This window comes from Oreochromis aureus, linkage group 9 (genome assembly GCF_013358895.1).
Source record: "Oreochromis aureus strain Israel breed Guangdong linkage group 9, ZZ_aureus, whole genome shotgun sequence".
Taxonomy (NCBI): Eukaryota; Metazoa; Chordata; class Actinopteri; order Cichliformes; family Cichlidae; genus Oreochromis; species Oreochromis aureus.
The window spans coordinates 8862091-8934179 of NC_052950.1; the positions used below are offsets into that span (position 1 = coordinate 8862091).

The 72089-nt window shown below is 41.3% G+C and overlaps 1 protein-coding gene and 1 non-coding gene across 8 annotated transcripts; one reads left to right on the forward strand and one right to left on the reverse strand.

Annotated features, from left to right (window-relative positions):
- Positions 1 to 11577: 11577 nt before the first annotated feature.
- pfkpa (phosphofructokinase, platelet a) lies at positions 11578 to 34350 on the reverse strand. 7 transcript variants are annotated; one of them, XM_031728351.2, is made up of 23 exons: positions 34073 to 34350; positions 31233 to 31306; positions 30350 to 30427; positions 29091 to 29280; positions 28664 to 28829; positions 28360 to 28404; positions 28165 to 28273; positions 27417 to 27512; positions 26154 to 26246; positions 24343 to 24468; positions 23614 to 23678; positions 23314 to 23383; positions 22159 to 22305; positions 20913 to 20983; positions 20614 to 20701; positions 18557 to 18709; positions 16998 to 17162; positions 15696 to 15757; positions 15326 to 15437; positions 14864 to 14963; positions 14529 to 14534; positions 12510 to 12615; positions 11578 to 12386 (listed from the first exon to the last, which is right to left on the reverse strand). In XM_031728351.2, exons 1-23 carry the CDS (start codon positions 34164 to 34166, stop codon positions 12230 to 12232), a joined length of 2373 nt encoding a protein of 790 aa, XP_031584211.1. In that variant the 5' UTR covers positions 34167 to 34350; the 3' UTR covers positions 11578 to 12229. The 7 variants fall into 7 exon arrangements, with proteins under 7 accessions (XP_031584211.1, XP_039473267.1, XP_031584210.1 ...); XM_039617333.1 differs by lacking the exon at positions 18557 to 18709 and adding an exon at positions 19722 to 19874; XM_031728350.2 differs by lacking the exon at positions 27417 to 27512 and adding an exon at positions 27873 to 27968.
- trnat-ugu lies at positions 22909 to 22981 on the forward strand. The gene has a single exon. It is a non-coding gene; the product is annotated as a tRNA-Thr (tRNA).
- Positions 34351 to 72089: the final 37739 nt, after the last annotated feature.

The window sequence follows — 72089 nt, forward strand, 5'->3', positions numbered from 1 at the left end:
CTGACTTAACATCCTCTGAGCTAGCAGACACGGAGTTAGTCCAGGCTCAAACGGAACAGAATTACCACAGTTCTTTGCATGTTTATGGCTAGGGGGAGCATGAGGAGAACAGTCTTTTAGGTTACCCAAATGGGAAGTTTTGGTCTCAGAAAAACAGTCTTTTCTTCATAACATAAGCAGACCTTGGGCCTTCAGACCCAATAGACCGTACGGTTTCACTTACACTCGCCACGGGCGTTTGCAATGGTGAGGTCCTGGGTTCTGGCGGTGGCACTTTTCGCTGCCTGTGCTGCCCCCGCTTCCCCCTGGAAATGGGAGCGGAGATAGTGGCGGTTGTCGGTAACGGCAGAGAGGTCGAATCCGACTCCTCCTCTGACCACATCGCTGCGAGGAAAGAGGCAGGTGAGCGGTGGGCAGAGCTGGACGTGGAGAGTGAAGAATTCAGCCGTGGCGTGAAACCCCTTCCGCTCTAATGGCCGCTGCTGCGTTGCAGAGAGCTCCATCTGATGCAGCAGCGGTGGTGGCTCCTGCACTGAATACCGGGTGCGGGCGAAAATGCCTAACTCTCGGGCTTGCAGTACCTCCTGGGCCTCGCGTATCATGTTCAGTGAGTCCATAAATCCTCTGAGTTGACCAAAGTGGGGGTTCCTCTCGAGGATGGCTTCAATGGTTTTGATTCCCACGGTCATGGCCCGAACATCATCGGTGTGGGAAACCGTCCACCAGACCTTGGATGCGGCAAAATCAACTTCCCGGGCAGAGCCTGCTGAGTCCATGTTTGGTCGCGTCGTTTTGTCATGAAACGCTGTGTGGCAGGCAGGAGTAGGACCCAAAATGCAGGCGCTCAGACTCAAGGTGTAAACTCAAAGTCACAGCTTTATTGGCTGGCAGGGAAAAAGGCATACAAACTAAACTAAACTGGGAAATATAAACTTACACTTGACGGAGAGGCACACGAGGAAACACACAGCTTGAGGGACGACACGACACTGACTCAGAGAAACACAGGGTTTAAATACACTGGGAAGTAACGAGGGGAATGAGACACAGAAGGAGAGCACAGCTGGGAGAAATCAGGACTGACGAGACAAGGGAGCAAAGCAGGACACATTTACATAAGACACGGACCTTCAAAGTAAAACAGGAAGTATGACACAGAGACATGAACTTGGCACAGTGGAGACAGCAACTAAGAAACACAGAGACATAAACCATAAGACAGAGGACTCTAAGAACCGAAAGACACAGAGGGAAACTCAACATGCAGACAGACCACACAGAACAGAGGGGACACAGAGAAACACGAAGGGCAACGGATCGAAACTAGAAACGATACAACTCACAAGCACAATACTACAAAAATCATAAAGAATTAAACATGCTGGGTCAGGGGACCCAGGACCCTGACAATTCGTCGTTCTTCATGATTCCTTCCACCATGATGGGATTTCCATGTTACTCCCACCATCCTGTTTCACTTTGGGGCGGTCTTCTTTCTTTCTCCAAAAATAAGAAGAGTCTCTGTTTACAAAGAGCTCTAGTTTCATCTCATCTGACCAAAGGAAACACTTCCACTATGCAGAATCTTCCTCCAGGTCGCCCTTAACATACTTGAGTCTTGCTTGAAACTATCTTTTCTGCAGAAGTGGAATTTCTCTTGGTCTGCAGCCTTGCAGCCCATTCCCGTGCAGGGTCCTAGGGTGATTGCCTTCTTTGAGACTACAATTCTCAAGCTTGTGTCTTGGCTGTTGTCTTTGAATCCTTGATATCTTTCACTTCCTGCCTTTGCCAGGCTTTCTCTGCACTGTGCAGCTTTCAGTGAGTTTCCTGATGACACTTCTCCCTCCAGTTCTTTGTATATCCATCTCCTGCTTTGTGAGTTAACATCATTGCACAGTATAGGCTTGTGGGATGGCTTAATCAAAAGGTCAGTTTTTAGGTCAGGGAGCTAATAATATTGACACTGGTCATTTTTAATTTTTCTGAAATAATTCCATAAATATGTCCAAATAGAAATATTTATACCTTCTATAGACAAGTAGTGTGTTTTGAAATGCTATGTTAAAAAGCTGTCTTTAAATATCCCACCTATTGACAGTTGCCATAGTAACATGCCGTGGCTGATCAGTATTTATCCATATCCACAGCTGACCATCCGTATAGCAACTATACGTCATCTCTTCATCACTTTTGCTCGGAGAGGACGAGTGACAAGAGATCCACAGTGACACTGGTAGCACAGAAAGCTTTTAACAGAAGCCGCCTGAGTGTGTCCCTCCTTCACACATGGCTGAGTCCTGAAGGAGACGAGGCTGCGCGTCACCTGAGCGGGGGCAGGCACGTTCACATGTACAAGGACACACATTTGCAGACACACGCACACTCACACACACACACACATGAATGTGGGGAATTAATGACAGAAGAGAGCTCGGGGTTTGGACATCTTAACAGCAGAGAGAGCACTCCATCAGTCCACAAGAGGACATGTGGTGAAGAAGCGGTCGTCTTTACTCTCAGTACAAAGTTGTCTGGTTGGTCTTCTCCCACAACTGGAAGTTTAACGCATGCTCATTTTTTTTCCCATCGGACTGTATCTCCCTCCAAGTGGAGAACTCACAGCCATGTGAAAGATTTTCAGTAAGGGTGCCATTAAATGCTGCAGGACTTATACATTTTTTAATGCATACATTTTTTATGCATGTTAACCGACTTGTATAACTTACATCCTCCTCCTTTTGTGGCTCTGATGTACTTTAGTCTCTGAGAGCAATAGCATGCTTCAGGGAGAACGGCTTTTGCAGACTGGGTTACATTATTCTGCTTGTGTCTCACCCCACCCACCCACCCACCCATACAGTACAGTGGTGCAGAGCTACCACCCAGCAGAGAATGATTTATGAGGTACACACTCGCCAAATTACACCTAATGAATTGTATTGCTCCTGACTGAATTTAACACCCCCCCTTTATTTTACTGCCTTTGTTTAACACGGGTTAACTGCCACAAGAAAAGCAATCGATGCTGAAATGGTTAATGAGAGAATATGAAAGATTGATTTGCTCTTGTCCTAAGTGGGATTTATGGTGTGTGTTCTCACGCTGGGCCTGAGGATTAAGCCCACGAGGTCTGGGTTCATGTTACTGTATCCACATGTCCGGCCTGTAGCCCAGGAGAACCCGTGGATGCAAACACATCTGTCTGACCTCCTCCCTGAAACTGACTGAGGTAGAGAGAGGGAGGGATGACTTTAACGCATACCTCCGTCAAACTTGAGGAATTCAGCCGCACCGGAGGCCGGCGTTTTGTAAACCATCCTGGCGCTCTTGTTAACGTGTCACGGCTTTTTAAAGGGCTCTGCAAACAGCCCACCTGGGACTCGTGGGAAAGGGAAGGGCGAAATGGGAGGGGAGAGTACGAAACAGAACGCGGCCCGTCGTTATTTTCACAAGTCTTTACGACTCAATTTAGCGGGTGGGGAAATAAAACAAGCAGGGTGTCGGAGCTCCGGGAAGGGGAGGAGGGGGAGCTGAGATGAGTTAGTGGGTGCTCCCCGAGCTGTCAGAGAGCTCGCTGTATCGGCGAGGGGGTTGGTGGGGATCAGAGGGAGGGATGGGGGAGAGATGAGGGATGGGTGGGGGGGGCAGAGCCGTCCTAATCAAGCAAGTTTATTCAGATCAACGTCAGTCTTTAGCTTCGCTTCACATCTCAGCAAGTTGAAGCCTGAGTGGTTAGCTGAGGAAACCAGGGATTCGTTTCAAAGAAGCGGAGGCTTCGCTTAGCTTCAGAGTTATTTAGCATGAATTCTGCATGGAAAATTAGCATATTTTGTGGCTTTTCCTCATCTTTTTCATCAAATTCTCCATGCTTTTCATTCCCAAGTAGAATAAGACGGGCTGTGGACCTTCAAACATAATGAATGACGTATATATTTTATTTTCTTTAGCTTTTTTCTCTCATTGCAGTATGCTGTTAATATTGCCCTCTGATAGTGACTGTTTCCCACACGCTATGATAGTGCCATGTGTTAATGGCGCTGTCTACCCCTCAGAAAGGCCTCGTCTTCTTTATTTCACCTATCTTCTTTTTTTTCCCCACCGCTGTTATTTCAGACCAATTGGGAGCGCGCGCACACACACACACACCCGGACAGGAGGAGAGTGTCGGTAATTAAAATTCTGTTCAGCATGACAACGCTGTTTCATGCCTCATTTTTTCCCCCTCCGCACTCGTGGGATGAATACCGGATAAGCGCCGAGACTGTTTTTAATAGGTAAATACACACTGCTGGTATGCGCTTGTAGCGCGTGCGGCGCTACCTCGAGCGCACAGGTGGAGAACAGACGCGAACCGCGCGAGCTTATTATCAGCGGCACCAGCGCGCGCGCCGGGCTGCGTTCGGTAATGGCAGAGGCTGTTGTATTTAAAGTGTGCTTAAAAAAGATGAAAAAGGGGGGGAAAAAACAGTGGCTGGAGCTTTTGAGTGCAGTGTGCTCTTCACTGACAGCTCCTATATGTTTGTGTGTGTAGGTGTGACACCAGCATGCACAGTTGCATGCTTGCATGTGCTGATTCTGTGATGTTTACTCATTGAATGGAGGGGGGGGTGACACAAAGCCTCCTGGGATCCCGTCCACAGGGCTTGTCAACTACTGTCACTCAGCCATCACAACGGTGCTCCCACACCCACCCCCCATGCAAAACAGAGACAGGCAGCCACAGCAGCTTGATCCAAAGGGACCATCGCTCCACCAGTGTTTAACCTCTGCTACAGCTTCTCTCTGTCTCACTTGCTTTCCTTTGCTTGTACTATCTCCCCCTCCACCTCCTCCTCATCCTCTCCTTCATCAAAGCATTTCTGGCTATTTTGTTTCCCAGCTCTACAGAGAGTTATTGCTCATGACAACGATCACGGTCGTTTATTTTCTCTCCGCAGCCCAGCCTCTGTATGCATGCCGGGCTAGTATTACCCTATGATATTCAAGCGCTCTCTATTAAATATGCATGAACCCTGGAGATGAAAATTAATTTTGGGAATGTTCTCTGCCTCTTTCTCCCCTCGCTCTCTCTTTGAATGTTCAAATATGCCTTCATCGGCCTTTGTGTCAAGCCGTGAATTCATTATTTCATTTGCCGGTGACGGTTTGTAACGTAACGCAACGTGCGGGAGTGGGGGGTGAAGCGGCGTTGCGATATTGATCTTGTTAAAGTGAAGCGGGGGGGGGGACAAAAAAACAACAAAAAAATCCCCCAGCTTCGGCCAAAAACACGTACCAAGAAGGGAGTTTTCTCAGATTGGCCAAGTTTTGGAAAGTTTGCCCCGAGCTCTTATCACTCATGAATATTAAGGGCTATAAAATGGGAAAATATTACACTGAATTATGCATGTATGAAGTAATGGAAATCTGCAGTAGGACACTGCAGTTTTTGTGCTGTCTGTTTTTTGTTTTTTTTAAACACGATCATCTCGGCAAACCGCCCCTCGTTTCTGCTTGTGATGCGCGCTCTCTCGGCCTCCAGACTCCAGCATATATGTGGGTGCTGATGCGCTGGTGTCTGTTCTGCTGCACGGTAAATTACAGTATTCCTCGGTAAAGAGTGCGCACAACAGTGACAACATCAAAAGCGTTGCAGACACAAACAGCCTGGTTGAGCAGGCTGTGTAGGAGGTGAAGCCAACACAAGTTGAAGGATAAAACAAGAACCGCTTTAAGAAACAGTACACAGCAGTGAAAAGGAAGTCTGGGCTTTCTTATGGAAGATGCTGCAGAATTTACTGATGTGCAGCTGTAGTGAGATCATCTTGACATTTTATTCTGGTATTAGTCGAGGAAAACTACGCTCTTGTTTCAGTGACAGTATGAAAAAAAATGGCTTCACTCAGTCAAAAAAATAAGAATATTTTAGGCTGCGTGAAACTAGGAGCCGGTTAGCCTAGCTTGGATTTGTCCAAAAAAGCTAGCAGCCTTTAAAAGCTTTTTTAAAAAAGAGAGAGAGAGATGTTAAATCTTGCTGATTTTGTAAAAAATATATATCTAAAGTGGCTCTGATTTTGTCCTGTTGTGTAAAAGCAGCATTATTCTACCTATTTTTTTTTTTAATGAAAAACCATCTTTTTGCTAACGCAGTTAGCACTTAGCATGATTGCGTTTGCATAGAGCTAACTGAAACGTAACGAAGCAGCTAACTTTTTATGCCTTTGTTTTTTGAGCTTAAGTTCTGTCTGCCAGGCTTTAGCTTAATTTTAAGCCTTTGTTAAATACTGAATATATATGAACTTTTAACTGCTAAATTCTTAAATTTTCCAATTAGCTAGATGCTAAAGTTGTCCACCAGATATCTGATACTGGGTATCAAGTGCACAGTGGGTTTTAAGAGCTTCATCACTGACCTATGAGAGCAGTTAGCAGATACTTGAAAAAGATATTTTAACAGGGAGTTCTTCCTCCCCGCCATCACCAAGTGTTTTGCACATATTATATCTATTGTAGGCACTGCAATATATATATATATAGATCTATATCTATTGTAATTATTCGATTTTTGGGACTTGTGTACAGTGTCGTTATTCCTTAGAAATGAGTACTAGGCATTATTGTATTTTAGTGTGACCTAGTGTGATATCAGGAAGTTTATGTTGCCTGAAAGAGCTGCCCATTCAGCAGACTGGGAAGCTTTGGGCTGCTCCACACCAGCCCCCTTTTGGCCTGTGTTCACTCACCCCAAGTCCATCTGCATAACTGCATCTTTCATGAGCTGTGGTCAATGCCTAATCCATACTGCATCGGAGTGTGTGTGTGTTCAGGTGAACGCCTGCATGTTCTCTCCTGGTCACGCGCTACATATTTTGCCTCGTCGTGACCCATAAAGCGAAGACTCACATGCGCTACATGGACAGACACAAAAGCATTAATGCGGGACACAACTGTGCAGTCTATCATAGAGTAATCGTTCAGGTCAGCAAATAATGATCCCTCAATCGCTTAGCTGCGAATTAGCACTCTCACCTGTGTCTCTTCATCACCTTCATGGCTCCTGCTAGTGGCACCTTGTTTAAACCCAGTCAGTATCAGCAAAGAGAAATGCGGATGCCGGCAGCAGGTAGAAGACCCCTGTAGTTCTTATCAGGTAAAGTGGTTTTTGATTAGTGTTAATGGCCGGGACTAAATAGCGTTCAGCTTTTCCAGCAGCTATGCTTGTTATTCGCGTAAATGTGTGTGCGTGTTGTGTGTGTGTGTTGTAGCTCAGCTCAAGGACATGCTGGCAGTTCATCAGGTTGACAAAGCTATATCTGCTCTGCATCGACGAACAGGTTTTATGTCTGTGCCTGAACCCTAAAGTTACACCATCAGGTTGCTTCTAGCTATTTTGAGAATGCTGCTGGATAGTGTTCTGGACTGCAAAGCATCTCCCCGCAGCAGCAGTGTCAGTGTGTCAGCACCGCCTCAATAAGAATGAGGCTTTTCTCGTTGTGCACGCTCCAGAGCCACGATCCACTCGTGGCCTAGAAAGACAAGCTTGCAGCACCCGCCCTCCAAAACGCTCGGCATCTGGTGCAACAGACAGCCTTGCATGTTAATGCCGAGTTAATATTATTCTTATGAACTGCGAGTGACTTCGCATGTTAGTGAGCGCTCTCTCTCAAATTAATGTCACTTCCATTAATGCCGCCGTCTATTTCGCGTCACGAGCACGTTTGGGCCCAGGCACACCCACACACACACAGTACAACCTCGTGCACTCAACTCAACGCTGGATACACACAGTATTTATGCGTGCACTTGCGCACACGCCTTTTTCTCCACAGAAGCAACACAGAAGAAGAAAATGAATGTCCTGACTCATTTATCACATAGCCCCAAAAGTACAGATGAATCCAGTGATGAAAATCTGTCCTGAGAAATGTCAGGAAGATATTAACTCCAATACATCAAAGAGGAGCTGCGGTCTCTGAGCTGACTGCCAGCCGATGCTCCCAGCCTTTTTGGTTAAATAGGCGGCGGGGGGGCACCACACACCAGTGCCGATGTAATTTTTGCCAGCTCTGACCGTTTGTCACACAGAAACGAGTAAATAAAGACACAAGTCACTTCCGTCCAGAGATTAACATCCGAAATGATGCAGAGCGAATTTCATTAGTGCGCAAATGCCATTCTTTAGATCTGTCTGATCTCAATGAAGTGTGAGAGAGTGAGGGGAAAGAAAAGAGGGGGGGAATTGCCTTTTCATGTAGATTTCACTAATCGCTTCCCTAACAAAATACGGCAGACTTGTACTAATAAGTAAGTTAAGGCTCAGTGGACAGATAGAGTGAAACACGGCACAGAGGCTAATGGAATTGAGAGCTTTCCATGCCTCCATGGGTGTCTTAATTGTCAAAAAAGAGGAGATTCTCAGATGAGCATTTCAGCCCTCGCCCGCTGGATTGTGGGAAGCCTAAATTGGAGTGCGACTCACTGGACTTGTTTTAAGGCAGAGCTTCTCTGGTGTGTGCGAGGCGGATCAAATCCCTTATCCGATGTCTGGAAACGGGTCCTGTGATTCACTCCTGTTTATTTTGCAGCCAGCGCCGGCACAGTGTGAGCTTCCCATGCAGCCAATGGGGACTGCAGTAGGCTCATATCAAAAATCTATAACTTCTGCTCTTCTGTGCTTTTTCATCTCACAGCGAATGTATTGTGAGCTCATCTATTTTTTGCATGGCTCCTCTGGTTCATAAATATTCATCCCCGCAACGTCAAATAGGTGATTTATCTGAAAGCAAAAATATGGCTTTTTCGGCACCAGCCAGCTTGGATTTGTTGGCTCTCGCCGCTACTGTTACTGAGGCACCTTTATAGCAAGCTATTTTAGCATCGCACCTCTAATGCTAGTTATTACAGCAGTAGAAATTCCAACTGCTGCGGTTCATTAGTAGTGAAACTGGAGTGCAGGGGGGGACTCCATGAGAGACGGAGAATGCACTTTTAATCTAAAAAGGTCAATGTGCATGAGCTATTTTGGAGATTCACTGCGAGCTTATAATTGGAGGCCTGTCTGAAGACAAGTTGGAATTAAATGAAGACAAAGTTACCGAGCGTGTGGTTGGCCTTTGATGAGAATCGGGGAGTGAGGACCCTTCATTTGCAACCTTTAATCAGTCCAGTGAGATCAGATTCACGTGTGATTGTAGGAGAAAAGAAAGGAGGGGGGAGAAATGAAATGGTAATGAGTATTGATTACCTATGTGCATATGACCCTTTAGTCTCCCCTTGCATTCTTAAATCAACCCAAATTATTGAATTTTCTAATTTCATGCTCAGAGAGAAGTAGCCGGCAACATGAAACTGCCTCTACAATGAACCATGCGCCCATTGGGGTCTGAGCAAATTATAGTGAAGAGAAACAAGGCGTCTTTTCGTGCAGAGGCGTGGGCGTGAACCTGAATTAAGCGCGCTGCTTTTAAGTTATGGATGATAATTATTCTGGGAGGATCTGTTGGGAGTAAAGGTGATTCAGGTAGCTTTTTCTTCAAATTGCATTTCACGTCGCCGCACTGTCGCTAAGCGATGGCCTCAGCTCGGCCATATATGTATGTAATTACTTGCCGTTAAGTCGGAGGAAAAAAGGTCCGTTTAGGCTGGAAAAAGAAGCCCAATTACATGTATACACAATTAATACACCCATGGGAAATTGAAATTTTCTTTCAAATGATAAGATTAATTCCTAATTATGGCCTCACACACACGCACACACGTGCACACTCACACAAGGCCTCACACAGCTAATCTACTTTAGTAATAAGCTAGCGTACAGTGAAATAGTGAAGAGAGAAGTGGACAGCAGCTGATGGAGGGAATCCGTGTCATAGTGGACTCAGTGAACCGGGGCACAGCGCAGGCCTGACGGTACTCTGCCGCCATCTGCTGGCTGTAACGTATATCATGGTTGGTGCAGCACACAGGGCTTTTAGGAGTTTCTGTTTACCTCCTCCATGCCTGCCATCCCTGCATTTACAGAGGACAAAAAGTGCAAAACAACGATTGGTCCGTCAGTGTGCCATCCCTCATGATGTCCTGTGATCAGTTACAAACCCCATGTTGATGCATGTGTGGTTAGTTGGCACCTTGTAACTGTTTTCAGTGTCTTTGAAGATGCTGTATGTATGTATGGTGCAACCACACGTGTGCTATCGTTTTGAATTACTTTGGCTCTTTTTGTCTCCCTTGTTGTGCTTCTCTTCATGCTTATATTTGCTTCTCTGTAGATGATGGTGGATTTTTCCTTTTCTTCGTATTTCTTTGTAGTTTGTTGTTACTTTGCATCCTTTATTGTGTTTGAACATTTTGCTTCTGTTTACAGTTTGCCTCTTTTTTTTATCTTGTTTTTCTATTTGTGGTGATTTTATGATGTATCGTTAGTTTGTTTTGTGTAATTTAGTCTAAGGAGCTTGGAAAGAAAAGCGTCTGGACTTCTTTGAGTTGCTTGAAGACGTTTCACCTCTCATCTGAGAAGCTTCTTCAGTTCTAGGGTCAAATGGTGGAGAGTCCCAGATTTAAGCCCTGTGGGAGGGTCTCCCGAGAGGGACATGGACCCCCTATTGATCCTCTACCTAATCACACACGCCAGGGCGTGAAAACAGGTGTAGGTCACAATCAGCCAAGGTTTCGGGTGAGCTCATTGTGAAACCTAGCCCCACCCTATCATGTGATTTCCTGAGGTCAAATTGCCCAGGATATGAGTGGGCGTTAAGGCGACTGGGTGACTGAGAACTGGATACAGACATTGTGTTAATTTAGTTAGTTAATACAGTCAGCACTATTGCCTCACAGGAAGGAGGTCCTGGGGCCTTTCTGTCCAGGTGCTCTGGCTTCCTCTCATAGTCCAAACACATGCAGGTAGTGGGGTGAGGGGAACTGCTTATCTAATTTGGACATAAAGGCTTAATGTGACTGTGATGGGTCTGCGTCAGCTCGACACACTGGTGTCCTGCCTCTCACCCTTCAGCCCCTCCATTACCATGAATTGCATAAGTAGTTTGTGGTCATTTAGCATTTCTTTGTATTGTGTGTGCATTTTGGGAACTTTGTGATGTAATGTAATGTGTATGTGTTACTCCCTGTAGGGAAATTACTCCTTTGCAAATAACCCATTCACTCAGTGAAGCAGTGGGTAGCCACCAATCTAGTGCCCAGGGAGCAGTGTGTAGGGACGGTACATTGCCCAGGGTAGCCAGTCAGTGGATTCAAACCCCCAACCTTCCGATCATGGGGCAACCACTCTACCTACTGAGCTATCCCTGCCCCCTTTGCTGTTATTCGGCATCCTTTTGCAGTTGGTTTGTCATTAGGTTAACTTTGCAAAAACAAATATTTACACAACTAATGAATGGCTCATTAATCTGACACTTGGGGCCACGAGCCTGCTAACTGGCTTCACTAATCTTCAGGCTTCACCAAGAGTCAGTCAACTGAAAGCGATTTTGATTATACAAGCTCTAATTAAACCCAAAAAATGTGAATTAAATGACTGGAAGAACTGTAATAATCCCAGATGAAATAAAAGGACATCATTTGATGCAAAGTGACAATCGTGACTCAGGCACACATCTCAAGTATGATTTTATTCTGTGGGTCTCATATACATCTAACTCTGTTGGTGCAATATAACAGACAGCTACTCAGTACAGCAGTGCCTACATTTTTAATATATCCACATTTACAAGCAAAATAATTTTTAAAAGATAAATATTAGTTTCCTTGTTAAAGCACACCATGGAGTTCTCTTGGCTTGCAGCAAAACTATATTGCATCAGTCTCATATAAATATGCTTAACCTCACACTCGTTCTAAGAAGATACGTACTGGCTTTGTGCTGCAGATAAAGTGCCTACTCTGCAGCTCTGCAGTCAGAGAATGTCGAAGCAACTCAAGACACAGAAAGTGCAATTTAAAAACACTAAAAAGATCCAGGGCAATGAGGACACACAGATGCATGGCAGGACAGCTGTGTGTGTGTGCATTTGATAAGAGGAGTACCGCAGAGGCTAGACTACAGTTGGTGAGTTTTTTAAAACAAAACTGAGAGGAGCGCCACTAAAAGGAATGACAGTAACAGAACATGAACACAGCATGTGGCCAGAAAAAAAAGTGTTCACGTTGTAACAGGAGCTCATTTACAACACAAAGACTGACACCTCACAAAATTTCCATCATACACAAAGACTGAACTCAGACCGTCATACAGCCTTCACATGGCCACTGAAGCGTCCGAGTCTTTTGGTCGATTGTGTACGACGTGCTCCAGCTGTCCGGAGTCGGAGACGTCGTAGCTCGTCTTGTACTTAGCCAAGATCTTCATCAAAGGACGCAGCTTCAGCCACCACTGCTCCTTGGGGATCCTGTGACTGCACACAGATGAAGAAACGTCAGTGTCAGCGTTTATTCCGGCATTTCTTTCTCATTTTGGACTCCCAAGTTCTCTTTTGGACTAATCTCCCTGTGTCCCAGCGAGCTACTGTGATACATACACAAAGTCAGTCTCATCCTTGAGTTGGACCACAGGCTGGAAGACCAGAGTCCTGCGGCGCATTCCCAGCAGACAGCAGGAATCCTCGGTGTTAGCAAACACTCGGCCTGCACACAAACACTGAATCAATCAAAGGTGCAAACACAGGAAGTCCCTGATCTTACAAACATGCATTAGGGTGGAATTAAAGCCACTGGAAACCCAAACCTACAACAGCGTTCCAGCTGTACTATTTAGGGTCTTATGCAGTGCCATTATTTTGGAACTTTTTGATCGCTAGGTTTAACTTCCTCCACCTCTGTGTGTCAGTGATTTAAAACCCACTGGTGAAAATGACTAGTGTCATTGTTTTTGTTGGGGAAACAGTGGACTACACTGGTGATCAGGGTTACCCTCACATCCCCCCCAGAATGTGCGAACGTGGAGGTCCATGAGGATAACTGCTTCCCTTCTTAAAGTTGGTGGTTTTGTTAGTTGGCACCAGAAATACTAGTCGTTTAATTATTAATATTTTGTTAATGTATAAAGCGAGTTAACTGTAGAGTTGACGCTGCATCTATGTAGCCAACCACCAAAAGCCACAGCTGCCTTACCAGCAGATGGCAGCAGCACCTCCACCCTGCCTCTCTCTGTGATAGGTAGCTTTAAAGAAGATCAATCACAGCAGAACATGGATCAGCAAACATACGACCCGATGGCCAGAATCGGCCCACCAAAGGGTCCATCCTGACCTGCCAGATAGCTTTCAAAGAACGGCATGAATTTTGCACCTTTAACTGTACAAAAATGTGACTCGTGGCTTGTTATACGCCACAGTAAGAAAAGCAGAAAAGAAGGGACACTTCTTTTGTATTATCAGCAGTCAAGTTTCGTTTTTCAGTCTCTATTTTGTATACAGTAAAAATTCTGAACTTTTCTGTCACTTCACACCTAATTTCTATTTTTTAATTACAAAGTCCTTTATTTCTTACAGTGCAATCGCAGTGAGTGGTGCTGACAGCTGTCTTTCATTTACTACCATAAAGAAAAAACTGAGATGAAATCTTTCTGACAGAATCCTTCTCAAAAACTAAATATTCCACCAATCGGTGTTTTCACCTCACACGATAGTGTTAAAAATCTGCTCTCTCCTTTGATATAGAAACATATGTATACAAATATATTCATAGAACAAAAATATACTTGAAAGGCTCATTCACGAGTCAAGTTTAAAACATTAAAGCTTCTTTGCACTGAAAGCAAACAGGACGATTTGGAGTTGTTTGTTTTGTTTTTTTAACAACAGTTTGTTTTTTAGACAACAGCTTTACTGGACTAACTCACTTGTGCTGACGATGGGCTGTATGTGAGGCATGATTTAAAATGAGCTGTTGTATGTGTAACCACACACAATGTTGAACCTTGAGCTCAGTTTTTAATGTTTTTGGACTTTTTTGTCTCCTCAACAAGGCCGAGGACTCACCTAAACTCTCAACTTTGATACCATTTATAATTGTTATGATGTTTGGCTAAATTCCCAGTGGCTTTAACACTGAGATGTATCTGGGGAGGTGAGGGGTGGTTCACAGTGATTTCTTTCTACTAGCTAGTGGGTATCTGAAGCATCTTCATAAATGAAACAGCTGCAGTGTGGTTTAAGAGGAAGAGAAAACCAAAGTACAAAGAGGTGTTGATATGGAAGCCATGAAAAAAAGCAGCTGAATCGAGATAAAGCACTGCAGACTACCAAGAAAATGTGGGAAAAGCAGGAAAAAGAAATGTGTGTGTCGCTCACACAGCCCATGCTTGCACATTTCCATTTCAGAAAGGACCTGGAAACAGCACTACATGGTGGCTGCTGGTAAATTTGGAAGGCATGGGCAGATTGCATCCTACATGTGTGTAACACAACAGTGAAAATGACACACACAGAAACACACACACACACTGGGAGTATGGTGCTAAAATGAAAGCACAGGATAGGAGCTAAATATGTAGATGTAGATGGTCATGGAGCCAGCATGAAGAGAAAAGGATTTACCTTCATCTTATGTCATCCGAGTGTAAGAGAAATGGACACAAAAAAACAAAAGAAAGAGGAGTTTTAACTTTAATGGCGGCCTTAATACACAAACAGTGTACAGGTCGGTTGTGTCGTTATCTGTCAGATGAGGAAGTGTGTAGATCCTCATTAAAATGCTACATTGATGAGTGTAAATGATCAATAATTCATTTTCTTTGTGAGGATAAACATACATCAAAATGTCAGACAGAGTGACTCCATGACAGATCTTCTTCACAACGGCCACGCCTCTGCAGGGAGGGAGGATCGGCTACCGCGGGTCTAATTACAGGCAAGGGGAACATTAACCTTACCTTGTCTGAACGTCTCCACCAGCTTTTTGGAGACCCACTGCATGGCCTTGGCTGAGATCTTGGTCCCAAAGTTCCGGTCAAATGGAGACGGTGCTCCTCCCTTTGGAAAAAATGAAGAGGTTTCAATGATCCACCAGATCTTTTTTCCCCCTTTCTTCATAACTGAACACATGTTTGCTGATGTGGTTTGCTAGCTGTGCTATCTTTAAAACAATCCACAATCCTTTTCCTTTGCTGCATTTCATTACAAATTACAGATTTTCCCCAGAGTTCATCAAAGTTTTGTGTGTTCCAGTTTTTTTTATGTGCTAATCTCAAGATGCACAAATCCAAAATACAACAAAGACCAGCCATGTAAACTGAGAACATGCATATTCATGATACAAATATGGAAAATTGGCACTTCTGTACTCTGGAGGAGACGTTACCACTGATTATTTATACAATGGGAAATCAGCCCACCTGCTGCATGTGTCCCAGCACATTCTTCCTGCAGTCAAACACCCCCCTGCCTTCTTCAGAGTACAGCTGATAGATGAAGTCTGTTGTGTAGTTCTCATTGCAGTTCTCATTCCTAACAGACACACAGTGAAAGTGTTAGCAGAGCCACACTCACGATGTGTTTGGCTGACGCTCACGCTAGCCGGACGTCATCAGTGGGAGCTGCATCGTAAAATGTCAGCACTGTCAAAACTGTCGACTTCACCACAACAATTGTTTACTATACAAGGAGCTTCGAGTGAAACACCGAGGGATGGAAATGCATGTTTACACTGCAGCTCATTACAAAGAGATGCTGGCTGGAAATACAAGGTGACTGTCATTTTCTTACCTGAGGACCAGACCTCTCTGAATGCTCGTCTTCATTTTCTCTGTCAGATGTTCAACATTGGCCTGTGGGAAGAAGTGGTGCATGTGGCTGATGTTAACACATAGGTGGCTCTGTAAGGTCTGCCTTAGCACTAGATTAGAGTGACATCTAGTGGACAAAACCAGGAATGACATGTAAAGAACTGACCCTGAAACTTAAAGGGGACCTATGTTGCTTTACCTTATTTACTGTCATATACACTAATGGCCACTTTTTTAGGTACACCTCTTTTGCTATCAGTGCTGGTACTAAGGGGCCTAAAGGGGCCTAAAGTTTTCCAGGAAAATTCCCCGACACCATTACACCACCAGCAGTTGATGCAAGGCAGAATGGAGCCAAGTTTTTATGGTGTTTATGTCAAATTCTCACCCTGCCGTCCCAAAGCTGTAGCAGAAATAGGCTCGACAGCCCAGGCAACATTAACTGTTGCCTCAACTTGCAGTTGTAAGCTGACAGGAGTGGAACCTGCTGCTGTGGCTCATATACTTCAGGTTTGACTTGTTGTGCATTCAGAGATGTCCTTCTGCAAACCACGGTGGTAACGAGTGGTTATTTGAGTCACTGCTGTCTTCCTATCAGCTCAGAGCAGTCTGACTGTTCACCTCAGACGTCTGGCGTCAACGAGGCCCTTTCACCGAGAGGACTGCAGTTTGTCTGGATGCTTTCTTATTCTTTGATCGATCTCTGTAAATCCTAGAGATGGTTGTGTGTTCAAATCCCAGTAGATCAGCAGTGTCTACATGCCAGATGCACTGAGTAATTGTCATGTGATTGGCTGATTAGATATTTGGATTAACAGGAATTTAAACTGGTGTACCTACAAAAGTGGGCATTAAGTGTATAGACACTATAAATATAACAGATTCCATCATTATTAAAGTTATTATTGAATGTGTTTGCTTTCATACCAGAGTCAGCTTTCAATGGTAGTTTTCTTTTTGCTGCTGTTTGTTTTGTTAGAATGTTTTATTTGCTTGCTTACTTCAGTGTTTATTTCTGAGCATTTATATAACACTGTTTGTTGTTCATTGGACAATACGAAAATAACTGTAATAAAGGGAGAATGTCCTTGGAGAGAGAGGAGCCAAAACTGTTTGTTTGGATGAACTGAGGGGCTCCAAGTTCAAATAAATGAGGATTATTTTGGAACTGTGACTCATGCAAAGTTACTTCAGTCCAAGAATAAAAAGGTAGTGCTGAAAATGGCCGTCACAGGTCTACTTTAAATAATGAATGCATACTGGTTCTGTGGTTGCCTCTTACCTGCAGTTCTTTGATGTCAAACGGCTCCTCGTAGATGTAAGCTGCATCAGCCCCTGAAGCCAGGCCCCCCACGGTGGCCAGATAGCCACAGTAGCCTCCCATCGTCTCAATAATGAACACACGTCTCTTGGTCCCACTGGCTGATTGCTTGATGCGGTCACAGGTCTGACACACGCACATGAGCTCACAAAGTCAGTACACATTCAGCACTAATGTGTCAAAGCTAACCTCTGTAACACTGAGCTCATATTTGTCCATCAAAGTAAACATGATGATTAGAAGTCATGAACTGTTAACTTAAGACTTTCCACACAGTAGAACAACACCATGCTTATTTAGCGAATAGCTACATTTCAACAACAGATTCATCTAAATGCTGCTTTCACCAGACATACTGGAGTCCTGCGAAAGACGACAGAACACATCAGATTGTAACATTAAATTCAGAATTCATATACAAACACTTGCTACATTTTATGTGGAAACATTTTTCTTCCTGTGCTAGATTTTTATTTTGATAGCCCAGTGCTGACAATCAGCTAAACATGAGATAATTTAGTTTCAGTTTAGAAGCTGCAGCAGTGGTAAAAATATAAAAATATGCGATACTGTGAATCCACGTGCTCCACAGAGAGCCCGTCTCCCAAAAATGGGAAATTGTTCTTCAGTGTGTTTGTGTGCTTTTAAATGAGAATGTGTTGAAACAACACATTTATAGCTGCTTCCAATAAATAAACTGTTGCTTTACCGGGGTCTGTGTTTCTCTGTATGGACACAAGCTAACAGCCCATATGGAAAAGAAATAGTAAAAACTTATAAAAGACTTGCATAAGATGTGGCCTACTTCATATAGTGAATCATATAAGGCTTATATGATTTACTCATGAAAGTGGCCACTTTCTCATTACTTTCATATATTGTTTTAGTAAGTATCCAAAACATCCAAGTTTCATTCATATAATTTTTCAAGGGATCTTATATCTGTTTTCACTCTTGTATGCTTTTCATACAAGTTTCACACAAGACAGATACAAACTTTTTAAGATTTATATATATCTTTTCCATATGGGAGTTTTGTAAATCACTATCCTGGAGCCCTCAAAGTGCTTCAGCATATCATATATTTAATGTTAGAAAAAACACTGATGTACAGTACTTAAATGTGCACAATTTTACTTCATGCTTTTGTGTATGATAAGAACTGAGAAAGTTGTGCACCAAAGTTTTCCATCTTTCTCAGTTGTTTTTATGATGTGAGGGGGCTCAGTAGGAAAACACTTTTTTCCAATTTTTCCAGCAGCACATGAATGCACAGTTTATGTTTGAATTAGTGTTTGGGCTGAGTTTAGTTCATTGACTTTTGTTGCCTTTACTGTAACCTAAATCCAGAGAAAATAGTAGTGTAGCACCTTCTGTAAGCAGACAGTTTGCCGAGTATTAGCACTGGACCACACTTTTATCTCTTGCACTTTTATATCATGCCTCACATTCAGTGTCTTTGCACAAGCATCTTGAACAAAGCGCTCAAAGCTCTGCTGGCGGCGGTTTGACTGCCTTACCTCCACAATGGCATTGAGGGCCGTGTCTGCCCCGATACTTAGATCGGTGCCGGGTACATTGTTACTTATGGTGGCAGGCAGCATACACATCGGGATGCAAAACTCCTCATAGTTGGCGCGAGCCTCATACAGCTGCAGCAGACTCTCAAACGCCTGAAGCAGCAGTATATAGAAAACGCGTTAGACGACCGGTCACTTAGAGAGAGAGAGAGGGGTGAATCTCTCTCAGTTTGCACGAGAGTATCCCGCCATTCCGGCACGTTCCGTGTGATAGCGGCTATGGCTTCCCTTTGGCAGAAAGGATGGGAGGATGGGAGTGTGAACAGAGTGGTGGAGAAAAGAGAAAAGAAAATAAGAACAGAAAGAGTGGCAGAGCAGAGTGGGGAATGTGTAATGTAGAACAGGAAGTTGATGTGCAGAGAGAGAAAACAGAGGGAAGGATGATAAACAGGGACAGACAAAGAACAGATGAAGAGACAGGACAGAGAGATGTGTGTTTGTTGGCCTCAGAATCCGCTCCACAGTGACGCGGCATATAACAACCACATGACAGCCAGATCTGCTTATATTCAGCAGGACAAGCAGGGCCAATCGAGTCTGCGTACACAGCAGGAGGAAATGAAGAAGATGATGGCCAAGCTGCGATTCCAGTTTGAAACAGCACACGTTACCTGAACTACAGGCTGTTAAGCTTGTGTTCTGGCGATGTGTAGACGTCAAAACCTGCATGCAGCCAGCCACTCATCATGACGTGTCAGAGGACACTATCAAAAACACACAGACAGGGAGAAGGGCAAGCAGAGCAAAACATGGCGGCCACAACACGTGTGCACCTCACAGCATGCCTCCATGTTGACACTCACTTACTTACCTGAAGGGAGCTTTACGTTTACCAGTCACGCCTCACGGTGCTGACATGACTCACTTTATCTGTCTGAATTTCTAGTTTTTAGGGAGACTTTTTGTGCCAGATGTGGCTGACAGATGCCACCGTTACAAGAATTTCTTCCGAATGATCCCCTGACAGGCTGGTGACTGGTAAAACAGAACACTGTGGGTTTTTTCCCCTTCTTGAAACACAGCTGGCTGGCTTGCAAAGTGAGCAGATGTGTTTGTGTGTCTGTGTCATGTCTGTCTATTCCTGTTGGCAGGCCCCATCACTTACAGTAGTGATGGCGTTCAGAGCTGTGTCAGCGCCAATGCTGAGGTCAGAGCCCGGCACATTGTTGGAGACAGTGGCTGGGACCATGACCATGGGCACACAGAACTCGTCATATTTCCCACGAGCCGTTAACAATTCCAGCAGTGACAGGAAGGCCTGCAGGGCAGAGCCAAGTGCTTTAGTGTCTGCGAGGGGTTTGGAAGATTGGTCTGGTCGAGAGGTGCTACTTGCCACAAAGGAAAGGGTAAGACATAAGTGGAGGGTGCCAAGGGGAGGAGCCAGGTCTATCACAACGGACAGCAGCGAAACAGACAGGTACCACTCCACATTCACCCTCAAAAACACACATGTACATCATACACAGGATAACTCATTTACTTGCATTCATCAAAGGAAAAGTAAAGCTGGTGAGCATCTATACAGGAGTGCGTGAAATGGCTGAAGAAAAGCAGGTGTACTCTGTTTCCAAATCAGATCAAATTGAGTCAACTTCAGTTAAATAATCCAAATACATCATGTTAAGGAGTCTTCTTTCTCACTATATAGCTATACATATATATCATATACCATTTAACATGTAATGCTAAATATTAGCTTCCAATGTTGCAGTTCTGCAGCTCTGCTTTTAGGCAGAGAATTGAATTTAAAGCATAGTTTTGTACACAGCTATGCATGGAACCATACAGAGGTGTGCTGAAATGAAGTGGGATAAGGCTGATGGAAAAGGTCAACATCATACTGTTTATTGTAACATGTTTGCTGTTACAGTCATAAATATTCATCATTTAAAAGCTTTTAAGCTTGTACACAAACTTAAAGATGAGAAGCATCTACTGACAGATTCAACAAGTTAAAAGCAAAACGAGCAGAGACAAAAGAAGAGTCTGAAACTTACCTCGAATCCACCGATAATCAACAATGCATTTATATTGTGCTTTCGCATTTGCTCAGCAATTTTCTCCACGTGTTTTGCAGGAAGTGTTCTGAGGATTAAAAAATGAGTATTATGAAAAAGATTATAGAAATACACAAAATCACTGAAATACAAAGTGTATGGCTGGAAATTTAGTTTCTTAAAGCTATCTATGAGGAAATTCTCCAGATATACTGGTACAGTGCCGATACGGACTCCATCACTTTTGTAGATATCTCAATTTAATAATTACTTTCTAAGAAAAACTGAACACTCTTTACCTTTTTGTCCCCAAGAGGGAGCCACCCTGTCCTGTCCAACCTCCGACATCACCCCATTTCACCTCCTTAATCTGAAGGGTAGATGGATGAGACATAGCTATTATTGATGGGTGGAGTCATTCACAGGATGCTTTTATTTATTTTGTTTTAAATTTTCTTATTTAGTGCTCTTCTAACTTGTAAAGAGCTGAAAAGCTCCAAAACCTGCCTTTTTCTTTGTTGTGTTAAGAGTTGCACAGAGACTAATGAATGTAGCCCCAGTGTGGAAGCTGCTTTCCCCCCATTATTTTGTTTATTTTCTTAAGTTTGCATCTCTCTCATAACCTGTGCTGTTCACAGTTGTGTATTTTCTGTCCTATCGTCCTGGTTCTCAGGGCAGACATTGCAAAGACCAGAGTTAATTTGCTGGACAATCTCTTTCATGTAGCAGCGTAAATGCTCCAGTGGAAACTAACAGAAGCGTGTAGCAGAGAGTGCTTGAGTCCTGAATAACAGAAATCCATTATTCCCTCTGGTCTAATCTTCTTGGGCTCAGTAGGCACAGTCTGAATCCAGGTCTCAGAGAGGATGTTTAACTAAGCAGTGACAGTGGAGACATTCTGATAGAGATAAATGATCCGATTGTTTCTTAAGTGCTGTTCACTGAGCCAGCCCCACACTCTGAGCGGTTTCGTCAAAGGAGGCCAGAGGAGAGAAACTAGTTATACCAGTCATGCAACAAAGAAAACAGTATCGCCTCAGATTACATATCAGTACAGGTTTTTATTTTTAAAAGTCACACAGGTGTTGCTTGCTTTTCCCCTGTATTCATAAATCCCATGACATTGTGGTGATAGGTAATGTGAGAAACTCTTTGACTTATCAGTACAAAGCTGTGTTTCTCAGCCCAGGGAGAACAGTCTGTTTCCCCCCACTGGATAGTTGTGGTACTGCATCGTTTCGACTGAGCCGAGCAGAGCAGGGAGAGTGAGCGTGAGGAAATTGGTTTACATTAATCTGGACAGATTATCCCCCGGGTTTCCCTGATTATGCTTTGGTGTGATTGTGCACTGTCTGACTCTCATCAAGCTAAGCCAATTCTCTCTGAGATATTGATTAAAAAATTGGAGTCACACACACAGAAGATTTTTATTAAGCTTGGAAATTATGAATGCATTTAAATAACATGAAATCTCATTAGTTTGACGACTCCTCTGGTCGAGTACAATGACATGCAGTAGTGCAGCAGCAGTGCTACAAGACTCACCTGTCCTTTGTAGAATCCCTCAAAGCCATCACTGACGGCAAACATCTTGTGCCCCTCAGAGATCCCCACCCTTACAGCTGAACGGACAGCAGCATTCATGCCCGCTGCAGGGGCCCCGACATTCAGCACTGCCACATTGAAGTTGCTCTGAAGACATAAAATGACAGCAACAGGTTATCATACATTCTGGCTCTGGAATAATCCCACCAAATGATAAAGTGTGTTTTTGAGCACGGATGATCACGCTCTACAGAAGAAATCAATAAATGCTTTCTGGGATACTCCAGCCACATGCTGAGCTTACAGTGGTCATTATCACAGAGGCAGAGGGTGGAGTCAGACCCTAAGGCAAGCTCCACAGCATGGAGTCTGCCAGGCTGCCTCTACACTTCGCTGATTTTCAGTGTAAGCTACCTCCTATGGAGCCACAGCTCCTGGCAGGGATGATCAAGTCCAACCCTCAGCAGGGGAGCCAGGTGTGATCTAATATCACTGCACAGCAACAGTGGCCACCCGGGCCCCATACGAAGCCTATGCTCACTAAACCTTAAGGCTTCGCGGTAAATAAGAATAACATGGTTAGAAGTCAATATTTGTTTTTATTATGTGCACTTTTTATCTTTTTATAATGAACAGCAGGGAACCACTGACGCATATGACTGCTGAATACTAATGCTCTCAGCATGATGTCATACACCTGTCTACAGGACAATGCTCATATGATGACTTGCTCAGAAGGTGCATAGCACAGGCTCCATAGCTCAGTGGTTAGAGCACTGGTCTTGTAAACCAGGGGTCGCGAGTTCGATCCTCGCTGGGGCCTGATCCCTGGACAATATTTTTTATTTGTTTTGGGTTTTTTGTCTTCCCTTCACCTCTAGATAAATAAAGTATATGGATCTAGCTTTGTTTTGTCTTAAAATAGCAGCAGCAGCAAGGCACATCACGACGGCAATAGCTGAGTCATTATTTGCTGGGCAGAACCTTAGGACAGCGTCATAAAATATTTAACATCAGTGGCTTGAGAAAGGCTGACTTGGCTCCCTAAAAACAACCTGCTCTACAGGTATTCTGTGGGGGGCCTCGCCTCTGTCCTTTTTCATTTCTCTGTGTGTTAAGTGTGAGCAAGCAAAGCTGACACCATCACTGACTTACAGTCGGCAGCTCGGATTCTGGTTTACGATGAGCCAGCAGTTTGTATGTCTTCAGGTTGTTTTCAAAGCTCCTGTAGAAAAACCAAGGACAGAGAGTTCATCTGTTCCAAGCAGTGTATACACTTCAAAACTAAGGAAGGTGTATTTGAAAATGAAGTCCATGATCCTGATTCTTTCCCTCTTTCCTCGTCCTGCTGAACACTGAGTGTAAACAACAGACTGATGGTGTTCTAAAATAGCACCTTGATCCACTTTCCCTGTGTGCATCAGACTGAGTGAAGTTCAGGTCTGTCGGTCATACCTGCCCCGAAGCTTAACGGCCTCCTCAAAGCGTTTCTGGTCCATAGCTTTCTGGACCTCTTGAGTCTGGGGAAAAAAAGAAAGGAGGTTGTTTCACTGCCTGAAATCTGCATTTAGACACGGCAGGTTCTAAATGCACAAAAGTACTTTTCAATTTGTTTAATCTACACGACTTGGGAATAAACATCTGCATGCAAGGTCTGTGATCTTTGAGTGTCACAACTGCTGCGTGGAGGAGAAACTGCCCTGAAGTGTGGACAGAGGAAAAAATAATGTGTCATTGTGTGTTTGGGCACAAAAGTCTGACTAATATGTAACCTGCTCTTCACCTCTAACATTTCCTGCCTACACAATGTCAGTAAGGTCTTCACTGTGAGCTCTGTTAAACCCAAACAAGGAGCGAGAACGACAACAAAGCTTTTTTGTCCATTTCTATGCAGATGGGTTACACTTACATCATCATACTGCCGCTCATCAGTAAACGAGCCAAATTTCTCAGATAATGATTAACCAGTGGCTCCCTCTCAAACAATGCACCTCTCTTGTGGACACTATCGCCACTCCAGACTCTGTGCTGTCTGAAATCATTACTTAAGCTCTTTGTCTTTATGGACTCTCTGTCTCTGTCTCTCCTCGGCTTCTCTAGTTTTGTAAATATGTGTGTGTGTGTGTGTGTGCGTATTGAATATGTGAAGATCTTGGACTGTTTCCAGCACAGAACAGCACTTACCATCTGCACACACTCCATCAGGGGCACGCGCACCGATTGGTTCCCGCACAGAGAGACCACACAGGCCGGCGTGTTGGCCGTGGTCTCCAAAAGCGCAAGAACAGCCTCCACACCCATACGGCTGGCCTGTATGTGAGACGCACAGATTAAACTGCATCTTCCTCACTCATCGTTTCTATGCCAACACATTCTTCCCCTGCTCAAGGTTTCTTTTGTTCTTTTAAGTTTTATTTACTCTAAATCTAAAATTGGTTTTAATTCTCCTCTTAAACATCCATCATTTTTTTGTTTTCATCTTTAGACGGCTTGTAGTAAACGGGAAGGGTTCCTGCTCACTGTCTGGGATACACTTGCTCGTGTGCTGAGCCACAAATCTGTTAATATGCTTAACGTAAAACCTGAGGGCAACGCTCCTCAGACACACACGGGATTAAACAGTAAATGTTTTGGACAACTCCTCAAAACAATACTGCGGACAGGGAACATTTACTGTGAATTCTCAAAAGACCATCTATTGAAATTGTGAAAATTAAATCATTTCTGATAATATGATGGCTTCTAAAATTAGAATTAACACTTTAAACACTAATAAATATGCTTCTCAAAAATATAAATGTGCCTATAAACTGACAAAATAGTCAAAAATGTCAGTTGCAACAACCTCACGTGATATATTTTAATAACATGGTTTGTTTGACAGGCCAAAAGCAAAATATACTGCTTGGAAAAAAAATGAAAGGAACACTTTTTAATCAGAGTAAAGCATCAAGTCAGTTAAAGTTGTGGGGTATTGATCTGGTCAGGTAAGAAGCAGAGGAGGTTGCTGATCAGTTTCAGCTGCTTTGGTGTTAATCAAATTAACAACAGGTGCAAGAGCATGGAGGAGATTCCAGGAGGAACTAAGTTACTCTGGGAGAGCTGGACGAGGGCGTAGAAGGCCCTTAATCCATCAGCAGGAGTGCTATCTACTCCTTTGTGCGAGGAGGAACAGGATGAGCACTGCCAGAGCTACAAAATGACCTCCAGGAGAACACCTGTCTGGATGTCTCTGACCAAACGCAGAAACAGACTTCATGAGGGTGGCCTGAGGGCCTGATGTCCTCTGGCTCCCCCCCTGTGTTCACTGCCCGGCACCGTGAAGCCTGACTCACATTTGACATAAATACTAAAACAGGCCGATCTACCACCGATGCCCTGTGTTTCTGACAAATGAGGACATGTTCACCCTGAGCAAATGCGACAGACATGAAAGGATCTGGAGAAGCCATAAAATCATTCAGCATAACTGGTTTGTTGGTGGGTCAGTGATGGCCTGGGCAGGAAGGAAGGACACACAGACCTCAACAGGCTAGGCAACTGCACCCTGACTGCCATTAGGTATCAGGATGAAATCCTTGGACGGACGCTCAGACTGTCCAGGAGTTCAGTGACGCTCTGGTCCAGCTCTGGGAGTAGATTCCCCAGGACATCATCCTTTGTCTCATGAGGAGCTTGTCAGGAATGCTGACAAGATTGTGGGGGTCACACAAACTACTGAGAACCATTTTTAATTGCTAGCCTGCAGTAATTTGATTTTTAGGGTGTCTTCTGGAGGTTGAAGTTCATTTCCATCAAATGATCTGGCATCATTTAATTCCTTATTCCTTTTAGTTTTATTTAACCAACGGGCCAGCAGCAAAGTAGTTTGACAGAGAAAAAATAAATCCTGCTTTTTGAGCACATGAAACCAACAAATGTTTGATATTTTGGCCTCTAAAGTAATTCAACATTTAGCAAAAAAACATCCGAGCACTGGCTCTACCAGGACCTACCAAGATACGGTCAAAGGCAGATGGGGTTCCTCCTCTCTGCACGTGTCCCAAAATTGTCACTCGTGTGTCGAAACCCAAGCACTTGACCACGAGCTGCGAGGAAAAGAAAAACAAGTTTGAGCAGATGGCCTGGCATCACATCATCAATATTCTCATGAAAATAACAGCTGTTCATTGAGGTAATGGATCCTTAAAGAGGCAGTTCACCCTAAAATCAAATGTCCGTACTTTCCTCAGACCTGTGCTGCTGTTTATCACCTGTATTTGCTTTGGTGTGAGTAGCTCAGCTCTAACAGGCAAGTCTGTTTTCTCTTGAATATAATGCAATCAGATGGAGTTTGCCTAGTGCTGATCAGAGAAGCAAAAATGAAATAAATACATGCATTTGAAATAAACCTCACAGGTACATGCAGGTTTCCTTCCACATAACGATACAACTGTTAGTCGGTTAAACAAAATAAATTAAAAAATGTGCGTGTGTGTTGGGGGGGTCATTTTTTTTTTTTTTAAATAAGCAGTCATAATTTCTAACATGCATTCCTGCTGAGCTTTTTAAATGGATTTTGAGCACCACAAATCGACATAATAATATAATAGTCAGCACTAGATAAACAGCACCAGAGAAAAGAAGATGTTGATTTTTGGGTGAAGTGTTACTTTACTGTTGTCTAAATTCATCTAATGCATATTATATATACACTAATAAAGGTATAACTGTGTCACTAATATATACAAAACAAAGGTATATGCAAAAACACATGTAAACAAACTGGCACATCACAAACTTGAACATCAACACAATCTGAAGCTGAAGAGAAGGGGAAACAGCAAAGCACAAGCAAGCCGTTCTAATTTTTCAGTCATGTTAGAAAGGAGCTTTTAATTTGAAATCAAAAATAATTACTCTGCTACTTTAAATAAAAACAAAATCTCCAAATAAAAAATGTTAGTAATAATTACATAATAATTTCATCATGATTCAGATTTTACAGTTAAAAAGCCAATTTTTAAGGAAGAAGAAGGCTATGTGTGAAGCAGCTATAAGTAAATGCTATAAGACCTATAAAAGCTGTGAGGTTTAGAAAAGGTGTCTTGCAGTGCTTTGGCAGTACAGTGTGGTGAAAGCCCTCTTACCAATCTAGCAAGTGTGCTTTACAGAGCATTCCAGAAACACAGCAACAAAGCCACACCAGGGCAGCAGTACAGTAGTAGAGGTCATTCAGGAGGGAGTCAAAGCTGGAACTGGGTACACTCTGTACTTACATTCTTAACATATTCAGTGGTAATGGGTTTGTTGTTACGATCAATCGCCCCTTCGGCTACAATTATGATATTCAGCCTTTTCATCCCTGCTCGGTTCTACAAGGAGGGCGTGGTGGAGAAACAACATGACAGAAAAACTGAGACTGTGGCTGTGACGTGGGCTTTCAGAAGCACGGGGAGGGAGCCGGACGACGACGGCAGCCTGGGAGCTGAGGACAGATTCTTTCACAGTAAAAGCCCGGGTGTCACCACGGCTTGTGTTCACACTTAGTTATCAGGCGTATCCTGTCTTTATTGCTGCTTGTCCACACTTTGTTATTACGGGACTAGTGTAACGTGGATACTGTATGAAAACTGTAACCAAAGATTTTGGCTGTGTGTAGCTCAGATGGCTGGCTTGCATCAGTCAGGTCTCCGTGCTTCTGGCTTCCCCTTTCTTAACACTCAGGTACTCACATCCTTGACAAAACTAGAGGTTATAGGCTTCCCGTGCCTGTCAATGGCTCCCTCTGCAACTATGATTATGTTCAGCCTTGTTCCCCTGGAACGGGTCTAAATCATAGAACATTGGCATTTTTTTCAAAGCAGAAAAAACACGAAATCTCACAAAAGTCTTTTGTGATTTAACGTCTGTGTAGAAAAACAAAGAAAGGTTTGGAACAACATGTTGTCAGATTAAATAAAACATTACACCTCATAGAACAACCCAGTAATACTACACTTCACTGAGGAAGTCTGACTGTGTTACCGCGGATAGTTTCTGACACATCTTCTCCTCCCAGCCATCCTCTGGAGGCATTTCAGGGATCAGCACCCAGTCTGCCCCGCAAGCCAGGCCGCTCACCAGGGCCAGGTAGCTAGGAAACACACACAGGTGATAAAGGTCTGTGTCTCTGACTGACAATTGATGGTTCTGGATCTGCTCAGGTTTATCTATTCTTACCCACAGTGTCTGCCCATGACCTCCAAAACAAATGTCCTCTGGTGACTGAAAGATAAGGAGAGAAAATATGATGTAGGAATGCTGATGTACCCGAGAGCAGATGTAGAAGATACTATGATAGTTTTTTCCTGCTTTAAACTTTCTCAACTTCAAGGTGAGTGATTGAAACAGCTGCCGGTGACAGTGAAGGATTAATATAGTAGAAATTTACCCAGATAATTAAAGCCTGAACTAGCGACTGACTTGTCACATATGACAATTTTCACATGTAAAGCTGTTAAAGGTGCTTATTTTGACTGCTCACCTCTGTGCAGTTGTCATAATTGCATCTACCACCTCGATGATTCTGTGCAAAGCCGAGTCAGTGCCAATTGTCATGTCAGTTCCACAGAAGTCGTTATCGATAGAGCCGACCATCCCCACAATGTGGAGGGCAGAGTACTTCTGGACGGCATCGGCTTCAATCAAACCTGAAAGGAAAAGAAGTTTAGGGCAGGACTGGGCTTTTGCCTGAGTAATTGACTCTGAGTCACAGCTGTTCCTACAAACACAAATCTCTGATATTACTGGCAGGAGATACGGTTTCACAGTATGGCACCAAATGACTCCAAGCTCCGCATGCTGTTAAGGTCAGAATTGTTCTCAACAGTGTAACCATACCCTCACAACATATAAACTTCATTTTGTCTTGATTGAAAATAGGAAACACAGAGACATAAAGCCTCCACTACCTTGCTCCACCAACTCATTCAGCAGCCCGCTCCATTCCTCCTTGAAGAGGTTGGCTCCCGTCAGACTGCCGTCTCCACCGATCACACACAGGTTGGTGATGCCGCGCTGCACCAGGTTGTGGGCAGCCTTCAGGCGCCCCTCGTGAGTGCGAAACTCTTTGCAGCGTGCGCTGCCGATAACAGTTCCTCCCTGGTGACGATAATGGGCACATTTTAAAAGTGTCTCCAGCCCATATCACATGGTTATTCTTGTGGTTTGAACTCCTGTGTTTGTTCTTCAACAGGAAAAGCACTGCTGATAACACACCGCCTACTGCGATGTTAGAGGTTGTAATCTTTCACCACTAAACAGCCTTCACACATCGTCTGTGTCACATGACTTACATGTTCCTCCTTTGTGCATTGCTTCCTGCAAGATAAACCTGACTTTTATAAATACATATTTCAGTGTTTTTCCGCACTTTTATATTTTATTTATGGTGGGCATGTGGATGCATTAGTCACGCCATAATAAAAATGATAATAATTCCAATTTATAGTAAACGTTTCAAGAAATAAATCTGATGTGAGGTTAGGTTATTTATTAATTATTAAACATGTCAATATGAAGATTGTTCCTCTGCAAAGTGCTTTGAGTGAAATAAGCTGCTTCTCTAGTAAACATCCCATCCTGCAGATGAACTCTAACTGCACTGTCTTGAACTGCAGCTAGTGACAGTACTCCAAGGTGTCCTCCGCAGCCTTGGAGTTAGAATGGTTCCTCAAACTCACAGAGGAAAACCAGAGCAGCATAAGTACTTCTAGCCCCAGCTGCAGTCTAAAACAGTGGAACTGGAGTATATCAAATGGATGTGATCCTCTCTAGAGAAAGCAGCTGAATAACGCTGATTACCATCACAACAGTAGCCTGGTCAGAAAGCCAGGAAGAAAAACGATACAGGAAGGGCCAGAGTTAGCTTACTGGAAGACAATGAACTTGCAGAGTGAGAAGATCATAAATCAATCACACATCACCGCATTCCTCCATACAAATAAAAAGCTAAATAAGTTCTTGGACAGTTATTAAAACACCTGGCAGCCCATCCAAGTAATGTTTCCATGTGGGAAACACTGCACACTGCAGTCCAAGAACTACAAAAGTACTTATTACTTTCAAGTGTTTCTGATATAAGCCAGGAGCCCACAGGAGAGAGAACACTTGTAAAACCTCACTCTGTGTATGTTACATGTGTCTAATATAGACCATGATAATTACTCACCAACTGTAGCATGCTGGACACACTTTCCCATGTGGCTTCCTTTATGTTATCCCCACCATCCACCATACCCTGATATCCCTGATTAGATAGACAAAAAAGAATATACATTTAACATTTATGGCTAAAATCATGACTTTAACTAATTTAATTAGATATAAATTACATGTAATAAACATATAAATTCCCCATGTAATTCTGTTACATAAGTATAATATAAAATGTTACATTTTAAGAAATCTGGGCAAATGAAATGTACTCGAGTGGTATACATTCAGTTTATTTTCCTTAATAATTATTTATTTGAATACATGACTGTTTGATTTTATAGATTTCAATTGCAAATATTTCCAAATTATTGAGGGCAAAGAATCATCTTTCTGAGTGTTACACGAGCTAAGCAAACAAACACACACTCCAAATAACCTCTGGCTAACAGCCCAAAATACAACACAACAACATCTTATTGTCATCATGACTTGAAATAATCAAAATATTTCCACATAATTCAAAACCAATGAAATTTACATCATTAACTATAAGACTTGTGCATCGTCATACTGTGTTACCTTAGCTGGGTGCAGGGTATTCATATGAGGCATCTAAAGCCTCAGTTATGTAACATCACACTGTGAGTGAGCAGAAGCCACACGCACACAGATGTGCTGGGATCACAGGATGAGCAGACAGAGCATGGCTCTTCCCAAAGCTCTTTTAACATCTGCTTCATGAAAATAAATAAACATCCCTGTATTGATACCGGACCCCTGGCTAGTACTGTACACAAATCCAGCCATTAAAGTTGGCCTTAAACGTCTTCCAAATACTTTATAGTGATTTTCCTTGAAAATGCTAATATAGTCCTAAAGATAAACGTATGGCTCACCTCATGAATGAAATAAACCTTTGCCCCCACGTACAACCCCATTCGAACCACAGCACGTACAGCACCATTCATTCCTGAAAGAGAAAGAGTTAAAAGAAGACATTTTAATCATAAAACAACTTTTTTTTACAAGGTCAAACTTTAAAATGTAGAGAGGGAAAACACGTGTGTCTCAACTGCACAAAATCATTGTAAAACCCCAATTTGCATGGCTGTCCAAGGGTTTAAGCTGCATGGATATTTATTTAATCTGGGTGCAGCTGTAAACCTTTATTTATTTATTTATTTATTATGAGTTTTTCTGTGTCTTGGATGCAGGAGATAATGTGTGTAAGCCCAGCCTTTGCGTGTTTATAGTGTCTGTGTGTCTCTTGCGGATTTTTTTCCCCCATCAGAAAGCACTGCCATGTTTGGTCAAAAGGCTTTCCTAGCTCCTCCTACAGCTTCTCTGCGATTAGTCTGTGTGAAAATACTAACCAGTAAGACCATGCTCTGTGGCTTTAATGTCAAAGTCAGGGTTAGCTTAAACACAGACAAATGGGATAAAAACGTAACGCTTTACCCACAGGAAGGAGGAGGACGGGAACTTGGCTAACTGGAAGAGTTGTAAACAAAGGAAAGAAAGGACTGGGTTTCCTGGTGAACCAAGCAGTACTGTTACTATGCAACACAAAGGCTCAGCCCACTAGGGAAGCAGAGGACACAGCAGTGAGGGAAGGGAACAAATTAGGAGAAGACCTCTGAAATGTGTTCTGCTCATGAAGCCGGCAAAGCATCCAGAATTATTAAAAAAGGACCAACAATACAACCCAGTGTATAATCCGTGGCACACTGTCCTTGTTACATAACTACAATCACAGGGGCATCAGACATCAGAGTGTGGTGAAAACAGAGGCAGAATATATGAAAAGATGATCGCACAGATATCTCAGCTGAAGGTTTCAAAGTCTCTATCAAAGCAGAACATCTCTTCTTCTGCGTGACTGACTCTTTCTCCTGCTGACTGACTGAAAGCACTCAGCCAAGGCTACACAATGTACTCTGACACTGATGCACGGTCTCAGTTAGCATGCTGCAGACTCACTGCTTAACTCTGGGGCCAGCGCTGCGTGTTTGTTCTGCAATTAAGTGGATCAATTCACTGCTACTGAATAACCACATTCACTCTTTGAGCTCCTAAAGGATGGCGGTTACACTATAGAACACCTGGTATAATGAATAATAATACATTATTAATAATTGTTCACAAATGCACTTACATAACAACAACAGGTGGTTTCTGAGAAAAGGTCAACATTTGTCTAAATTAGGTATTGGAAAGTTTAAAACAGGGTGGTTATTTAGCAGAAGATTTTAACATAAAGAACATTAGAATATAAAGAACATAAAGATGCTTCTTTAATGTGGTAGAGCAGTGTTAGTGCTGCTGCCCTTTGTATCACAGTCCAATGCTAAAAGTGGGCACAACTTTGATCCGACCATGGCTTCTCAGGGTAATATTGGAAGAATATCTGGATCAATAAGCCAAAAAAGTTGAAGTGCTTTCTGACTATTTTTAAAGCAGGATAAAGAAGTTTTTTCCCCACAAAGATACAAAGCTTCTTGCTATTTCTTTCGAATTACAATTTACAATTGGTTTGTTAATAACTTTCCATGCAGCATGAACACAATCAGAAGAAAGTTACTGGTTAAAAAGATATTTTGTAAATAAAGTACAGTTGAAATAACGCAACTGAACTTCGATCTTTAGTTGCACAGATAGATGAAAAATTAACTCCTTTTCTCACCCCTGAAGTTGAAAAACTGAGTAAACAGCCAGGAGGACAACATCTCTACTAGTGTTTAAAAATATCCATATTTATTCATATTTTGCTCATATTCCACTTTCTACAGGATGGATTCACTCTCTCTTTATGTTTCCTCTACTACACTGGTCAGGTGTAGGCCTAATAATAAATTACATAACTGGTAAAATCACCACATCCTGTCTTTAAATAAAATACATAAAGTTTCGACTTTTTTGTTTAATTATGAGATGATGCAACTCATTTTCCGCGGCGGATCAGCCGGCTGCCATTACAATGTGGCGTTACACGGCAGTAGTAGATGTACATGTGCTTAAGCGAAATTACGGGATGAGCCGGTGAGCACATGACTCGGGTTTCCTCTGTGACGCATAGTCGAAGTTAGAGACGTAGATGAGTTATATGCTGCTCATCACGTACACAGGATGCCGGCATCCCACAACCGCTGGCCTCCACTGTGCTATTAAAAATCCAAAGTCTCTAGTCTCATTAAAAATGAACACGACAGAAACGCTGTGTAAGAATTTCCAACCTGTGAGCCAGTGGCCTACACATCCACCAGAACCAGCTTTTAATGGTTACACAGCGCCCTGCACTTCTGCGTGTCTGGCTTCTGCACAACCTAAATTAATTGGGACTCTGAGCTAATTAAATGCTAACACAAGCCCGTCAGTTATAATGCAATAATAAACTGTGTGGAGGAAAGGAACCCGCGCGGCTCGACCTTGACGCATCTGTCTCAGCCGCTGCCACGGTGGGTAATGTCACACATGCCTCTGAATCAGTGACAAGATGATGCTGTTAACGAGTTAGCAGGATGCGTGGTGTTAGCATGCCGGCTAACCGGGTAAATGGCACATAACATCACAGCCTTACTGTACCACCCCGCCCCACCGCGTTTTTAAATAAAAGCCAGGCCGACTTGACAAGCAGTACACTATGACACAGCTGTGTATCTTCGCCCTCTGCGGGCATTTCCTCACTGATACGATGCTTCATACAAGTATCCACAAAAAGTGTAACTCGACACTCTACCTTGAGCATCCCCTCCGCTCGTCAGCACCGCAATGGCTTTGCCCGCTCCCGACAGGTTCTCAAAAAATATCTTCTTGCTGTCCGGCTGCGCCATTTTCACTGAAACTCAATATATCAGTATAAATAAATATGTTTTTGCTGGCACAAGCCGATAAAAGAGAACACCGGGAGGCCCCCGACAGTACGGAACTGTGCTAAAATGATGAAGGGCAACAATCTATGCCCTCTACCTATGTACAGTATGCCCGCTTTGGTCGCCTTCTCCTGCTTGTTCCGTATCTGGTCGCTGATTTGCATAGGCCGAGCGCGAGGACAGTTATTGGCAGAAGCTCGGGCCAATCAAATCACAGTTCCAGCAGCATCCGTTCGCTTGCAAACTAATAAGAGATGTGTGGGCGGGTCTATCATTAGAGGATGCCGGTGAGGTTTCAGTTTTTATGAACCTTAGTGAGGAGGAAGCAATAAGTTACGAAAGTTACACACAGAAACAGCGGAATTATACACTGTAAAGACGAATAAATCTATAATTTTTATTAATACTGTGACTATAATAGTAGTAGAAGTATTTTTATTTCTATTTCTAGGCCTTGGTGTTTTTATTGCAGTAACTGGTTTGCTCCATAATCAACATTTTGGTAATCCTTCTATAAGACAATATGTGTTTCAACTGTGTACATTTTATAGTATTCTAAATCTATATTCTTTCACTGTTGCTGATGCATTTGCCCAACTGTGTAAGGTAAAACAAACCTTCCACAGATGCACTACCTTATGCCATTCTTCGTAAAATGCATCGTTTACGACCCAGCTGACTCTTTTGTGAAGTTTATTCTTGTGTGGTGATCACTGCTCATATTTACATTTGCATCACTGAAACTGTGCGCTTTCCTTCAGGCCGAAATCCTTTTACATTGGAGCTATGACTTCCATTCATTGTCGTTTTTTATAAGCCATTGATTTTTGTTACTACCTTTATGTGTATGGGACTCCTAACACTACACAGAATAAGGTAGCGTCGACTACTTAAGATTTTTCACAGATAAACACAAGAATGTAAAACTATGAAACACGCAATGAGGAAGGAGTTCCACTTTGGATCGTTGACTCCATCATGTGGTCTTAAGGCCAAACTACAAGTGCAAAGACATTGAATTGTATTTTTCTTGTATTTGTTGAAGACCATCGCTATAAAACTGAGGTACTGTGCAGGCTCTGTATTGGTCTCAAACAAAAAGTGTGAATAAAGGTCTGTTTAGTAACATATAGCATCAAAACCTGAGTCATCAGCAGAAAGAAAAAAAAATCAGTCATTCTGAATTATTCTCATCACACAGCAGACACCGCTGAACGACCTAATTAAATTATAGCCTACTTTGCAATATGATTTAGAACAAGCAAATGAGGGTACTATGCTTTTAGTGCAGAATCACCCTATTATCAGAAGAACTGTTTTTCCCTCCTTTCATGCTACAACATGAAAGGAGGAGCTCACTTCCAAGATCCTTGGGGAGCATTACATAACTCATTAACACTAAAATAAATCAAAAACAGCACAAACTAACCATTTATAGCTGATGTGCCCACAATCATGCATAACTCTGAGGCTAAACACAGTCTTGTGTGATGACTGGCAACAGTCTCAATTGGCCACTCAAGGAACAGCACATTTTGGAACTGCCAGTTTCATTTACAAGTGAAAACCAAGCTGAAAACCAAAAGGGTGCTCCCATGGAATTGCAGATCAGTGACTTAAAGTATAAAGAAAGTCTCTAGGCATCAGTTATGCATCTGAGTAGTCATTTTGTTGGGTCTCATCATGGCATAATCGCCAAACAGTTTATTTGTGCTAAATATACCATCTGTACATGTTACAGTAAAAGTATCCCAGTGAAAAAGCACAAATAACAAGCTCTCACTTTTCTCATTTATCTTCCCTTTTTTTTATCTTCAAGTGGAGGGAATTGCTTCCTTTACATTACCAAGCCTCTCTGCCCTCAGGCACTTACAGCCATCATATGGTCTCACTCCACGTGCTGACGAGACGGCTTTGGTGGAAACTGTTGAGATGACTGCCAGCTGGAGGCCCGATGTGGATCTTTTATCTGAACTCATCATGTTTTGCCGTCAGCTTTTTACTTCACATAACAACGAAAGCTCCGTATCCGTCAAATCATGTCATCTGCTACAGTATTGGTTTATCGTCAGGCCTCAGCTGTACCAAGGAGCAGACGACGACGAAGAGCTTAATTTGTGTGACAAATGAGTGCAACTTATACACACAACAAATGTTGTTGTTTTCATTTCTCCAGCGCATCATATTGTGTGCGAGGTAACATGAGTACAGCCTACTGTAAGTATCCATTAGGGCGTTAAGTGACATGTAGAATTTCCAAGATTCCAATTACGCTAATCTCTTGGAAAAGCGTGAGAAACACCAGCATTATCAGTCGTGCATGTGAGCAGCCTAAAGAAAGGCCTGCTGGCTGGCAAACTGCCATCGGTGTTGTTTTCTCACCGTACCTGTATAATAAATACATGTGCGGACTTAGGTTGCTCCCACAGGAAAATCGGGGCTGTCCATTAAAGTCTGTTAGCTTCATCCCAGAAGCATGTAAGAGAAATGATAGTGAATGGAAAGGGAATGGTTGAGTAAACTAAGCTGAAGAGACGTAAATGTGTCCACGTCTGGTTTGTCGGAGGCAGCCTGCAGGTAAAACTCCTCAGACTCTAGGAAAAGGGTGCTTTTAAAATGTCACTTCCCTTAGTTATGCTGCAATAGACGTAGGCTGCTGGGGGATTCCCATGATGCATTGAGTTTTCCTTTCCAGTCACCTTTCTCACTCACTATGTGTTAATAGACCTCTCTGCATTGAATCATATCTGTTATTAACCTCTGTCTCTCTCCCACAGCATGTCTTTATCCTGTCTTCCTTCTCTCACCCCAACTGGTCGCAGCAGCCTGGTTCTGCCAGAGGTTTCTTCCTGTTAAAAGGGAGTTTTTCCTTCCCACTGTCGCCAAAGTGCTTGCTCATAGGGGGTCATATGATTGTTGGGTTTTTCTCTGTATCTGTTATTATAGAGTATACTGTACAATATAAAGCGTCTTGAGGTGACTTTTGTTGTGATTTGGCGCTATATAAATAAAATTGAATTGAATTGAATTGAATTGAAAAGTGTTGGGAGACGGGACTTGTAGAAAAGCAAGAGAAATGAAATAACTGAAAGAAGTTGGATTTATCTTTTTTTCTTTTTAAAATGTAGAATCTTACATCTATTTGTAGTTTCTTGTGTTTTCTTATCATTGTTGTGTAGCAGCCATTGCTGAAGTGTTTTTCCTCTGGGGAATTACACTTCTTCTGTGTATTCTGTGCTGAAAAAAGTGATTCTTGTATTACCAGTTCATTTTCTACTTCCAAGAAGCAGCAACCAGACACCTGGTGTTTACAACACCAAAGAGGAAGTTGCAGTTAACCACAGATTTACTCTTGATTGACTTATTTATTTCCTGCATGGGCACAGGGAGAGAGAGCAAAAAGACATTTTTATTTTTACATATTAAAAAACATAATACAGAAATGTAAAAATGTGCTATTTATTTGGCTGTCGAACACAGAGATGTTTAAAACTAAATTCATAGACAAGAAATCGTCGGAAAGAAAGTTAATGACTGAAACATAACACGCTAATGATCTTGGCCCAATTGAACTTGATGGTAACATGTTATGCTCAGAATGATAAGATAAGATAAAAAGTGAAGAACTCAATCTATAATCTAATTCGATACAATAGTGAGATTACATGTAACGTAAATAAAGGTATTTTGTTTTGAGGTCAAATTTTTTTGTATCTGTCCCTGTGTTGGTAGAGTTCAAACAGATGATAGAGAAAGTGTTCAGCTGCATGTCCGAATCCATTAATTATCCACATCCATTTACCGCAGCCCCAGTCATTTACATGACCTCTGCATCAGCTGATAGAGGAATTTTACAGTGTGTTGATTCAGACAGATTCAATGACACATTGCCTCACTGAGTAACATGGATGCTTTTCATCAGCTAGCACTACAGTATTCAGGCCACAGAAGGGTTCCCTTGCACTAACAGGTTCAGGAAGACAGCACTTTTCAGTCACAACTAATGCTGATCCTCCTCCACATTTCTTCTTACTGATCAGATTATAGCTGGTATAACTGAAGAATTTCTAAATTGCTGAAAAATGCCCACTATACAAAAAGCTGCAAGTGGCCACTTTAGATTGGCAACCATGGTACATGGTACAAAAAGCAGTTGATGTAGAGTGGATGTAGACTGTTACACACACGCAAGCACACAGTGTACCCTTAAAGCCTTAAAGCATAATGTTTCCACCCACATGCTTGACTATGCGGATGGTGTTCTTTGGTCATACTCAGAATTCCTCTTCTTCCAAACACGGTGGGTCGAGTTACTGGCACAAAGCTCAATTTTGGTTTCCTCTGATCACAGCACTTTCTCTGAATCATTTAAATGTTCACTGGAAAACTTAAGGCAGGCCTGTACATGTGCCTTATTGAGCAGAGGAATTTGTTATGACATAGCGTGTTATCAGTGCTGTTCTTAGTTACCATGATCCCAGCTGCCTTCCCAAGCTCCTCCCATGTAGTTTTGGGCTGACTAGCCTTCCTAAGCTCATCCTCACCCCAGGAGGCAACTGGGGCGAGCCAGCAGTTGTCACCTTCTCACCAAGACTCATGCAGTCTTGTAACTTCTATATTTATATTTATAATATATATTTATAACTTTTTTTCAGGAGTTTTGGATGATATTCTGTTTCTCTTTACTAACATAAAGCTACCACAAAAATTACAGACAGTACGTGGTGTCATCTTCCGGTGACCATGAATATCACTCTGACATTGTGAAATGTCTACTGGTGTCTGAGATGTCTCCAGTTTGGACCAATTAAAATGTGCAATAATATACAATTTAATGGGGATATCCGGTAATCCTCCCCAGGAGAGGTCACTCATGACACCACACATTCTCAGCAGTCGTCTGTCCCTCACACAGAAACTCACTCTCTGTCAAATTACATTTCCTCCTTGTAATTTTACACCACAAACCTCATCCCTCATTGCCACACAGATCCCCAGGGAAATCCAGTGCCAATTTAGAACAGGTTTGTGCAATATAGGCTCGCATTGATTGTTTGTATATTGGCTGCAGGTTGTCATTCAGATTGGTCCTTTTTGTTGGAATGAGGTTTTAGCCGATGTTGTGACCCAAAGAGACAGAGCTCAATCTATTTCCATCCCAAGAGGGGAACTGCAGTCTCCAAACCTGCAGTGCCTGCATGGAAAAAGTTCATTGTTGTTGTTTTTTTATTTAAAAATTTTAAATATATGCGATTAGTTTCACTGCAAAATTCACTTCATTAAACAGTTTAAATTAGCGGTCTCCAACCTTTTTTGCACCACAGACTGATTTAATGTCAGACAATATTTTCACGGACCGGCCTTTAAGGTGTTGCGGATAAATACAACAAAATAAAATGATACGACCAAGACAAAAACTGTGGTATTTTGTAAATATAATAATAAATTCACTGTGTAATTGTGCAACTTTATTAGCAGCGTCCTCCTGAAATGCGCCAACAACATTGAGCGTAACATCCTTAATGCTCTCTGGTCACTATGGTAACGAGTAAATATTTCTTTCAAAATAAGACACACAACTACAATAAGGGAAAGACCCAGGGAAACCGAGTTAACGATAAAAACTCTGAAAACCATACATTTCAAACCCGATCGAGCCTCAACTCTCGCGGCCCGGTACCAAACAGCTCATGGACTGGTGCCGTTCCGTGGCCCGGGGCTTGGGGACCCCTGGTTTAAACCATTTGCTGGACTTTTTTTCTCACTGAAATATTATTGTATCCTGTCATTGGTGCTAAAAAGTCATGGTTAGGTCCCTCAGACATTTGTCTGTGGAGAGAAGCTAGTGACTTTCCAAGTTCCCAGAATTGTTTTCCTGCTTTAAAATTCCTTACATATACATATACATATACATTACATACTTAGCAGTAGTAGCACTAAAAAGGTATTACTAGTAACATGCAAAACTAATTTGGTTGATTTGGTTCTACTTTTTACTTGGTCGACACCAAAGCTTTTACCATATGCAGTACATCAGGAAATCACACAATACGGGTTGAAATTGAAAGTGTTAAAACAATTCTGCCACTAATAAATTCAGCTTATTGCATCCCTGTATAAAGCAGTCATGCACTTCCTGCTTTTGGGATGTCGCATTAAAGTCTAAGCAAGAATGGCTTTAACGGACACATGCAACAAGGATGCTGTTTGTGTTTCTTCTCTTCTTCGATTGAAAGGCTCGTTTCTACTTTAAAACAGGATCATGTAAAGCACCGGACGGACATTGTGAGCTAATGGTCTGTTGAAAGTAGAGAGCCATGAACGATATCCTCTAAGAGGGGAATATGATTGTGCTTGTCGTCCTTGTCTGGTGACGTGATGCATCATTTAGGCTGATGCATGAGACTCATTAAGATATTGTACTGAGATGCCTAATGGCAGCCTATTTCACAGCTGATTTTCCAACGCAGAGTAACATACAGTATATGAGCAGTACTTAACCATGCTGATTATTTCTTCTTTTAAAAAGAAATCAATTGACAATATTGTTACCACCACACGTATTTATAAAAAAAAAAAAACCTCTTCTGGGGTTAATAGAGGTCACATTTGGCATCAGTAGCACACATTTGCAGCAGCATAAAAAAAAAAGAAGAAGACGTGAAAGTAACAAAAAGAATACAAAGAGATGGTTTATAATGTTAGGTAATAGCGTAAAGGTGGTGAACTGATTTCTTTCCCTTTCTGATTGCCACATGGGAACAAATGAGTGAGCTGCCAATCTGCTGAACTGATTTCGGGGGGCCTCAGGTTGCTGATTAATGAAATGTGGGAGGACAAAAAGACGACTGTGAGCGGCGCCTACCCACAATCCCTCACTGCTTTTTCTGATTGGGCTAATCACCCCATTGTCCCTCAGAGCTCCGAGTCTGGGATTTTTAACGGCAAGAAGAAAAAGAGCGACGGAAGGAATCGCACAGAAAACTGCATTTCCTTTTTTCTTTTTTCCAAATCCTCCCACCATCTCCTCTTTCTGCCGTATCAAATCTTGCACCATTACCTCCAGTTTTTCCATAACGCCTCATGTGTCATCCATCTAGCTCACTTTAATGGCAGCCTCATAATTATTTAGATGATTATGTGTTGCAAGCCATTTAGCATGCTCAATGACACATGTTTAATTTATTTGCTGCAGCAGCTTCTCATAGAGGAAAGAGGGGAAAGAATTGAAGATGGCTGCTGGTGGTGGTGTAGCGGCTACAGTTGCTGCTGCTGCTAGTGAGGCAAATCCAGTGCCAAAATTGTTTGATAAATTGCAGCTGTTGATATAATACGCCATGCCACATCAAAGAGCTAATGTGATACAAATAAGGTATGCTTTGTGTAGCATTGCAAGGCAACATTTGCTCGGGCTAATGGCGTGTGTCTTGGTTGACCAGTCAACCCACATAACGGACTGCACCATTGAGCAAGCTATTAGGACACGATAATGGACAGAGCAGCCTGGTGCTGAGTGTGGGCTCGTTTCCTTCGAGTCCAGCTGAAGGAAAATACGCAGAAAGCTCATTCTGTGTTTGCCTCTATTTTAAGAAAATCTCAATATTTCCATTGTACTGGCAAGAAAAACTGAAATTAGAGCTGGACACACTTGTCTGTAGAGCTCAAAGAAATATTTGAAAATATAGTTTTGGCATTAAAGCTTGAGAGAATTGACAAATGAAGGGAAAGGACACAAAAAAGCACAGGAGCTGTGACTGTTCGAGTGCCTACATGCTTCTGCATGGCTGCAATGATGTTAGGCAGCCACTAGAGAGTAGTACATCCCTGCTGAAAAGGTAACAGATGGCACTGATTCCTCTCAATCTCAGAGGTTGGTTTGGTCTTAAACATGAAATTGCACTGCACATGCAAACAATATAATTACTATAAGTATGTGGATCTGATTAACTCAAACTAGTTTCCGAAGTTTTTAAGCTTGAGCTATCCATACAAAAAAGAATAATTTTGCTTTTTTACTTTTTATAACACGTATTTGACTCAAGACTGTGATCATTATTTCAGTCATGTTGTGTTTAGACTTTGGTTCTTGTGGGTATGTATATATGTGAGATGAACAACATACAGTCGAAACATGGCCGCCCCTCCCTGAGCCTAGTTCTGCCAGAGGTTTCTTCTTGTTAAAAGGACGTTTTTTCTTCCCACGTTCACCAACTGCTTGCACATAAAGAGTTGTCTGATGAGTTGTTGAGATTTTCTCTCTAGATGCAAAAAATCTTATCAAGCATATTTGTCTAATTTCTACTCAAAATATCATCCCACTTGAAAAAGGGATACAATCAGCTACACAGTAACATTTCAGTGAGATATAGGAAGTGAAAAAGTCTTGAAAACATATTGTTTTGAGTCATATCTCACACAAAACAAACTTTTTCTAGTTTTCATACATTTTTTAAGCTCCTGTGTTATTTGTAAAAGATGAATCCTCTTGTTTCAAGAAATAGACCTAACTTGAATGACGACATCAAATCTGCTTTATCAAGAACTGCAGGTTAAAAACATGCCCAACATTGGATTATTATGAGACTTAGTATCTTAAGTACAGTGTGGTTATTTTTCTTACAATTCAAACAAACCATGTCAAGGTGACACATTCTCTGTTGTGTTGCGCTGGACAGACTTCGCTTGAGTTGTGATTTCACACTTTAGAAATAAAACCGAATTGAATTGAATCAATAATATTTGCTAACCTGTGGTGTTGTGTGGTTTTTCTTAAAATTATGTGGTGTTTTTGTCATAAGCTTGGCGTACAACAATATGTAACTTATCCTTCTTAAATACAACATGCTTAAATATATTGTATAAAAATATAACGTCCTATGAATTGAACCCAATACAGAGAACAAACTTAATAAAAATGAATGCAGCTGAACTATATTCCTTTTATTTGTATGACTTGAATGTTTATGGCCTACGGAAAATGACCTGTGTATAAAGTTTAACATTAGACAGTTGCATGCTTGCATGGTCACAGAGAAGGAATGGATAGAAATGAAAGGGTTTTGCCTACATGATAAAAAAGACAAATCATTTCAAAATAAGAGCATTGCCTATATGCTGAAACATTTCTGTAAGAGATCTTAAAGTACAAAAAAAGTTCTCCCTGAGGACAGAGCCGGGTCGATCAGCACAGATTTATGCTTGCGTGGTGCTGAGCAGCACAGCTTGCAGACACAATGTCGAGTGCAGTGTGCTGCAGCTGGGTCTTGACGTGCGCTGAAGTCTGTCACTGCGCTCCAGGAGCGCTCTGTCATCTCTAGCATCTGCCGTGACTTCTTGTTGGAGAAGCTTCTGGAACAATCACAGTTCTCTGGTTGTCAGCACCTGGTGTTCCTGTCTGCTTCCCTGCAACATGTCACTGTCACCCAACCACACGCATTTCACCGCTCATATCCACGAACCAAACAAGCATGGTATTGTCGTGCACTTCTCACTGTAACCGCAGACACTCCTGTATCAATTAGTGCCTTTTTGGAAATCATATTTACACAGCTGGTTACTGGTATCATTTAAGGATAACTTCCATGTTTGAAGTTCTGGAATTTTCCAGCTGTATAATGTTGTTTAACAAAATCTAATTTCTCAAATGCAATCCAACAAGAGTATTCACAACCATATGCCTTGGTGTTTCGTACTGACCCAGAAACCATATGGACCATTTGTCAGCTCCACAGTGTGCCTCTTGTGTTTGTGTGGTATCAAACGTGTGCACATATAGAAAATATGCTTCTTTCACATCTTATGTTACTCTTTGGTGGTGCTGCAGCCTAAGATTAAAGAAGAGCTGGACTTTTGTGTGTGTTTGGTTCTCAGCACTTCAGACGGAGACGTTTTCAATTGTTTCACAAAAATATGATACAGTAACCTCAAAGCATCTGGGCTTGATTACAGGGTTAATAAGTAAATGTGAAATCAGCTGTGCTATCAGTTCTGTTCTTTGAAATACATGTAGCAAAATTGTACAAATGTATATTTCATTTCATTTCTTTAATTTGTCAGAAGGTTCAGTAAACTCTTATGTTTCAAAAGATTTAAATTTTCTGGCTATTATTTTATGCTTTAGACTTTCCAGGGTGTTATTATATAAATAAATTTCATCAATGCAGCAGTTCTGTTGTTGGCAAAAGCTGAAAAAGGTTTACTGCTGCCCGAAAATTCTTATAATTTGTAAGTGTATAAAGTCCTTCACCAATTTGTTATCTTAATATGTTGGTTTTTTAAATCTGTGTCATGACTTCCACATTAAATAAGTTTGTACATTTTATCTTTAAAACAGTTACGCTTCAAGTGCAGCGAGTTTAATATAATTCCATAACTTTGATGATAAAAACATGCATTCATCAGACACTTAAGTACACCTTGCAAGTACTAGGCTGGCCCCTCCTTTGGCTTCAGAAGTGCTTTAATTCTTCATGGCAGAGATTTAACAAGCTGCTGGAAACACTGCTGGCTTATATTGAGATGATGGGATCACACAGTTTCTTTTCACAAAAGTTTAACATGTGGGGTGTTCAGAGATGCTCTTCTGCATGCCTTAGTTGTAACACATGATTATCTGAGTGACAGTTGCGTCTTATCCTCTCAAAGCAGTCTGGATATTCTGCTGATAGAATTAGGATATTTCCATTGCTTACTAGGGTTTGAATAAAATGCTATAAACATTTCTTAGTATTGTTATAATAACCATTGCTGAAAAAATGTATTAGGCTCCCTGTCATAAAAAACAAGAAAACACAAGTAATCTAGCAATCTTTAAAAAAAAAAAAAAAACTTGTTTAAAACACAAATTTACTGAATTCCCTGAACGCTTCATGCTTTTATACCCACATCTGAGCCGACACACTGGACTTCTCTGAGAAATCAGAAATTAATCAAGCAGAACAGTCATCCACTAAAGCAAGATTTAGAACTGAAGAATTAACTGAACAGTAGAAAACTGTAATTGCCTTAAAAAAAGAATATCTTTTACTATTTTTTTCTTCCTTCGGGAAAACCATAACAATTCATTAATAAAAATTATATTTTTAGGATTAAATAGATCATTTTGATTAAAAAACTAAAGGAATTAGCCACATTTTTTAAAACATGTATAAAACAATTGGTTCTTCCTGTACTGATTGGACAGTGACATGGACAGCAACCCACCTAACCAACATATGTTCTTCAAACAAACTCAAATAAATAAGTATGCAGAAGTAAATGATTTATCCCATGACATTTGGACAGGACAATCAGGGCATTCATATTGAAAAGTAGACTGATGTTTCTATCTGCAGTAATTTATGTTTGACACAGCAGCTGTGTCCCAGGACCATCACAAAACAGAGCACCTACCAATCCCAACAAGCAACACTGATGGAATCAGATTCAAGACAAAAGGAGGCGGGTTGCAAAGTAGCTTGGAGACGCACAGCAACAGTAGGCAGGCCCTTTCCTTTCTAAGCCTTCACAGCTTAGAAAGGAAAGCATGGTCAATAAGGAAATATCTGAGGTAAGAGACGTACTCACTTTCCTACAAAGCAGTTCACTCTGTGGCCTCGGGGTTCTTCATGCTCCCAGTTCTCTTCAAAGTGAATTTACACTGTTAAGCAAACATGTTCCCCCTCCTTCTTTGCCATTTTGGCCATGTTTGATTTAGGAGCTTGAGTATGTACTCAAAAATACACACCTTAAACAGAAAAATGAAGGCTTCAACATGCTGAATAACAAATCCCAAACCCTGGCTGTATGTATTTTAACCTTGTTAAAAGTTCAGGGTCCTTTTGTTTCCGCCCGGTAACTAAAAGAGGATTTTGTGGAGTCGCATCTTTTTCTCATCACCATTAATTAATGATTAAATGATGACTGAAAGATCCCTCACCTGACTGCGTATGGAGATGTATTTAGTCTGCTGATTGAAGTCTCTCAATCAGTAGCTAAGTCTGCAATCAACACCTGATTATAACATGCAAACATACAGTGGGACCCTCCCCCCCCCCTCCCACATCCTAAAAATCATCTCTCCATTTATTTCAATTAATCAGCTAATGGTGTTAAGGTTGGCAACTGTTCTACCCATTGTATCCTCCCATTGTTCCGACTCCATTTTTGTCTTTAGAGCCTGAACCAACCCATCATTGCTCCATAACTCCATCAACAGACAGATTAAAGCAATAAGTTAAAGTCTGGTCTCTTTGCCATCATGTTTTGTCTCTGACTAATGGTGACGTTTAGGAGCAGTGATAGCTGTAAAGCACGCAGATAAAGTGAAACTGCATCCAAGATGGGTTTAAAAAAGGTATTTCCTAGCTGCACAGATTAGATTCTGGGACATTCAAATAAGTGACATCAAGTTTGTGTTTAATGTCAAACAGGGAAGCAGAAGACCTGACTGCTACCTGCAAATGCTGTGAGTACAATTGTGATTCAAGAGTCGTCAAACAAGCAGAAGAAGCGTAGCTACAAAAATCAGGGATGACACGTGTTACTACTGGCTCTGTACAGGGAGCTTTTTGGGTATCATTGTCTGCTTGTGTAAGTATACATCAAATCCAAGCATATTTTTTGGAAATACAATTGTTTGGTGTCTTGACAGAGTTAGAGGAAAAGATTGATACAGTTCTCATGAAGCTTGAATGAAGAAGGATTAGCGTTAGGAAACAGCTAGCCTGGCTTCATCCAGTTAACAGTAATCCTGAAGCTCAATTCAGGACCTTGAAGTGCTGGAAAGACAAGATAGCATATTGGCCTGTACCAACAAGTCCTTTAACTAAACACTCATAGTGGTCAGTTTGAGTTCTTAAAACACCAACAAAGATAATGTAAGGAAACTGAAACTATCAGCAGCCTGGAGTTTTAATCAAGTTTTTTTTTAAATTATCTTTTTTACTCACGAGTTGATTTAATTTGGCCACAAAAACTGCATTTTGCAGGTGTATCTCCAGGTAATAATAATGGCTATTGTAGTGGAAACACACTGGAGTACATGTTATTGATTAAAACAATCATGCTGTTAGTTAATTTAAATCTGTGAGGGGCTGTTGCACCTGTTGCATCATGACGCTCATGCAAGATTTACATTGTTTTGGGGTTTTTTTTGTTTGGTTTTTTTTCAACCATTCTTGATAAAACATTTCCTAAAGTCCAAATTCAGACATGTGATTGACACAGTGTGTAAAAAATACAACAAGCTAAACCTCCTGACCTTCACCACCTGGAGCTTAATGAAAATCCTGCAGCAAAAATACTCCTGTAGTTATTTGTTTGCCGTACAAAGACAAGGTTTGTAGACAATAAGTGCTGACAGTAAATCTGCATCACTCAAAGGAAAACAGCAAATTAGACCAATTCAGCTATGTGTATGTGAGGATTATATAAAATACTGTGCAAAACAACCTTACTGTTACCACAATATAAACACAAAGTCAGATTGAGCAGCCTAATTCTAAATAAAGTATTGTGTGATACTGACTTCCTCTGTGCAAAAAACAGTCACCACTTAATAGATTTCCAATGCAAATTCTGTTTCTGGTGTACCTTGGTGATAAGATCATCAAACAAACAGACACCCTCAGTATAAGTGACCAGTTAGTATTTAAAGAGACTGAAGGAGCAGAAGAAAACGCGTCCACAGAGCTGGGTGGAGCTGATTCATTTTTTCCTTGAAGCTTGCCAGCTCTTGTGTTTTTGTGAGGAGTAAAATAACTGTCACACTGTTGGACTGCAAAAATGGGCAGAAATCCAGCCTGTGCGGTTCTATCTGCACTTAGTACAGTGAAAAATTGTCACAATATACAGAGAACCACCTGAGCTGCCACCATTCCAGCTTCTTCTCCAAGAACCAAAGGTAAGGATAAAACCAAATGTTTACACCGATCAGGAATAACATTATGATCACCTGCCTAATGCTGCGATGGTCCCGCTTTTGCTGCTAAAACAGCCTTGACCCACTGAGGCATGGACTCCACTAGACCCCTGAGGGTGTGCTGGGGTATCTGCACCAAGATGTTAGCCACAGATCCTTTAAATCTTAGGTGTGAGGAGGGGCCTCCATGGATTGGACGTGTTTGTCCAGCACATCCCACAGATGCTTGATTGGATTGAGATCTGGGGAAATTGGAGGCCAAGTCAACACCTCAGACTTATTGTTGTGCTCCTCAAACCATTCATGAGCCTTTTTTGCTTTAAGGCAGGTGCATTATCCTTCTAAAAGAGACCGCAGCCATGAGCTGATACTGTTCCCATAAAAGGGTGTACATGATCAGCAAAAACGCTTACATAGGTGGTATGTGTCAAAGTAACTTCCACGTGGATGTTTCCCAGTTTGCTTGCTTGCCTTCTTCTCAAAGTGTATTCAAAGTGTATTTTGGTGCCAGGTGTTTCCCAGGTAAGTGATGCACACACATGGCCCCAAAAAACCAAACAAACAATGGGTAACTCTGTATTCTGACAACTTTCTATCAGAACCAGCATTAAGTTGTTATTATCCATTACTATCTTAACTTGTTATTAACAGGAACTTGTTTGTTGGATTGAACCACACAGCAGCCTTTACTTCCCCACGTGCATCAGTGAGCCTCTGCTTCACCACTGTTCCCACCTTGGACCATGTTTGATAGATACTGACCGCTGCAGACCAGGAACACCGCACAAGAGCTGCAGTTTTGGAGATGCCCTGACACAGTTATCTAGGCATCACAATGAGGGCCTTATCAAACTCGAACTTGCCCACTGTTTGTGCTTGTAACACACAGAGGTGGCAAAAGTACAGACAACTGTAGTTAAGTAAAAGTACAAATACTTGTGTTAAAAATACTCCATCAAAAATTGAAGTACTGAATCAACTTCTTTAAGTAAAAGTGAAAAAGTACAGGCTATTAAATGTACTCAAAGCAAGAAAGTAAAAAGTATCTCCTTGAAGGACAATTCTGCCATCTATTTTTATGTACAGGTAACTGGACCATCTACTATATTAATGTAAAACAAAAATAATATTAGTACATGAGAATACACATGTTTTTCATGCCTAAATTCTAAGTGTAATGAATGTACTCACCTTGAATCTTTTATTTAGGACACATGCAGTAAAAGAGAACTAAAAATAATAATTTTGTGTTGCCTACATGGCAGCGGGCGACTTTACCTCCGCACCTAAACAGAAAAATGAGAAGAGTCAGGGGTTAAAGTGAGATTCGGCAAGTGGGGGAACACGAAGATCTGTTGTAGTGGCTTAACGTGAGGAAAATACTAACAGCTCACAATCATTTGTAATGTGAGCTTCTGTAGGTTTTCTTAGTGTACATGCTGGGATCAGCTGACCTGCTACTCTTTCTGGATTTACACACCTGAATTCAACAAGATGTCAGCAGATGTTTCACAGCTAACACTACACTAACAGGATACTATACACTGTGTTTATACCACACAGTATCAAGTTGGTATAATTGAATTCGGTGAATGAATCTAAGCGTCATCAGCTTAAATGTAAATTAATCTCTGCTACACTTGATGTAACCTAACACTGACCACCGCAGCTGCTCTGTATCAGTCCAGCACAGAGCTTTTCTGTGAATTCACCACATTAATGCAAGCTAACCTGTTTATTCTGCACATAACTACTAAACAGTATTTTCATTTCAAAGTTGAATAACACAAAAATAGCATAGCTTAGTTTGTTTTTGCAGGATGTTTCTCAAAATGAAAATACATAATTATAAACACAACAGGAAGTGTCATGTTGTTATCATTTAGGCATGCATGTAACAACTTTGCACTTCTGTGGGGGATTTCTAAAGTGAGAATGATTGTGATGGCAATGTAAAATCAGCATATGAGCATCACAGCGTGTTTTCAGGGTTTACACCACCTGGATGGTGTTTCTAAGAATTCAGCTTTCCATTCTGTAAAAATCAAGTGCAAGTCATTGTAATTTTCTTCATGAAAAGCATTTTAGTGAGATACTTAGTAGCTGACAGAGGGAAATGAGACTAGGGCCAGTGTTAGTGGGTTTTTTCCAAATGTGAATTGACAGGGCGGAGGTGGGTGGTTAAGTTCAATCCACTATTGCTGATGAACAAGCTGATTTCTATTAACCTGCAGCCTGCAGATCAAACAGACTGTTCCATGCTGCTGCTGAGAGAGAGAGCACGACACACAGAGAGAGAGAGAGAGACTCTGCCACCAAACTTTTATGACACAGAAAGTCTGCTTAATGGGCTGGAAGATTCTTCCCATTTAGCCCTGTGCGGAAATAAAAGGAAGCTGGTCGGTGCTCAGGAAAAATGGCTACTTCCAGTTAAGTCCCCCAGTGGATTGGAAATTAGGAAATTATAAGCAGAGTGATCAATCACGGAGGAGTATGTGCTCCAGCATGAAACGCCCCAGTATTCTCCCTGATGTAAGAACGCAGAGTGACGTAAAACTTCATCTGAGCAATTATTGCGGGTGCATCACCGCCTGTCCTATTAGTTCAACCAGATGGAGCACGTTCCCCACGTTATTCCCAGACAGATAACATGAGACGCTTTCATGATCTGCCATTGTGGATTTTTTTAAGCTCTTTCCGCAGCAGGTAAATACAGGATGTGAAAGTAATCTGTCATATTTTGTCTCAAATGTGTCCACTCGCCCCCAAACCTATTTGTGTTGATTCTTACTTACAGCACATCCTGTTGTGTCCAGTCAGACATGAAACCTACCAGCAACAAACAGCATCCAGTGCTAAAAAAAGATTGGCGTTTTATCTCCCAGCCTCCCCGTGTGTGACAGCCAGAGCCCCAGAGCACGAGCAGGCAGAGCCGGGAGCGGCAGCGGGACGAGATCAGGAAGCCCCGGAAAGGCGAAGAAGTGGAGCTGATGGTGGAGGGGTGGAGAGGAATGTGTCGGCTACGGTGTTCCGGGAGGGTTGGAGGGGAAAATATTGATGCAAAGCAATCATGACAAACAAGATGCAAATTGTCACCATAAATAATCAAATGTTTGTCACAGCTGACAGTTGGGAATGTTTGATTGATAGTGAGCCAGAGGTATTAAGAGTCTGAAGCTGCGACATGTAGCTCTTTTGATTCGAATAACAACAGAGGAAAGAAACAGACAAAGTGAAGCTGATGAAGCGAAACAAAACGGTAGACGATCATATGAGCAATACATTTATATTAGATATGTTCACATTTCAATTTGGGAAGTGAGTACATTTGGGATCTGGTAAGTTTTTCGATGATTAATTTATGTCTAATTTAAGTGACTGCACTGCCGTGGTCACTTTGGCGGTTCAAACTAAGCTCCCTTTTTTTTGTTTCACTTATTTTTTATCATTATTTAACTCTTGTTGGCAGGAATGCTTCATTAGTTGTGGGAATGTTCAGAAAATGCAGTGGGAAAGAAGTGCAAGGCACCACTGATGGAAACTACACAATACATGCCAAGAAAATAACGGAAACTTTGAAAAAGAAACTTACAGAGCATGTTGGCTGGACCCACAGACAATATAAAAGATGGATGTAGCTACTGTAATGTCACCCACTGGCTTAGGAAGTCGTGTTTTGGAACGTCGAGATAACCATTTTGGCCGTTCCCAGCCTGGTTGTAGAAAATCAGATGAGATGATAAAGACTTGTGGCTGACAGCTCATTAGCTAATAAGGGTAAAGTTCCCCAAAGATAATCCTCCAGTTAGCAAAAACATGGTAAGATCAAGATTTCTAAAACAGACTATTTTTCTTTTTCTTTTTTAGTTTGAGCAACAAAAGAGTGACTGAGCTCATAAACTCAGTGGGAAGGTCTTTCCATTGGTGAACATAGAAAGCAATTTTCTCATAGATTTCTATTGGATTGGAAGACAGCTATCGCTATCTGGTGGCCAGTGGGTGGGCGGTGGAGGCCAGGTGGAGAGGCTCGGCGTATACTGGGTGCAACCTGCATCCCTCCATCGTTACCAGTATGCAGAAGGAAATGGAAAGTTTTAACTTTTTGCTAATGGCATCTACCTGTCATCGACATCTCTTATGAAAGGATTTGAGTAGACTGCCTCTTCAGTTTTCATGCAGATATTTATAGATTTGATTTTGACCTGATAAAATGCACTGAGAAGCTGCAGAGACCCACAGAATGTGACTGAATGTGGCAATTTTCAGATTTTGAACTGGCGATGGCGATGTAGCATAAAAGCTTCGAAACTCCCTCACATGACTTCAGTGCCTGTTGGACAAAACTTTAAAATATCAACAATCAGTCCAAGAATTACTTGGACTAATTGTTGGACTTAACATGTTTTATTTTGAGCTTTTCAAAGCCCTTATCGTGCAGCATGTGCACTAACTCCAAAAAAAAGGGCTCGGAATTGCAGTAATATTAGGAGTAACATCAGAAGTGCTGCAGGTTGCCTCCACACTGGGCACTGAGCAGTGATGTGGGAAATGTCAGCCTCTACTGAGACTTAGTGCTCTGCTTGTTCACCACCCATGCATACCACCCTACTAATGACCTGCAAGGCCAAACATACCAGCGCTCTATTCCTCGCAGACACTTCCCCTCACATTGATCGTTTTACCCTTGTGGGCTCTTACAGATTTCCAGTGATTCATTCTAGTCATTATTTGTCATCATTAGATGTCTTTAGATTAAATAACAGTCGATTCTTTGGAGCTCAGCTCAGTGTGATATAGCAGCCACCATGCTGTCGTCACGTTTGTCCAAAATTCTCTGTTAGGGACTGGCCTGGAAAGTTTATGAACTAATGTTTTGATGGTTTTGGTAAGAGGGAGAGTATTAATGTTGCGAAATGGGCCCTGTGATGAAAATATGCCCTGTGATCAAAGATCTGGGCAGGAGAATCTTTTATATAAATTGTCTGTACGGGGCGGAGATGAGAGGTGAGCAGGAAACAGAGGGAGTAATGGGCAGAGAGCTGAGAGATGTCTGCAATGGCTATAGGATCAGAGAGATGAAGGAGTGTACATATGTGTGTGGGTGTGTGTGCGTGCACTGCAGCCTGCACAGGGAGCTGCAGTGGCGGCTGTGTGCTGATCATTCATGATGGCACCTTAGAGGCCATCCTGTAAGGAAGAAAAATGAAAACTATTAAAGGCTCACTGGGCTATGTTGGCTTTGGTGTGTCAGCAATTATTGGCCGGGGACAGCAGTCTTTAGGTCCTCAGATATAGAAGAGTGGGAGACTGTGGCAGAGAAGGGAAGGACACTGCCCAGCCCCGTTACACACTCTACTCTGATCTATGCTGCAGAACTTTCTTCACTGCGTGGCAACGATGGCACAAAGGGGCTTTTATCTGTAGTTTAGGAGTGGTAATTTAGCAGTGAAGTAGTAATTTGCTTTTATGTCTGTGTGGCTTTTTCCGCGTTGTTTGGCTCAGTCTTCTGAGTTAAGCAGCCGAAGATGCTGTGGAGTTTCTGCACAGCTGTCAGTCAAACAGCGTGGGCGGCACTGTGACCTCTTTTCCTTGGATTCTGTTGAGTGGCACCTTTTTTTTTTACCCCCCTCTCTGTTCGTCTGCGCTGTTTTAACTGTTCCCTTCTTTACCCATCTATTCCAAATGCTTCCAACTTTCTATTAACAGCTCTGTTGTGAGTGTTCACAAGATGACATGCCATTATATTCATACTGTAACCTTCTTCTACTCATGGCAGTCACCTGCGTTCACACCACACGCGCAAAGTGTGACATCGAGCAGAACAAGTTTGTTATTTGCAGTGCAAGTGCACATCTTGGCTTGATATAATTACCAGAGTTTTATTTAAATTGGACTGCACATTTGTCTGCCTCTATGGTGTGAATTCAAGGTCAGAGGAAACAAGTTCTGGCTGGGGTTTTTTTTATCATGTAATAGGCAGTTTTTCATGCTGTTTTCATTCTGTCTGCTATGATTCAAGTCCCCAAGACTTAAGAGGAAGAGTATAGAATGAATAATAGGGCTATGTGAGGGCAGGTTAGGGAATGGTTAAATTAGTTTATGATACTTTGCTTGCAAGAAGCTAGCCTTTCTTTGATTTTTTTAAAGTGATCTTGAGCTATAGTTCTTCAGTCTTTCTGAAGTTCTTGAAACTGCATTTATTACTCATTGTCTACCCAATCCTTGTACCTGACAAACGAATCATTCAAGAATAAAAAAAGGCACTTAACCCAAAGGAAGGACAACTAACAGAAAACTTAGCAAAGAACCCATTTTACATTCTATCTTTAGGCACTTTGTTACGAGCAGCCTGTCACAAAAACATAATTTGCTTCCATTTCTGCAGCTGAAGCTGCAGAAAAATTCCAAAGAAAACCAAAGATAACACAGCTTGATAGACATAAAATTGTGTTTTTGCATTCTATAAAAGCACCATCAGATTTCAAAACACTACGTAATACACTTTGGAAAGCATCTAATTGGCAAAGGCTTCATTTTTTCAGCATATTTCAACAACAGAAGACTATCAGTCATGGGTTGGCCTCCCCAGAGCCGAGACTTTAACAGTATCGAGGCAATGTGTGATCGTCTCGACAAAGGACAAAAGAAAAGCCAACCAACATTCAAAGAAGAGCTTTGAATGTCCTTCAGCTAGCCTGGAGGACTATTCCTGAAGACGCATGAGTGTTCAGGCTGTGTTGAAGAAAAAAATGTGGTCAAACCAAACATTGACTTTCAAGCTTCTTCAAATTTTACAAACTATTTTTCTTTTCTTTTTTGCCTGATAATATTGTATTTCCATCTATATTTGTATGTTTCAATCGATCATCTAATGCATTTCCAATTTTCCTGACTAACAATAAAGACTTTTGCACAGTGGTGTAAATTTCACACAGTTTCACGCCTTCAACACGTTGACATTTATAAACTACATTAAACACAGATCTGACTATGAACCCGCACACTCTTTGACTAACCATTAATCAATCAAAAGTTGTTATATAATGAGCACACGCCCCCAAATCCTACTTTCTCAAACTTTGAATGACCAGAATTTATAAAATGGACTTTTTACCATGCACTTCAATTTGACCACAGGTATTTCCCCCAATGGTTATTTAACAAAAAATCACATATCGTGACTGGAAGCTACATCCATCTATGATCTGGAAGCCACTGCTAATTTTTCAGGATGCGCTACACAGCCTGATGACATGCAGGGAAAGATCATAAAAAAAACAATCATAAAAAGCTGAATCTTGATCAGACAGCAGATGATGGATGTCCAATATATTTTGGCAAATGCAATCCCTCTTTCACGCTCCATGTGGATTTTTATCTGAATGCAGCCATTACTGGCCAAATGTGATTTTTACAGCACTTGATCCTAAAGCGACTCTTGAAACGAAACCGCAAAAAAATATATTATACACAGCATCTTGTTCAAGTAGTGGTTTCCACTTGACCCAAGGAGGTAGCACTGATAGTGAAAGTTGCTCATCATTCACTTAAGCTGGAGTTTGAATTTATAGGAACAGTTTCACACTTTTTATAGTACTCCTTCTCCTCTTAAGTTTTGTTTTAATTTACTAGTTTTTGTTACTGTTTGCTGTCATTTTCTGGTGTTCTACAGAGACTGAGGTTTCAAACAAGACAAAAACATTTTTCAAGTCTCCTTCGAATTTTCTTTGGCGAGAAGTCCTATCAGTGGGGCTGAAATAATCAAAATCGCACTGGGTGAAAAAAGTTTAAATAAATGCTGAGTAGGTAATTTGAATGCATGCCGGTGTCATTTTATTACATAATTAAAACCTGACATTTAATGGAATCGACTGAAATTTACTTAACTAGTATACATTCTGTTTAAGCCAATCATATTTTCCTTAATTATTAAATAATGTAATTTTATATTAATTAAATTACCCTAGGGTTAGGGTTAGGGTTAGGGTGGGTTATTTAAGTCTTTGATTTTATTTAAGTCAACTCCATTTTGCTAAAAATGATTGCTTCATGTTTATGAGGGTGAAGAATCTTTTGTTTTTTGTTTTGGGGTTTTTTGAGGGATTTTTTTAAACACAGATCAGTTTTGAGCCTGCCACAGAGGAGGCTATCTTTCACTGTTAATAATCATACCAACTGTATTACATAATTCATTTACGGTGTTATTTTAGCTGAAACATTCGTGTGTGAATGAGGGGGTACCAATGAAAAACCACAAGTGCGCCACGGTTGAAGACTGAATCATACGAAATGCTGCAATTCTTTAATATTACATTTTCACTGTCATAAAATAAGAAACAACTGCTGGGACATGCATTATAAATCACATAAATGAAGGTCACAGAGTCCTTTAATGCATAGCCTGCTGGTCATATTCACAAATTGCATTATCTCACTCCTACCTGCTGGTGAATTTGATGTCCTTGCATTTGCAGCTCCTGCTGGAAGACAGATCCTCAATGGTAGAGCCCTCATTACTCATTACAGTGTTTGAGGACGTGGGGGACCACCTGCGACACTTATAAATGACTTGCTTGTACAGTTTGCCCAGGGCAGAGCTGTTGCCGGGCCTGACCAGATGGCCTGTGATCGACTCTCGTGTGGTGCAATACACACGCGTCCATCGCCCAAGGGTCCAGTTTACTTTTCACATGCATTATAAGGCAAAATAACACAGTACCTTGTGGGTAACTGTGTCTGGAGCATTTCCCTTGGTAAATAAGCTAACTGTGTAATTTCATAGTATCCACGAATCCCTAATCCAGGAAGTTCAAAGTTCCAAAGTAAGATAATTTACTCATACAAAAAGTTGCATACATCTAATTATCATTTATAAGGTAGCAGGCTCCCTTGTTTCTTTTTAGCAATAAAACAATTTGTACTAAATCTCTCTCATCTTCTTAAAAATTTGTATTCTCCGGGAAAAACAAAGGTAGACACGAAATACGAATGGCAACGTTTGTGACAGTAATCCATGCCGGTGTGGGAAGGTGATGCAAGAGGTCATTGAATGTAAACGCTGCTGTTATTCGGGTAGTGTTAATCCCTCAGGCATAGCGACTGAGCATGCATCAATCACAGCAGTGTGTGTCCAGAGGTGAGCCAACAGGCATTAACCTTGAACCAGGAGTCAGAGTCTGGCTGCTCTACCCCCACGGCCACAAGACAGCAAGCATTGTGTCCACTCGCAGAAATACAAGCTGGACCTTAGCCAAAGTTAATGTGAAGAACCGTGCTGGCAAAATACACCGGTGCTACATGAACCTGTTTTTACACTCGCTACACTCACGGACGCTTCATTGGGTACACCTTGCTATGACCGGGTTGGACCTCCTTTGGCCTTGAGAACAGCCAGACAAAGATTCAACAAAGTGCTGGAAAAAACTCCTCAGAGATTTTGATTCATGTTGATATGATAGCCTCACACCCACTATATCCATGCTGTAACGCCACCATATCTCAAAGGTGTGCGATTGGATCGAGATGTGGCGATTGTACAGGCCATTAGAGTACACATCAACAAACCAGTGTTACCCTGCTGAATGCAGTCATCAGAAGATTAATACACTGTGGTCATAAAGGGATGGTCACTCACATAGACTGTGGCATTTAAATGATTGTCATTGGTACTAAGGAGCCCCACACCACTGCACCACCACCAGCAGCCTGAATTGCTGATACAAGGCATGTTTACACCACATCTGATCCTACCATCTGAATATTGAAGCAGAAATTAAGACTCGTCAGACGAGACAAAAGTTGTTCCAATCCCTTATTGTCCAATTTTGGCGTGCCTACTTAAACTGTGGCCTGAATTTCCTGTTTGTAGTTGACAGGAGTGTCACCCAGTGTGGTCTTCTGCTGCTGAAGCTCATCTTCTTCAAGGTTTTTCTTTGAGTATGATCTTCTGCAAACCTCGAGTTACTATCAGCTATCAGCTACTATCAGCTCAAAACAGCCTGGCCATTCTCCTGTGACCTTTGGCATCAACAAGACAACAAACACTGAATATCTTCTCTTACATGTGAGAACAGTTTATTTGGAGCCAAGCCTGCTTTTTCACACTCAAGCACTGTAAGGCAAAGAGCGTCCAAACTTTTTGCTGAACTTTGAGCTCTGAGAAAGTTTTCCTGGTAAACATTTCTTTGGGGCAGAGATGATATGGAGGCAGAATTTTGTGTTCAACCCTCAACCACAATGTTTTCATTTTCTATTCCCGTATTCTTCAGGTTGCATTTACTCAAAATGACTTGAAATTGTCTTTTTTTTGAGTCTCACTAGAGTTCTTGAACTGTTACAAGACAATCCACTGCCTTGTTAAATAAAAAAAGTAATTCTACATGAAAACCAGTGGTAAAGGGAACACATTCAAAAGCATGGCATGTCAACTAAATTTCACTTTTTTAGGTCGCTCATCGGCACTTTTCCATTATAATTTCACACCTATAGTTTGGGGACATGTACTTGGGAGAAAATCAGACTTAATAATAATGAGAAGGAATTTTCAATACAGGAAGAATCATGCTCTACAGTTTTTCTGTTACAGAAAAAATACCTGTCTTTATGCCTCCAATCGAAACAGGCGTCCCCCCCTAAAAAAAAACTGATCTAAAAAAACCCCGAACAGATACTGTGATTAGATTTTCTAACTCATGTATGCTTCAAGAAATAAAAGCTTTACTTTTTAAAAGCCATCGCCACGTTTTTAGTGATCATGGCAGACTCAACAATGTTTGACCGTTTTGTCCTGCAGATTACATTTTTCTACCCAGAGAACTTTCTGCCTTGTGGCTATTTAAGAAAAGACTAAAGTGACTTTATAGCTTAGATCTAATCATGCTTCCTCAGCAAGCAACATCAGATAGGCTCCCACACCTTATCAGTGTAGGAAGGCAGAGGAATCATTTCAGGAAGGAGGAAAAAGAGTAATTCATGGCTGTAATAGCAAAGGTTCAACAATTAGAGAAAAAAAGTGGGGAAAAAATAACAAAAATACACCTTGGAGGCTTTTGTGATTGGAAAAAAAGGCAAAAGAGGAAATGAAGAAACAAGGAAAGACTTCAAGAGCAGATGAAGGGGATAAGCCCTTGAAAGACTGTTTGATTCCTCGGATTGTCCAAAAGCTTTTGATTTGAGCTCTTTCTAAGTTACATGGCACTCATCAGGAGAACATTAAAATTCAGTTAGTCCCTTTAAAGATGAATATTATTAGATTTTTTTGAGTCGCTTTTATCCGACTAAAAGGTAATGCAACTAGATTTATTTTCATTGCATTGATATCAGCTATGATGAATTTATAATGAAACCTTGTGGTATTTTATCATGAGTTTAAAAACAAATCATGTAAATACTGATGTCTTTAAAAGATAAAAAGGTCTACTTCGGTATCTCCTAGTTTTTTAATTGGTTTCAACAAGTTTAATTTAATAAGTTTAGCAAATAGTAGGGCTGGTTCAGGTGACCCTGAATCCTCTCTTAGTTATGCTGCAATAGGTGTAGGCTGCTGAGGGATTCCCATGATGCATTGAGTATGTCTTTTTCACCTTTCTCACTAACTATGTGTTAATAGACCTCTCTGCATTGAATCATATCTGTTATTAACCTCTGTCTCTCTTCCACTGCATGTCTTTGTCCTGTCTTCCTTCTCTCACCCCAACCAGTTGCAGCAGATGGCCCCGCCCCTCCCTGAGCCTGGTTCTGCCAGAGGTTTCTTCCTGTTAAAAGGGAGTTTTTCCTTCCCACTGTCGCCAAAGTGCTTGCTCATAGGACGTCATATGATTGCTGGGTTTTTCTCTGTATAAATTACAATACAAAGGACCTTGAGGCGACTGTTGTTGTGTTAAGGTGCTGTATAAATAAAATTGAATTGAATAAACTGAATTAATTCACGAGCTAGTGCTCTCGTGTTTTGTTCGGTGACCACTGTGATATGATCTCTATCATCTACATACCAAAATGTATGCCCAATAACACAGAGCCAATATACTGAGTTCACCAGAGTTGTACTTGTGTGCTAAGCAGTAGTGATTGAGCATGGGAGTACGAGGTGGAAAAGCCAACCTTGCATCTTTTCAAACTCTGTATGTAAGATCAGAAATGTCACAGCAACGCTTGAGGGGCACAAGATGGTGAAGGAGTGCACTTACCACGTCAACACCTCCACAGATAAAATCTTTAATGCCAGCATGATTTCAGGCACAACAATAAAGTTGAACATAAAGTGCACAAAAACAAAAACAAACAACAAAATGTACCTGAAAAGGAGTGGGATGAAGAAAACTTATTAAATCCCACCCTATATTCACTTATCAACAGAAACAATAAACTTCCCGCAGCTACGCCCAAGCAAAACAAATAGAACCTTCATAACTGAATACAGAATATATTAATTATAAATTGCGTTACCACAGGTAACAGGCAATAATAATTACAAGTAACAAACACACATACATATACATATACATATACATACATACATACATGTTCAGGAAGAGATATTATTGGTAGGGTTCTGCACATCCACACCTAAAAGCTCATCACCTGATTGTGCAATATGCTCCACTGAACAGCGGTTTGGGACTTTCTTCTGTTTGAAGCCACAAATATTTAACAAAGATATGTTTGTCCTGAGGAAAAAAGCATTGCAGTCGGGTTCCTTGGCAGTAGTGATGCGGCAGTAATACTGGGGATATTTTTTAGAAGACTTATTTCCAGTGTCACTTTAAATCTAAAGTCTATTGAAACAATATGCAAGAACTATGCCAGGGCTACCAAACCCATTACACATAGGGGTAGGGACAAAGCAAACATGCATAGCAAATGTCATCATCTGGTGATTACTTGGTCATATGATGATTATGTTTAAAATCGCCTCAACTCCAACCAAGTAGCTGCTTAGAACAAATAAGTTTTGATGCCTAAACCTGACAAGTAGTAACTGAAAACGAAAGTAAAGAGAAAGAAAATGAAAGAAAAGTTAATGCAACCATGTGAGGCTATCATGGATGATATGAAGGAACCCTTCTGTGTATTAGCCAGGATAACTTTTATAGAACAAGTAAATGAGACAGTGACAATTTCTGTGATGTTGTTACCTGATTGAAAAAACTAAAGAAATAAAAAACACAAGACATATTCTGATGAGCATGAACTGCCCACATAAATAATGTATATGTCAAAAAATACAGAAAACAGTCAAGAACAAGACCAAGTTAATGAACACATTTCTGCTGTGAGACCGTGCTACTTTATCCTAGAGCATAATCCCAGCCCACCAACGGTTTCCTATACGCGTTATAAATACATGTTTATGTAACTGGCGACCTGAAAAAGATGTTAATACATATGTTGCTTTCTGCCAAAATATAAAAGCTCAGATGACTAAACACAAAGTAGTAGAACATTTTTTCCTCACACAAACACACACACACAATTATGCATGCTCCCAATGCGCTACAAAACCAGTCAATATCACTAAAATGTCACAAAGCTTTTCTATTTAATGCACTTTTTTCTCATTAAATGAAAAGGCTAGAAAATGTTTATTTACTAATATTCTGTAAATCAGTATTTTTGGAGAGATGCTTTGCCATTTCACATACTAGGCTCTTTTGAGTTGCTCTTTGCTGGAGGGGTTTTCTTGCTCTTCCTTTCACATTAGGATACTTCAGATGTGTCCCTTTAGAAAACTCAGGGACGTAGTTGACCAAGTTATGGACTTTACTTGCTTCTAATTTAAAATTGTTATGGTGTCCCTGTCATATTAGAAAATTCTTCTTCTGCCAAGTTTTTCATGGAGCCATTAGTCAATCCCATATCACACCAGCCTCCACCTCCATGTTTTACAGCTGGCACAGTGTGGTAATCCTAATTAGACCCCATCAGATCCCAGTAAATTTGCTTTGGTTGCATCTCACCCAAGAATGACCTTCTTATCTCAGACTTTTAGTGAATTCTTGAATTTACCTGTTTTTTTATTCTGCGTAGCTTTTTGTGTAACTTGTTCCAGAAAGTACAGTTGTTGTCATAAAACGAGTAATTCATCCTGCTGTTTATTCATTACAAAAATCAGTTTATAATACTTTATCACCAAACAAGTGTGACATATCCTTCTGTGAACGGCAGAAGACGTTAAAGCCACATTCACATACCAGCCACAGTTAGCCAGGATAGCAGTTCATGCATCTCACACGGCTTAATACACAAGAATGAAAGAAGCATCATAATGGCTGCTGTTTGATGCTTTACAGCAAACACTTCCTTACAGATAACCGGTAATCCAGATGTGACAGAACAAATGTAACAGAGTGGAAAACATGGGCAGAACATTTCCTTGACATAGCGATGACTTTCTCATCTTGGAGACAATTAAATTAACATGACTGGTGCAAGACAGGAATTTAAAAGCCAGTAATTTAGTTTTAGTGACCTCCTATAACCGCACATTTACAGACAGGTGAGTGCAGAGGCATTAGCAAGAACACCCATGCTATCAAAGTGCATTAAGTTTCAATCATTTTCACCCATTCAGTAATGCTATGTATGCTACTACTAATTGATCCATAAAACCAAAGTGGAATCCACAGCATACATGAATATTTTGTCATTTTTAACAGCATGTAGTAGATACTGAAAATATAAGCAGTCCTAAGTATCTTCCTTGTGGAGCGCCACATTTTATTTTGTTACCGCCATCAAAACCATTTGCTGTGTTCTGCCAGAGAGGAAAAACTCAAGTCTGAGATTAGCAACTATAAGCTGAGACTGAAGAAGACACCTGGGGCCTTCATCAGGGTCATAGTAACACATAATACAATTTATGCTTAAATAAAGGACAGGAAACAGAAAAAAAATTCAAATTAACCAATCACATCTTCATAGGTAAACCGGCTGACGTATAACAGGTTGGTATTGGTTAATAGGTTAATTGGTTAAGTCACAGCCCAAGTAAATACTGGACTAAACCATTAACGATAGAGACGGGGGTGGGGGAGGAAAACATAATCCCCACCTATCTTAACATAATCCATGCGAGAAATACATAAAAGGAAAGAGTGTTAGAATTGTACAGAAAAATAATAAAATGATTACAAAAGAAAACATTTATTAAAACAGAAGTCAGTGATTGGAAAACAAGAACATTTGTGAAAAGGTCCTCCTTCAAGTCTCTAAAATGTAGATTTAAAACTAGAATGCTTCTCTCTTTTGCTGATAAAATAAATAAATAAATATGACCCATGCAAAAATAAGCGACAGGGCAAAATAAATGGTAAAAAAATTAAACAAAATATATCCAAAATGCTTCTCTTTTTTTCCAGAAAATAGCCAAAACTAACATGTGGAATAAAGCAGCGTTTATAGTGCAGTGAAGGTGTGACTATGACATTAATGCTAAAATATTTTAGGAGTTGGAGACTGACGGATAATTAAAAAACAGACTTATGAACATAAAATGCTACTCTGAGGGTAGAAAATGACCCAGCAGTTCAATCAGGACGTAGTTTAACAGGAGATAGATTTGTGTTTGCTGATGTGCCCTGAATATGTTGCCTCAGTGTCAGTTGTTGAATTTCAACTTTATTTATCGACGCAGCGGAGAATGTTGCATCAGGAACGGGAGCTGCTGTGAACAGTTTGCCTCTTTGAAATGCTAAACGAGACGGAGGTACAAATTAGCCTGGAAATGCTCAGCGCATGTAATTAAAGGCCCCAATGAATTCCAATAATCAAATGGGCCATCTTCGGAGAAAACTATTACAGGAGGATTATTAGTGTCGCAGGTTTCACTAATCATTCAGTGACAGACAAGCTAGCTGGCACGCAAACGCACACGCGCACCCACGAGGCCACACTCGGACGCTCATGTATAATTACAGTCACAGACACCCCCAAACATCCATGTAGACAGAGCGGTACGCCCATACGCACACAGGCACAGACAGTCAGTCAGACCTATTGATGTCAACCTTTTGCTCTCAGTTATCATCTGCACACAGGCAGGCTTCATATTGAATCAGAGGGACAGGGTTAAATAAAACTGGAAGGCTTTCACTTTCAATCTCATCCAGCCTCCAACTTACATGCCTCCGCCGAAAGACTGGGAGATAGAGGGCCTTTGGATGTCAACGCGCAGAGACAACACACTGCATATGGGCATTTGAATAACCTAAACTAACTTTTAGAGCTACGCAGACCAGTCACCCCACATAATACCACAGACATAGAAAGTACAAACAACGTAAACAAATCTGTGTATTAAGTAGAACGTGAACAGGCTCAGGCAGAAACACAATGCTTATATATATCACCAGCCCACAAGCTTCAGAAGCTCGTAGGAGAGTAAACTAGTACGGCAGTCTCGCATATCGTCCACACAGACAGAATGAAAGTTATAACTGTACGTTGTAATGAGGAAAGTGATAGAAAAGCTGATAATGCGATGCCCACTGATGCTTGTTCTTTACAGCAGTGAAGTATTTACTGCATCAGATTTAACCACACACGGGCTCGCACACAATTTGTTAGCTGTCAGCCCTCTGCAGCGCCAAAGGACCCTGCGAAAATTAATCAGTGACATTAAAAAACAGACCAAAATGCGTCACGCTTTGATGCAACCCAATGTGTTTATTGATTAATAAACGGTCAAAGGATTCCATTTCCCAGATATACTGTCTCAGCCGGCTCGGCGCTGCCGAAGAGGCTTTTTCCCTCAGGACAAATGTGTTTCAGCTGAGCTGATCCAATCCCTTCTCCATTGTTTTTATGTACCTCTGTTTAGCACTCCCCGGGCTCCACTGACTACCTGTCTGTTTAGAAGCCTATAAACATAAATCAGACTTGTTATAGACTTTTTCATAAATTCCTCACTATAGAAGAAAGTAGCTCTAACCGATGGATCAAACGCCGTCGAGGCTTTTACTTTTATTTTTTCTGCTTTTCTGAAATGAATTCCTGTCTTGGCAGTGCTAAGAACATTATTGCTATCATTAAAGCGCTGATGAAAATCTGTGGTAGTAAGCCAAGAGCCATGAAACCTGGCTATTGTTTTCATGTCCATACAGTAGATTTAAAGTACTGGATCCCTACCAGTTTGTATTGACTTTGCGGTGAGGCTCCAGTCCCTGAAAGACATTGATTTACAATTTATACAACAAAGCTCAGGCTCCATTTTCTGCTTATAGACAATAGCAAACGGTAAACACCGCTGTTCTGTCATGCATTGAAAATTTTCATACGCAGCACTAATTCCTGCCTCTTGAACTGTAAAGGTCAATCACACTGACTCTTTGTATTCATCAGTACCTTCATCTTAAAAGTAACTTTGATTCCATCCAAATAGTTGATTTGTTAGTCATCATAACTCTCGATTTTTTACCCCACTAGTCTTTCTTAACCCAACTCAAAGCTTTGACCTCTGCAGCACACCAGTAGAGAGTCTATGTCACCTCTGGCACTCCCATTTGTCCCCTCACTGCACTTCAGTGGGAAAGATAATTACGCTTCAAATGAAGCTTCCTTCATTGTGCTGGCTAATGTTCAAAGCTCCCTCCTCTTTTCTCGCACACAGTACAATGGTTAAGGTCAATGGATCCACACTCACCTCTTATTTACAAGATTCATGTTTATCTAATGCAAAATCAATAGCTCAGCACCAGGGAGAAGTTAGGGCTCGACTAACAATCGCTGAGAGCTACTTAACGGCACATCTGCCAGCGCTTTAGTGGGCCATAAAGGAGAGGGATTGTCGTGGACTGGCCTCAGCGGTGGTGTTCGAGTGTGGTGTCCTCACACGGCAGAGGGGTGGCTGCGTTCATCTCGTACGTCTAACAGTCCTTTAACATGGATATAATAACTGATTTTTTATTGCTGTTTAGATACTCGAAGGAAGCAGGAAACAAGCTTTGACCTCAACAGAAACATATTATGACTTTTTTGGTTGATATAGAGGTCTGGCCATTAAATTTAGGTGACCTGTTGGTTTAAATGAATTGTAGCAGCTTTACTGCCCACTCACACTTGATTTGACCAATGGTAACTGAGAACTATAAAAACAGCTAAAAATAAAGGATTTCATTGTCAAGTCATGGTTCTGCTGAGGGGTGTCAAACATAAGGCCCGGGGACTGAAATCGTCCTGGCAAAGACTCCAATCTGGCCCACTGGATGTCTTTGAAAAATGTGGTGGAGAGAATAAGTTTGGACTTTTAACTGCATGTTTTACAACTTTTCCTCGACAGTTACCATTCATACCACACCAAAGTAATTAAGTAACAATTAATTAAGTTAAGTAATTAAGTAAAAGACAGAAAAGTTCCTGTTTTTTCTCAATATACTAAAGAAATATCTGATTTTTACAGTAGTTTTACAGTTAAAGGAAACATTTATAAAATCTTTTTAATTTATATCATCCATTCGCTTCTATTTATCCTTTTTCAGGGTCGCGGGGGGCGCTGGAGCCTATCCCAACTGTCTTAGGGCGAGAGGCGGGGTACACCCTGGACAGGTCGCCAGTCTGTCGGAGGGCTAACACATAGACATAGACAACCATTCGCACTCACATTCAATCCCGCATTCACACCTATGGGAAATTTAGAGTTTCCAATTAACGTATCCCCACTAAGGCCATGTCCACACTAATGAAAACGCATCTTTTTGTCTCCGTTTTGGCCTTCCGTCCACACTGAGACGCCGTTTTTGGCCAAGGGAAACTGAACTTTTTGAAAAAGCTCTCCAACGCGGATACATTTGAAAACGCCATTTTCGCCTCACAGTGTAGACAGCGTAAATGGAGGCTTTCGGAAACGATGACGCATTTTAGTCATATGATGCAGTCATGTGACCAATTAAACTAAGATAGCGGAGGGCATTATACAGCAGTTGTTTTGTTTACTCTCAATTTTGACAGACCTATTAAAGATTAATATCAGTTTGTACATGCTTCAGATAGCTTTTCTTCAAATTCTTTAATTCTCACTCGCTTTTGCAACTTGTACTTTTGTGTTACTCACAGCAACAACTCCACCTCATTGTTAGCCCATTTACAAAAACTCGGTGCTTTTCCTCGACATTTTGCCGCGACGTTTCAAAGAACCGGAAAGTAAATAAACGGCAAACAGAAATGAGGCAGGTCGAATCATCTTACATTTCATGCATGCGCAGTACTGGAACGTAAGCGTTTTCAGTCATTTCAGTTTGGATGAACAACTGTTCAGAAACGACTGAAAACGATAGTCTGGACGCGAGCGTTTTTGGACGAAAACGCCGTTTTCAAATATATCCGGATTAGTGTAGACGTAGCCTAACATGTCTTTGGACTGTGGGAGGAAGCCGGAGTTTATAATTTATAATGCTGGCAGATTTCTGTCAGTTACCACAGCAGCATTTCTTATTATTATGTGGAAAAACTGAGACATGCTGTTCACTTCTCTTCCTCATATTAACATATCTCAGGGATTAAATGTGTAGTTAAACATCTGCACACTGAGAGGAAAGGGGAGTTTCACTGCCCCGGCCCACTCAAGTAAGCTGCATGTGGCTCATGATGCAAAATGACACTGACATTTCCTTATTTATATGTATTGAGTTTAAAAAGCTTGTCGTCCTTATTTACTTTGTGTTTTTTAAATCGCAGACACAGAGTATGGGGCTTGCACGGTTAGAAGCCAAATTGGGAAGCAGTGCTTGTTGGCAGCAAAACAGCACTGAGAGGAAATCTTACTTGTTTAGAGTAATTACTGTAACAGTAACTGTGGTCATTTTGATGTCAACATGAACAAGCTTTATAAATTAAGAAGTGTGCACAGCTTGTGACATTGTGCGATGCTGACAAATGGCTGTGTGCTGCAGTAAAAGTTCAAAAGACTAACTGACTAACTATGATACTTCATCATGCAAAACTCTCCCTTGACATGGTGGTGTAATATCCTCCAGACCTGTAGAGACACCTCCACCTTATTTCCTGGTTCCTTGCACTTTGAATAGATCAGCACTTAGAAATCTGCCTCAGCGGCTCTGCTCGGGGGCGTGCATCATTTGGCCCCAAAATTCACTTTTCCCCACCAGTAAGCAATATCTGTCTCGCACCCTCATGAACCCAGACAAAGACCTTGCCATCTGTCAGTGTCGTTCGCCGCAAAGTGGCTGCGATTAATTGAAAAACAATGGCGGGGCCGAAAGGGAGGGTCAAAGCAATATGCATCGTAGCCTCACAGGGTCACCTCCTCATTTCCTCGTCGTCGAAACGCCTTCTCCTGACATTAGCCGCAGAGATGTCGGAACACGTTGTGCCTGTTTGGTTTAACATCCTCCCCTCATTTGGCAGTGGGTATTATTGGGTGGACAGATCCAGGAGACTCTTATCTGTCTCTGTCTGTGTCACTGTAACACAGTGCTAATCAATGCTGAGGGGGATAACATGGAGCTTGATCCCAGAGGACTGGAGGCTTCTTCTGTGACAAAACTCTACATGAGTCATGACCACCGAGAAAAACCGCTGTGAGTGATGGACACTGAAGCACAACGACGAGAATAAAAGATACATAGGAGGTTAGCAGTGAATGCAAGCGCCCAGCGGGACAGTGATACCTCTGCGCTGCGGCAGCCCGCGATGTTATTTTTAATCCTGAATGAGTTTCGAGCACCTCATTCTCCAAGTTTCAGCTATCCTGCTGAATGAATTTTTCCTCTTCTGTGCAGCCTCAGCAGATCGAATCACCCTGCGCACACGCTTTCAGGCTTGACTGAGCAGCTTCTCGCCCTCGGTAACCAGGTGAAGTGACCCTGTCTATATGCAGACTTACAGCCTGACACCGCCGTTTACAGCCATCCAGTCCATTTTGCTGACACCATATTGCGAGTCACATCAAAGCGACCAAGCGTCTCCATCACTGCCAAGCCAGAGTTGGTCATCTTTATGCCAGCTACCAGAACTCGCGATCAATCTTTTACTGAATGATTGGCTGATGCTGCTGGACCAAAGTGAAGGAAAAGTCTCTAACTGAAAGATAAAAAACTGCAGATTATTGACATCCATTTATACACTGTATAATCAGCATGTAGTTTATAGCTATTCTACTTATTACAAGTCACTCATACTCCATACTCATTTGTATGAAATGAATAAAAGTAGAGAGGGGTTTGCTTTTAGTTGCTAACAGAGAGAATTAATATTTTTTCAGTTCATTATTTTGGTTGTAAGACTTGAAACTTTACTTTTTTTGCTTCTGCGAGCAGTTGTCCTTGGTGGATAAATAGAACTGTACTGTATGCGGACTATTTAACAACAGATAACCTGTAAACATAGAGAGTAAAGAGTAGTCGCTTTGCTAAATGCTAAATGTATTATTGTTTTGATAGTCCTTATCGGCCACTTTCACCAAGTACAGTTGTTACCTACCAACAGTAGCAAGTTAGATATTTAGACATATTGCATCTGTGATGGACAGTTACAGAATATAAAAGAATCATCAAGCTAGAGTCATATTTTGATCATCCTGGATCACCAAATAATTGTGTTATTAGATTCTATTGACGATGTGACATTAACGTGTAGGGTCACACATGCACGGAGGCTTTTCAGTAATCACCACTTGCACTCAGGTTGACAAAAGCCTCCTCATGATTGCTTTGATCTTTTAGCATATTAACGTGGTAACCCATAGTTTGCATGGACATTTGCACAGACTTGTCTGCAAATGCTCACCAATTGATCTCAGAGGGTTAGTGAAACTATGAAAAGTGTGACACAAACCAGAAACGGTGACTGGTTGCCTTCAAAGTAAAAGTTGTGCCTTTTGAAGCATGTTGGCTGCAACACTGAAGAAAAACTTTGGATTTGCGAGTGAATGTTCTCCGTTTCCAGCTTGCATCGCACTTTTTCAGTAGTCAGGTAGTGAGTATTTGCAGGCATGTCAGTTTGTTCAATGTAAATTACAAGCATTCAATTCAAGCTGTAACATCAGTCTTTCATTTCTCGTAGCTAGCCAAATCACATCTCTTATTATAGTGAAGCTACATTCACTTGCACACATGTATATTTGTGAACTTGTTTTTTTTTTTATTCAGTTGTAGAAGCAATAAAGCTGTTTTCTGATTTTCCCTCATAATTGCAAATCAAAAACATTAAGCCATTCTCTGATGGAGAGTTTATTTCAGTGTTTAGTGGATGAAATGGGAAAATTTCATCATATACACTTATTTAACTTGGAGCCTAATTTCCCTTTGACTTCACACGGGCTGGACAGGGATTGTGGCCTGTAAGCCATTCAATGCCTGGATCTGATCTACACTATATGACAATATGTGAGTAAAAAAAAATTCTAAAGTTGTTTGTACAAACAGTAGAGTGAACATTTCAGGGTGGATCTTTAGTTATTTCTTATGTAAAAATATCAAGATTTTCTTATTCAAGGGTATCTTACGGCAGTGTTTCCCAACCACGTGAGAAATGATCAGGTGTGTCATGGAAGATTATCTGATTCCACCTAATAAGTACTCTAAGCGATCAGCGTGAGTAACGTGCAGAAAAATTACATTCTCTTCCACTAGAGGGCAGTACAACTACCTGCTCTAATTAAATGGGTTGCCAACCGCCAGTAAAACAGAAGAAGACGAAGAATAAATTACATAATAGTCATGCTGTGGGACCACGCAGTGCATAATAGCAATAGATAAATATTTGAAAAGAAAAAGTTGTCAGTCTGACCTGAGTCCTGGAGAAACTTAAGACCCAGATGAAGGCCCTAGCATGAGTACTGGTCAGAAGAAAGCAAAAAAGATATACTAGGAGAGAACCGAGCCAATTCCACTACATCTGGTGCGCAGGGGAAAATGATCAATATGCTTCTTGTGAAATTTTTGTTATGTGGTGTGCCGTGTCATTTTTCTAATGTGAAATATGTGCCATGGCTCCAAAAGGTTGGGAAACACTAACTTAAAAATAGAAGAAACACTGCACTGCAGCACTTATTACAAGTGCAATTCATTTATGAATTTCTAATAGTTAGTTGGTGAAGTCACTATAAACAAATCATTCACTGGGGCTTTCTATTTCTATATAAGTAATTTATAAATCGTGTTCAAGGCAAGATGATCAGTATTGTCAGATACATTGTAGCTGCCGACAGAAAATCTGTCTTATTTTAAAATAATGCAAAGAAACATAACAAAACACTGTCATGCATTGCTGTATGCTACTGATGCCACCGGGGTCGTGGAAAACTGAGCAAGGCAGAACAAAAACGTGAAGAAACGTTCCAGTCATCAGCCCAAGATTTTCATCACATCCTCTAAATCAATCTTCCATTTCATTTCGAGACTTCAGCATGTCACAGCGTTTGAAAATGAGATCATCGGCAGTTATGTAGACGAGATCACAGCAGGCAGATTAGCAAATCGATAACTTATATTCCTGAAACTAAGCATGTATCATGTCCATGAAAAATAATATCAGCATCATTGCAGCCAAGATTACATTTCTGCACTTGAGGAAACAATGAAAAAATGAGAGGCAGCCTCTCATCTATAAATGGCCTTTTTTTAAGCTTTTTTCTTTCCCATTATTTGGCCGACTGTATGATTTTTCATGTCATTTTAAATCATTCCCGATTCCACTTTTAAGGAGTTGCATTGACCCATAATGGTTATAGGCAATAAACAACAGGTACCCAAGAATTAGTGACACTTTCAGGGTTAAAGAAGAAACTGTAACTTGTTTTAATTTTTAAAAAAAAGAAAGAAAGTTTCATCTTGATTACACACTTATATCACATCCACTTGCTCCCCTGTCCTCTTTTAAAAATATCCCATCGAACCACATTTATAGACATCTTTAACTTCCTTCATTGCCTGTCATGAAAGGATTTTGTAACGTATTTCTGCTACTCTGTAATTAGCATTAAAATTATTCATCTGATACTTGTCAGAGTGTCGACAACCAGTGGTTATGTC

What these genes read in the sequence shown, in the direction of transcription:
- pfkpa (XM_031728351.2), bottom strand. Translation starts at nt 34,166, where the DNA reads ATGGCGCAGCCGGACAGCAAGAAGATATTTTTTGAGAACCTGTCGGGA. An exon ending in ATTATGACAACTGCACAGAG is followed by an intron (nt 28,405 to 28,663) that starts GTGAGCAGTCAA and finishes CTTATCTTTCAG; the next exon opens with TCACCAGAGGACATTTGTTT. An exon ending in GTCATGGGCAGACACTGTGG is followed by an intron (nt 28,274 to 28,359) that starts GTAAGAATAGAT and finishes TGTGTTTCCTAG; the next exon opens with CTACCTGGCCCTGGTGAGCG.